This window comes from Microcebus murinus, chromosome 15 (assembly GCF_040939455.1).
Source record: "Microcebus murinus isolate Inina chromosome 15, M.murinus_Inina_mat1.0, whole genome shotgun sequence".
Classification (NCBI taxonomy): Eukaryota; Metazoa; Chordata; class Mammalia; order Primates; family Cheirogaleidae; genus Microcebus; species Microcebus murinus.
Window position 1 is genome coordinate 15,921,164 of NC_134118.1, and position 71,289 is coordinate 15,992,452.

A 71,289-nucleotide genomic window follows, 5' to 3' on the forward strand; every position below is an offset into this window, starting at 1 on the left:
CAATAATAGTATTTAGTGCATAAAGTTGGTTGAGGAATAAATGAGATAGTACATTTCAAGCACCTAATAGGGTGCCTAGAATATAATACGGTAATTGTTCAACAAATGCTCGCTAGTATTATGTAAGTCTTCATGGTTGTCAATGACTTTTGCATTAAAGAATACGATCGTCTGGCATGTGCACAGCAGCTGTTCATATTTAAAGAACTTTACAGAGTGTCGTGACTTCTGAAAAAGTAACTACGTGCTCATTCGCTTTGATTTGTTCAAACAGGGTAAAAAGGCAGTCAGTAGGCCCCACATTGGTCAAAAAGCCTCCCAAAGTCTTGAGTTCCAGGTTCCCAACTCAGATGGAGCAAAGCTACACTCTGCTTTCTGGTTTCAGCTCTCATACTGTTAACAAGTGTCTTTTTTAGTCTATCTAGTGCCAATTTTTGCATGTTTCTGCTGTTTGTTGGTGATTTCGATGTTTAAAATGACTCCAAGCTTAGTGCTGAAGTGCTGTGACTATCTTTCTTTCTTTTTGTGCCTTTTCTTACTTTCTTTTTTCTTTCAAGGAATACATACTTACCTGTGACCTCTATTTGCTCCATTCTAGTAATCAGATACCTTCCAGCAAGGTACCCTTCCTGAGGTGAGTTGTAATTTGTTCTTTGTATATTTTAATTCCCCCATTTCAAGCACAAAGCAACAGCACATACCACAGCTCTTTCTGCCTTTAATGATCACTATGGAGAGAGACATGGGTGTCAGAGGGGACTGGGAGAGAGAGGCAGCTCTTTAGAGAGAAGATGGGAGGGGTGAAGAAGGGTTAATACTCTTCTGGACCCTAAAAGGAAGAGAGTGCTTCCTGCAAACCTGTTCCTCGCCACCTCCCAATCAGTACCTGGAAGATGGGGCAGGGAGACCAAGGAAAGGACTCTAGCCACAGGGTTCCCAGTCTCAGCAAAGATTCCTTTGCAGCCAAGTGGCAAAGAAGCATCAGAACCACAAGGCAAGAGGGACGTAGTGGACTCAGACGATGGGGACTTCTGGTGTGGCAGATGATCGAAACAGAGCTAGCTTCTCATCCGTTGTCACTGCGGGACCTAGGCACATCTGGTGTGGGAGGAGCCCCAGCAATGACTGAAAATGAATCCCCGGCCCTCCCCTCAGCAAGAAACCAAGTCCAAGTCATCTGGAAGAAAGTATAGGAGGACAGGTGTCCTGCACACAGAGTCTGTGGGCTGAAGTTGATGAGGACCACACAGCTCAAGGTGGGACAGAGACTTGCTAAATGGGATGGGAAGGAAAGAGAAAGGATTACCTGGGGCATGTGGCTATATTACCTGGAAATATAATTATTTTGGCCTAAGCGTTATTAAATATTTCAAGCTGCTTAACTTTTCTTAAAAGTGGTCTTGCGAGGTAGGAATTAGGGGAAAATCAAGAAAAAACAAAGTTCAAGTAATGGTCAGATAAAATTCATTGTCTAGGCTGTAAACAAAATTTAGTTAAGAAGTGGAGGTTCCATCTCAATGAAAAATGTGAAAAACAGCATTTCCAATAAACAACCCAACACCAGATTAACCAAAGGAAGATTCTACAGGAAATTTTAATTTGGGGATTATTTTCTTCCTTTCTGCCTTATCTCTGACACAGAGGATTTTAATTAAAAGAAAGGTGATCAGCAGGACCGTAATGAGATAATTACACCAGACTAATTTCCACTCATTATAATACCAACCACCTTAATAACAATACCATCACAGGTTTTAATCTGTAGTGTTATTTTACAGGTAGAATCATAGCCTGAAGGCAAAACCTCTCATTTTGGTGTTAAATTTAGTAGTCTAAATTCTATTCTATCATGATGATACTGAGTTGTCTATTTAAATAAGTTAAACAAATACACACAGAGCCACACACAAATTTCCCTGTCCCAAGAGATAAGCAAATTAAATTTATATCTACTTTCTCTGTGCAAATTGAGCTGGAAAAGTGAGGCATTTTTCTCAGTGTGTATTGTCCACTAGGGATTGCAAACTTAAACAACTATGTATGTGCCAGGCAGGTTGGGTAGGGTTTGTGCATTAGATACCACCTACCTGCCCCATCTAGGTAGAAAACAGTGACTATCTTTAGCAGATGGTGGGCCTCTGAGGGGGTGATGGCCCAGGCAGGCCAGGCTTCCCAGTTTTTAGAAGTGAGCTGGCCATTCAGATTTTCAATGTGAAAATTCTCAATATTTATTTATTTATTTAGAGACAGAGTCTCATTGTGTTGCCCAGGCTAGAGTGCTGTGGCTTCAGCCTAGCTCACAACAACCTCAAATTCCTGGGCTCAAGCGATCCTACTGCCTCAGCCTCCCAAGTAGCTGGGACTACAGGCATGCGCCACCATGCCTGGCTGATTTTTTCTATATATTTTTAGTTGGCCAATTAATCTGTTTCTATTTTTAGTAGAGATGGGGGTCTTGCTCTTGCTCAGGCTGGTCTCGAACTCCTGACCTTGAGCTATCCACCTGTCTCAGCCTCCCAGAGTGCTAGGATTGCAGGCGTAAGCAATTCTCAAGTTTTAAATGTTGGCAACTAGCTTAAAAATGTTAGAAGCATTCTGCTGGCCAAACCAAGCACATCTTCCAACAATCGTCAGCCTGTAGTTTCTGCTGTGGATTATATTAATATTATTGACAATTTGGAATGTTTAGATGCAATATGTTTGAAGAGCACGTGTGTGTGCTTGATTGTGTAAAGGGGGAGGTTGTAGTGTGTATAAAGGTGAAGAAACAAGTGAATTTGCTCTTAGACCCTAAGCCCTTCAGAATTTATATTCACCCCACTCTGTGTCTACTTGGCCATAAATTGAAGCCCCCAAGAAGCCCAGCACATACATTTTATTTAGAATGCAGGGTTGGATGGGACCTGATACATAGTCCCTGTGCAGCAAGGATCAGTAACCACATACTTTACCGGCCTCTGTCCCTTGGAGTGACCTCTCTCTTGTGACACTAATCTCCAAAGCCCTCCCAGAATCTTATCTCAAGGAACTCCACGTGGAGATTGTCACAGATGTGTCATCCTCCTGGAGGCAGATTTCTCTTCCCTTGGGCAGTTGGAAAAGACTTTTATCAATACTTGATAAGTTACAGAACTGGAAGGCAAACAAGGCATCAAGGGTGCAAAATTTAAAGCCACTAGAATATTATTTGGGCCATAAGAAGAAATGACGTACTGGTTCACTCTGTAACACGGATAAGCTTTGAAAACATCATGGTATGAAAGTAGAGAGTTACAAAAGACCACATGTGATGTGATCCTATTTACATGAAATGCTCAGCATAGGTAAATCCACAGAAGTAGAAAGTAGATTAGTGGTTGCCTAATACCACGGGGAATGTGTGGGGTGGGAATGGTGGCAGTAAGGGACACACATGAGAAGTGGCTGCTAACAGGATTTCTTTTGAAGGGCAATGAAAAAGTATTTAGGTTATTAAGTACTAAGTTAGAAGGCTGATATTTCTGACATTTCACTTTCACACTTCTTATTTAATTTTTATTGTGAAGGTACATCCTCAGTCTTTCAAATGCATGTTTTTTGGTTTGTGACTATCTTTCACATATTTTTTAGAGAAATTTTTGTGAAACCATGGATAAGTCAAAAATTGGTGTTATTTTCGAAAGTGAGTTCTGTCGTGGAACCAATGCAGCGCAGACAGCTCGAAATATACATGAAGTGTCTGGGAAGGATGTGGCTGATGAACAGTACATTATGCACAGTACATCAGTGGTTTGAGAAGTTCCATTCTGGTGATTTTAATCTTGAAAATGAGCCACATGGGCAACCTGAGACCAAAGTGGATAATGATGAGCTGAGAGCTGTATTGGAAGCGAATCCATCTCAAACTATGTGTGAATTAGCAGCAAGGTTTGACATTACTATTCCAACAATATTGGACCATTTGAAACAAATCAGCAAGGTAAAGAAGCTGGATAGATGGGTTCTGCATGAATTAAACAAGCATCAGAAGAGAAATGTCTTAAAGCTTGCCATTCTTTGCTGTCACAACATAAAAGCAAACCATTTCTACACCATACTGTTTTGTGTGATGAAAAATGGATTCTTTTCGACAATCACAGTGTTTGGCACAATGGTTGGATAAAGATGAAGTGCCCAAACACAGGCCAAAACCAAATAGTCGTCAAAGAAAAGCTGATGCTGTGTGTTTGGTGATCCAGTGCTGGCATTATCCAGCACAGCTTCATGAAACCTGATCAATGGATGACAGCAGATGTCTACTGCAACCCATTGGATGAAATGATGAGGACCCCCATGAAATGATGAGGATGCTTGTGATTAATAAGCAGCAGAGATAGGTCACTAGAGACAGGCCAATCCTCTTGCAAGACAACGCTCCACCACATGTTGCACAAACAGCGCTGCTCAAACTACAGAGGCTGGACTTGGAAACTCTGTTATCTACCATATTTGTACTAAGTCTTCTGTATTCAATTTTTATGCATGATTAAAAAAGGAATCTGAGAAGTGGTCCAAAGATGTTTATGACACCAACCCCTGCACCAACTGACTCCCACTTCTTCCAGGCTTTAGACCACTTCTTGCAAGGAAAATTATTCAATCCTCAACAAGCTGTAAAACTGCCTTTCACTATTTCATCCCTCCTCGCTCTCTGTGCTTCTCTGCTGGTATAAACAAGCTACTGTTAAGATGGCAAAACTATGTCAAGAGTTTAGGCACATACTTTGATTAATTATACTGCTTCTTGTTGGAGATATAATAAACTACACTTTTGATTTGAAATGGGACATTTCATAGTTAATGACCTAAATACTAAAATTGCTTGTGATGATAGTTGCACAAGTCTGTGAATAGACTAAAGTTACTGAATCATACACTTTAGAGAGGTGAAGTGCATGCTATATGAATTTTATATTTTAATAAAGCTATTATAGAAGTAAACAGATAATAGAGACATAGGCCCTCTCAACTGGAAGGAGCCATTTTGGGAACTGAAAAAAAAAATGTTAAGATGGCACTACTGTCAGGAGATGAGTGTGAACTTGCATAATCCTAAAACTGATGCCTTAGTGCCTGGCTGGTCTCGCCAGAGTTGGGGGCAGCTATGAAGAGTTATTTTAATCCTTAGTGTAGATTCAAATTGAACCAGTGTTAGCCAAACATCTGCCGCTAGCCCACCACTGGGTTCTACTTAATTTTTCTTTTCCCTACACGTCTACATTCACTGAATCACTCTACAAAAGAGCACCCACTTCATGCCAGACCTCAGCTACACAGATAAAAATAAGGCCCCAGACCTCAGGAAACTTAGAGCCTGCTATGGGGTGAGGGCTGGGGAGTCACAGCCTTTTTGGGTGTCATAAACATCTTTGGACCACTTCTCAGAATCCTTTTTTCATCATGCATACACAATTGAATACAGAGACTTAGCACAAAATTTTCAAAAATAGAAAATTGACAAAAAATTTGACTGAAACTGAGAATAATATGTTTAAATGCATAAAATAAAACACAGAAGACTGCAAAGGAGATGAATTATATTGAAATACAGGTATTAGAATATGAACAAATTATGATGTCATAATTTATGTACCTTTTAATTAATGCATTAAATAACAAGATCTAACAGCACCTTTAATAACTATTGTACTTTTGAATTTGAGATGAGAGAGCACAATACTTCTAATGAGGTATGAAAATATCTGTGATTTCCATGATAACAAAGTCACAGGTAGCGTTAATACAACCATGATCTGTTGCCCACATTCAACATTAAATTTCAAGGAGAAGTTAGTGAAAACTTCCCATTCGAGAACCTAGGGACCTCTTGGGAGTCTGTGGAAGCCTCAGCCAGGCATGGTAGTACATGCCAGTAGTGCCAGCTGCTTGAGAGGCTGAGGCAGGAGGATCACTTGAGCCCAGGAGTTCGAGGCTGCACTGAGATATGATCAGACCACTGCACTCCAGCCTGGGCAACAGAGCAAGACCCTGTCTCAAAAAAAAAAAAGAAACTTCTGGTAATGGGAGTTCACATGACAGGCGGTATCCACAGAGTATAGACGCATCATAGCGGCCCCTGGTTACAGAGCTCATCTACACTGGTTAGCTGTATGACCTGCAAAAGTTTCCTGAACCTCAGTTTCCTCAACTGTAAAGAGTAGGTGGTGATGGTGACCATAACCATCTAATAGGACTGTCATGAGGATGAGCTGAGAAAATACACATAAAACACTTAGCATAGTGCCTGGCACGCAAACAAGTAAGTGTTAAATAGGAGCTTTTGGTGACCTTGGGGACAGTTTTGGTTCACAGAAATGGCCATCTATGCATTCTAAATGTTTTTTTTTAAATTACTATTTAATTACAGAAAAAGTACAAGTTTAAAAGCTTACTTCCTTGTTAAGTTAAACAGTGTAATTAAAAATCTTATTCTAAGTCTAGTGAATTGTAACAATTGCCTTTAAAGGGTATTTTCGTAACATTTGGTCCCATTTATAAACTTAAATACTTTCAAATATTTTAAATTGCATTTATAAATGCAATCAATATTCTAAGAGTCTACTTCTTACTACTCATGTGTGGTCAACAGAACCTCTGCTGCATTTAGACACTTGTCAGAAATGCAAAACCTTTAGCCTTACCCCAGATGTATCGAAGCAGAATCTGCATTTTCACAAAATCCCCAGAGATTATTGCGTATAATAAAACAGTAAACTCACCGAGAAGTAGACCTTTCCAAAGTAATTTATGAACTTTCATAAATACCGTATGTAGACCGGGCACTGTGGCTCAAGCCTGTAATCCTAGTACTGTGGGAGGCCAAGGTGGTCGGATCGCTCAAGGTCAGGAGTTTGAAACCAGCCTGAGCAAGAGTGAGACCCCATCTCTACTAAAAAAAAAATAGAAAGAAATGAGCTGGACAACTAAAAAAATATTTATATGTATATAAAAAAAATCAGCTAAGCATGGTGGCACATGCCTGTAGTCCCAGCTACTTGGGAGACTGAGGCAGTAGGATCTCTTGAGCCCAGGAGTTTGAGGTTGCTGTGAGCTAGGCTGATGGCACGGCACTCTAGCCCGGACAACAGAGTGAGACTCTGTCTCAAAAAAAAAAAAATACTGTATGTTGAACTTATGTTCTCTTAATCTATATAAGCTGAATACACTTCATCTCACCCTCATACATTTAAATCAATTATACAAATATATATTTTTAGTTGGCATTAGGAGGCTGTCTATTAATCCGATGGGACAAGTTTTCTCAAATATTATAAGTAGACAAAATATCAAATATGTATAAATTCTTTCTTATCCCCATCATATTAAATACTATTATGTTGAATTATCTCAAAGCTTTTAATATTCAATTTTAATTATTTCTGGGTTTTGAGATATGTTTATTTGCTAAAAATAAACTATTTTATCATCCCACATAATTTTAGTTCACTGGCTAATTCTACCAAATATTTAAAGAATGAATCCCAATCCTATACTAGCTCTTTCAGAAAATAGAGCAAAGAACATTTTCCAACTCATTCTATGAGGCTACCATTACCCTAATAAAGACATCAAAAGAAAACTAGAGACTAATGTCCCGTATGAGTATAGATGAACAAACCCATAGCAAAATATTAGCAAAGTGAGTCCATCAATATATAAAAGGATCCTGCACTATGACCAAGTGGAATTTATCCCACAGAATTCTGAAGGTTATCTTCCCATGTAATTTTGGGGATCACTCTACTCTTACAGAATACAGTGTTAACAGGTTGAATTCTGGATATATCTTATGGCTTTGTCTGTTTAGTCAGCCAAAACTTTAACAGAAAGTCATTGGACTGACGGGAAACAATTATTGTTAATATTAATGCCATGAGAAGCAGAAATATGGACAAGATGCAGAGGATGTTTAACAGGGTCTCAGTTGGTGTCAGAGAATCAGAGATTCTGCTGCCTCTATGAGGAGTATGATCTTGTGCCTGAGAAGAGGGCAATTATAGGGGAACTCAAAAGGAGAGGAAATGGAATTGCCTCAAGTGAACTTACGGTCTACTTTAATAGGAAAGGGGTGGGCAAGAAACCAAGAGGGGAGATAACTATCGCAGGGTAAAACAGCAAGGACAACCTAAGTTGGCTTTTCCTTTAAGACAATGTACAAAGCAATGACTATAAAGACCTCACCCACCTCTGTACTTTACTCCGGGTAGATGCTTAACAAGGTCAGTTTCTCTTCCCTTTTGGGAAGAGAAAAAAATCATACCATATGGTAATTATGTTTTACTTTTGTCTTTAATTAGGAACTCAAATCAGAATTAGGTTCCCTTTCACTACTTTGCAAATAAGCAGCACATCTGGCCAGCTCCCAATAACTTGATGAGGGTCATAAATATTTCATTGGCTGGACTAATTGTGGTTACTTTCATTCTCTCTCTGATAAGTTTCATTTCCTTCCATGAAACTTGAACTTCTGTGTGGTAAAGATGATGAGAGCAAGTGGGATGGGCTAAGACTGTTATATGCAGGCATTTGTGTTAAAATGAACATTGCAATGTGTCTTTTATGGTCAGTCCTACCATATACTAGTTCATGGAGAATAGTTCCAGGCTGCAGAGAACTTAAAGAAAGTAAAAGGTGATTCCTGTCTTTGTGTACCTGGCAATCTAGTTTGAGAATATAAAACATAATGCATATAGCGTAACATGTGACTATAAATAAATAGCTACCATTTATTGAGCAACGATGTCACACACACACACACACACACACACACACACACACACACACACACACTGTAATTCCCACAAATACCTGGGAGAGGACAGCCTTAATTCCCCACTTCCCCCTTTAACTGATGAGGAAACTGAGGCTCAGAGAAACGACTGCCCCAGGCTCACCCGGTTAGGAGGTGGTGAAATCAGGTTTAGAACCCAGGCAAAGAGTTGTCAGGACAAAAGCAGCTTCAGTGAATAATTGTGGTTAAGTTTTAAGGACTGAGAAATGTATACATAGTTTTTGTGCGGCCTTGGGCAAGTTATTTCATTTATATATCTAACATCTGCAAAATGGCTCCTTCTTCCTGGTGTGGTTCAGAGCATGAATGAGACGGTGCACGCGAAGGCCTGAAGCCCATCCGAGTGTTTATAATACAGGCTCAGCAAAGTCAGCAAGCGAATTATAAATAAACTCCCATCACTGGTCAACCTCCAGTCCCAGGATCTGCGCTGACTGCAGGCCTCCTGTTTTTAGTAGAACAAACAAAACCTGAGATCCAAAGGGAATCCAAAAAGTGGCCCCAACAGTTCCAGGGCTGCTGAAGAGTCACCTGCCCGCACTCTTTCCCTCAATGCCTTCCAGCCTGCCAAGGGTTTGCGTTCTCTGGCATGCGAGCGAGGGGCGGCCCCGCCACGGGGTGGGCACGCTGGGTTAGGATCAGGGAAAGAGAAGCAAAACCTCTCACCGAGCGGCCTTCTCCCTGGGTTGAGGCGGGCGCACGCCCAAGTCCCCTCCCCGGCGGGGACCTCGGTGACAGACAGGACTGCGCGCACGGCCCCACGCCCGCCCCGCTCGGTCGCCGCTCCTAGCCCGACAGCGCTCGGGGGAGGGCGAAGGGAGTCGCCGCGGCCTGTCCCCACCCGCCCCTCCTCGGCGCTCCACCCCGCCCGGGTAGCCCGCGGGCGCGGCCGGCCGGAGCCCGGCGCCGGGGGCGGGCGGAGCGTGCCCGGGGTCGGCGGCGGGTTAAGAGCGCAGCGCGCGCGCCGGGCCCCGCGAGCTCCCGGCCGCGCCCCGCAGCCCCGGCTCCCGCCCCGCGCAGGCGCCCGCGCCCCGCCGCCGCAGGAAGGAGCCGTCCGCGCCGCCGCACCGCCCGCACCATGCCCCGCATAGACGCGGACCTCAAGCTCGACTTCAAGGATGTCCTGCTCCGACCCAAGCGCAGCAGCCTCAAGAGCCGAGCCGAGGTGGGGCCGTTCGGAGGTCGCAGTGGGGCTGCGCTGTTTTCCGGGAGGTGGTGGAACGGGTGGCACGGGGTCACCCTGCCCGCTTTCCTGTGTGTCTGAGGCTGGCGTGCTGCGCCCGCTTTCTGTCCCCAACACCCGGGGACGGGGACGGCCAGCCGGTGCCCCGCCGGGACAGGTGGTGTCTCTCCGGGCGGTGATCCAGGCGCCCTGCTGGGGCCCGAAATTGTAAAGTCGTCCTCCGGCTTGGGTGGGCTTGGGGACGTTTACCTTGAAACTTGGCCGCCACGAGCAAAGGTCAGGTGGCCTAATGATTTAGGAAGAATGGGGGTAGGGGGCGCCTGCGGGAAGGAAAGGAGATGGTGGAGCCAGGGGAGAGAGGAAGAGAAAAGCCACTACAGGTCCCTGTGGTCTTCGGCAGTGCCTCCTGGTACTGAGATCTGCTGCTGCCCTAGCGTCAGGTCCAGCCTTGGCATTTCTTTGAATAGGTCAGAAAAATCGGAGGACCCCAGGGCACAAGTGCAGAGTTTGCTGAACTTAGGCGGCCTGGCTTGGGGACACTCTTCGGTACGGGACACCCCGCAGACCCTAGCCAGCGGTCGGGAGGCCGAACGCAGAGGGGTGCGTGCTTGGGGCGAGGGAGGTGGGGCTGGGAACGGGAAGCCTGGGGCATTTTGCTGGTTCTGCACTGGCGAGCTCAAAGCCTAAGGAACAGGTGGAGGAGACCCGGCTGGAAATAGCCTGGCGGCGGGGGAAGGGAGGTCAGCCCCTGAAGGGTAAACTAGAAACTAGTTGCGCGGAACGGCTGAGTCCCCTGGAGCGGTTTGCGCTGGTGGCTGGAGCTTTGCCTGGTCTGCTGGGAGCTGAAGAGTAAAGTGAGGAAACTGGACACGTCTGGAGCCTGGGGCCGAAGGAGTAAACAGGAGGAGCCTGAGCCAGCCAGCGTCCCAGCTCCACACACACGACCCTAAATAAAGCCGATCGGCAAAGAGCTCTGCTGTGCCAGGCCTAACTAACTGCAGTGCCTGGTGCTGCCAGCCGAGGGCTGGCTTGGATTAGGGAAGCTTCCTGTCTTGGCCAATCTCAAAACCAAGTCACCTTCTCTAAGCAGCGGCATTGGCTGGCAGGAACCTTCGGGACTGGAAGAGTGGGGGAGGAATGATTAACCCTTATTACCCCAGATGGGATGACCCTGTGCCTGGCCTTCCTCGTGTCCTTTCTGGGGTAAAGAGCGGGGCCACTCCTGGAACAAAGACAGTTGGGAAGGCAGAAGCTGTAGCCAGTCCCTAAGGCTAGACCCAGACAAAATGTGGGGATTCTGGGCACACTGATAATTTGGTGGTCTCCGTATTCTTTAGCTTTTCAAAATGTATTTAGTAGAGAGAAACTTATTTTTCAGAAAAACCGTGTGCTCAAAAGAAGGATATATTAGGTGTGTTTTCTGGACCAGAAAACATCTTGAGAAGGTAAAACGTTTAAGATTTATGCAATAGGATGAATTCTTCCTTCCCTGGGAATAGTAAGCCGTCATACAATGATGTCATGGAACGCTTGGTTTCACAATTTGGGCTGATTGCAACTATTAATGCCCCAGCTTGCAACCTACATGTACACATTGCAGTGAGAACTAGGTGCCCTTGAGAAATGGTTTCCATATCTTCACTTTTGTGGGATTTTGCCAGCCCTGTGCCTAGAGACCTGAGTTAACTGGTGTTGCCTTTCCAGTTGGTTCCATAGTGGTTTAGCTCTCTGGTGCACGTGGCTGCTGCCCCGGCTGGCCACCCCCATAATCTGACTTTACTTGCGTCATTGGTGTTGAGGAATCTAGTTAGGCTTCTCTAATCTGCCCTCTCAATGGTTTCTCAGTTTGCTTGTTGATGCCTGAAATTTTTTTGTAGGCAGATAAAAACTTTTTATTGCACAATCAGAAGCTGAAAATGTGTGCACCCTGGCAGAAGTAACACCTAGATGCAAGTTGGAAACTAAACAGCAGATGACTGACATTGAGCCTGACAGAGCAGGTTTGAGTGGAGCCAGGAGAAAATGTACACCATGGGAGTAGAGTCTGGCTGGGGAAGGAGAGTTTTGACTGTTGATGACAAGCTTTATCACTGTGACATTTTGGTAAGAGCCCGGCCTGAATACAGGCAGTGAACAGAAAATGGAGAGAAAAAGAGTAAACTACTCTGAAGTTTCAGTAGTCCTGCAGGGATATTCTCACAAGCTTCACTGAAAATGGACATGAACAAAGTGAATTTGAGGTAAACTCCCAGAGGCAAAGAGTACAGGAAGAGGTGACCCAGGTGGCCTTAGCATGAGTTCCCCAGGGAGGCAGTCCTCTCCCAAATATCCAGCCCCTGGTACAGAAGAATGAAGTGCCACAGGGTTATGTAGGGACATTTGAATAATGTTTTCAGAGGAGGTGCCATTTTTGTTGATTGAGACATGACCTTTGTTTTATCTAATGCTCTGGGGAGCTTGCATTATTTCTTGCCTCCCTGAACGCTTTCTTCCTTGGGACCCATTCCTGGCTCTAACATACCACCCTAGTTCTTAAGCCAGTAAGAATTTTTTAAAAAACTTATTAATGCAACCCTAACTTTGGAAGTTGGGCCTTGAAGAGAATTGCAGCAGATTGCCCACTTTGTCCTAGGACAGAGAAGACATGTTGGATGTTCATTCTGCTTAAAACTCCGTAGTAATTTTTTCGCCAGTGGGCCAGTGGGAGGAGTTCTGGTCTAGCTTTTACAATCACGACAGGTTGGGCTGAGGGGGATGAGAGCAGAGTGGAGAGAATCTTGGGCTGGGAAAAGGAGACCTGTCACTAATTATTCCCTTACCTCTGCCTCTGAGTTAGTTTCCTTGGGTTGCTGTAATAAAGTACCACAAACTGGGTGGCCTAAGCAAGAAGAATTATTGTCACAGTTGGAAGTTTCAGATCAAGATGTCAGCAAGGTTGGGTCCTTCTGAGGGCTGTCAGAGAGAAACTGTTCCTTGCCCTTCTCCTTTGATTGGCCTGCGGGCAATCTTTGGTGTTCCTTGGCTTGTTGATGCATGACTCCAAACTCCACCTTCATCTGCACATGACATTCTCCCTCTGTGTGTATCTGTGTCCAAATTTCCCCTTTTTTTGTAAGGATAGCAGTTATATTGGACTAGGGCCCGTGCTGATGACCTCATCTTAACTTGATCATCTGCAAATACCCTATTTCTAAATAAGGTCACGTTCACAGAGACTGGAGGTTAGGACTTAGACATCTTTTGGGGGGCAGACAACATTAGACCTGTAAGAGCCTCTGTAAATTTTGCTCTGTAAAATTAGAGGGTTTGACTAGACTTGTTCTTAGTCATGAATCTATCAGAATTACCCTGTGAAACACTCCAAAACACACATATTGTTTCCAACACAAAGGTGGTGATTCATGAAGCTTGGGGCTGCCCGAGCCTGTGTATTTTGGAATTTACTTCTAAGAGGATTCTGCTGCGCACAGGGGTGTGGAGAACTGGCCTCTGAAGCCCTTTCCATTTGTGGAAGCCTTCAGCTCAGCTAGCTGGGAATGCCACAGCGGGGTGTGAGCTGCTCAGAAGCCCCAAAACTGGAAGGGAGGCTTCTGGGGTTTGGATCCACATTCAGAGGTCTGGGCCTGGGACACCCCCAAGCACTGAACTGCAAAAAGCTGGGGCCAGGACACAGTATCCTTATCTGTTAGCTATGCATTAGTTTTCACACTTTTTAAGCTACTAGGACGACAAAGATGAAAGATTGTCTCTGTACTCAGAGTGGTGAGACAGATAGATAACACACAATCTTGAGGACTGAACTCTGATCTTTTTCTTTTGCTAAAAAACTCTTTCCTAAGGAGGCCTGCTGGGTCAGGCTGACAAACGGTAAATTCCCCCTAAGCGGCTTTTGTTAACCAGATGAAGCAGTGGTTTACTTCCCAACCTGATTCTGGTATGGCATTAACATCACCTAAAAGATAAGAAGCCCCTGTCTTAACTCAAGCATCCTAGCAGATGCCTATCATAAATTTAAAATATCTTAACTCAAGCATCCTAGCAGATGCCTATTCTTAAATTTAAAGCATTTAAAGCATCCTAGCAGGTGCCTATTGTAAATTTAAAATGTCCTCCTGTCTGGACCTCCCAGAGTGCTCACACCCTTATCTTAAAGTAAGCATATCCTTTCTGGTCTTCTAGATAAAGTCTAACTCTCTCAGCCAATTGCCAGCCAAAGAATCTTTAAACCCACCTATAACCTGTAAGCCCCCGCTTGGAGATGTCCTACCTTTTTGGGCCAAACCAATGTATGGCTCTCATGTATTAATTTGTGACTTTGCCTGTAACCCTTGTCTCTCTGAAAATGTATAAAACTAAACTGTAACCCAGCCACAGCGAGCCCACTTGCTCAAGGCTTCTTGAGAGTGGCTCCGGGTCATGGTCTTCAAATTTGGCTCATAATAAATTTCTTTCAAATATTTCAGGGCTTAGATTTTTTCTGTCCACAATCTGTATAAGAAAAGAATTTGGGGTGCAGGTGTGGTGGCTCACACCTGTAATCCTAGCACTTTGGGAGGCCCAGGTGGGAGGATCGATGAGGTCAGGAGTTCAAGACCAGCTTGAGCAAGAGTGAGACCCCATCTCTACAAAAAATTAGAGAAATTACCTGGGTGAGGTGGTCCACATCTATAGTCCCAGCTACTTGGGAGGCTGAGGCAGGAGGATCACTTGAGCCCAGGAGTTTAAGGTTACAGTGAGCTATGATGACTCCACTGTACTCCAGCCTTGGTGACAGATAGAGCCCCTGTCTCAAAAAATACAAATAAATAAATATAGAAAGCATTGTTTTACCCAGTACCATCCATAGATCCAGGGAAAAGGGCCCCTGTCTCGGGCCCTAGTTCTGCTCCTCTCATTGCACCCCTCCTCACTGGGCAAGACCTGTGAGCTGTTCCCTTTCTTTTAGGCTGTGCTCCAGGTACTCAGAACCCTCTATCCCTCCCGTAGTGACTGTGAGCTGATTCTCAGGCCTGCATGGGTCATCCCCTGCCCCAGGTGTGTTTTTCCAAATACCAGCCATACTGCTGGTGTGCGCACCTCTAACCACAGAGAGTGGCCAGGTGGCAGCAGCCATTCATGGGAATGTGTGGGGATGTACACAGCGCTTAATATGCAGACTGGGGTGGCCCTGTGTGTGTACATAAGGGTTTGGGTGGGTGTGGACTGGGGGCCAGGGCCAGCTCCCCCTGCCACTTGTTCTGGTGTCTTCCTGACCTTGAATGAAATTGCTTTTGTTAGGGTAGGAGGGTAGAACGTAGTTTATGTAGCAGTTTGATAGTGTGATGCATGACATTGAATTATTTAGGAACGTGATAGGTGGGCCTCCATTTGTACTTTTGAACCCCTAAAATGTTGGGTTGTAGGACTGAGTAATGAAGGTGTGTTAAAAGATCAGCAGAAATGGGTGGTTTTGAGATCAGGGGAGGGGACTTTGTTACTTTATGTTCCCTGTCAAGTCAGGCTTAGAGGAGGAATTTGGAGGTGCTATATTGGGTGCACGGGCCAGCTGTGCCAGATTAAATGCCAAGTGTTGTTACTGGGAGGTTGGAATATTTACAATATTTATCTCTCTTACTAAACGACTGGTCTGGTATGTATATGTGTATGCGTGTGTGTGTGTGTGTGTGTGTGTGTGTGTGTGTGTGTGTGTGTGTGTATCTGGGTGGATAAGGTTGGGGAAGATAATTTTATTTCTTTTTATTTATTCATTTATTTATTTTTTTCAGCACATTATGGGGGTACATATATTGCCCTTGCCCCCCGCCCCATGATAATCTTATTTCTCATTCTTAGAATTAAGGATGGGGAAGAGCTAGCTGGCTGCCTTATGGAGAAAACTAGAAACGACAGGAAGAGTTCATTGTCCTGCCCTTTTCCACGAAAAGCTCTGTGTCTTGTGTCCTGCTGATAGGTTTTGGAGTGCCAGGAAAAACCCATTGTGATCTCAGCTGGTGCAGAGTGTAGCCCCTAGCCCCATGCCTGCCGGAGGAGTGTTAGAGTAATTTGAGACAGAGGAATTCTGATTGTTCTAAGCCTGTGAAGCCAAAATGTTAGAGAGCCATTAGCTGCACAGAAGGTTGCAACAGACCCTTACATTCATTACCCTTCAGAATGTCGACGTAATGTGCTTCGCTAAAGCAGAACCGAGAACCATCATCAGGAAGGAAGCGGGGAAAGGCATGAGCATATGTTCATGCAGTTAGGGCATCTCATTTCCCCTTATTGATTGCCGCTTAAGGCCAGGGTGGTATTTTCATGACATCATTTGCTTAGGAAGCCTTCTGGGCATGGAGCCCTGTGTGGAGAAGCAAGAGAAATGAAAAGGCCAAAGGGCCCAAGATGTCCCGTGGCATTTTCTGAGTTGATGCTGATTACAAAATGAAAGTTGTCTGAGAAGAAAAGGAAAATAAAAGGATCTAGAAAATGATTATTGCTGGTGTATTCATGAAGCCAGAACTAATATAAGTCTAAATTATTTCAGAAGCACAAGATTCACACTTGTGTTTCTCCTGCTGGTTCACCCTGGGTAAGCACCCACTTCCGGTCTTTATCCAGCAGGGTCCAGCAAAGAAACAAACAATGCTGAATATCCAAAACAGGGAGTTTGATGCAGGGTGTCTTGACATAGCTGAGATGCCAAATGGGATATTGAGGCACCCTAGACATTGCAGCAGCAAGAAGCCACCGCCACTTTAGTTTGAGGGTCAGAGGCAGGAGGAGGCAGTGTTTCTGGAGTCCAGGGAGGGACTGGGCTCTCTTAGGCAAAGCTGGAACCGGGAATACGGAGGCCTCTCTGGCCAGAGGATCGGAGCCTTGGAGAAGCAGCCCAAGGCAGAGAGTTTCCTCCAGTTTCTCACCCTGTGGCCTCCATTGGCCAAACCCAGCCAAAAATGAACTTGAGAAATGGAGCCTGGAGGGGGTGGCCTCCCTGTGATAAGAGCAGGCTGAGGCTTATCTGTACACAAACAGGATGGGGTCTGCCCTGGGTCAAAGAAGTACTTCTGACCGTGGCAGCACTTGGTGAGGTCTTGGCCCTGGCACCCTGCTTGTGGCAAGCCCACCCTCACGGCTGAGCTATTGTCCTGGATTCCTGATTGCAAGGTTAGTCATACATGCCCTGATCTCGAAGTTACAGTGGGATCCGAGTGCCCTCCCTCCAGCTGTCTGCAAGTGGAAGGAACAAGTGTTTATGTGCAGGAACATATGGTTGCAATTTACTTCCCCCCAGCTCTTTGAAAGGCGCTCATAATTAAACAGCCACGGTGGAGGAGGAAAGGCTAAGGGACTAATGGTCTGGAGCTAGCTGCAGGGCGAGTTGGAGTGTGGCTCTAGATGAAGGGTAAGTGAGGGGATTGTGGCCAGGAGCGGGAGGCAGGGAGGAGTGGAGCAGATTTTCCCAGAAGGGGAATGGTCCTTCCAGTGCTTAGAAGTGGGGGAAAGATGAGATGTACGTGGGCATTTAGGGCTCGGGACAGAAGGTGGCTCCGGGACTGGAGAGGCTAGGGAGGAGCAGAGAGCTGATCCGGAGGCTTGTCCTGATAGCAGAATTTCCAGTGCCTTGTGCTGGTGCAGGAGGAGGTGAGGAGCCCATCTCACTTTTTGCACCTGAATACAGCACGCTACTTGGTTTCCCCAGGGACTCTGCTGTCTTTGGAACACCTGGCCCAACCCCTAAGAGAATCAGGGGCCAAGGGTCAGACATTTGTTCTGTGTTCTTCCCACTTGCTCCAAACTGCAGAAATTCTGCACATACCACGTAAGTGCAAAGCACTCAGTTCTTTCCCCTTTTTGTTGACAGGTGGATCTCGAGCGTACCTTCACGTTTCGAAACTCGAAGCAAACCTACTCAGGGATTCCCATCATTGTGGCCAACATGGACACTGTGGGGACATTTGAGATGGCAGCTGTGATGTCACAGGTGAGGCGGTGTGCTATTTTTTTTTTTTTTCCTTTGTCACTCACAATATGGACAGGTTGTTAGGAGCCCACCTCGGACTTGTTCAGATACAGGGAAGAAGAGAAAAGTGAGACGCCCTGGGCCGTTCTTTGTTCTGGGTCTGATTGGTGTTGGAGCCACTCTCTCTTTAATCAGAAAATAGATGGTGTCTGGATTTTGCATTCAGTGAGATGCTCTAGGTCTGCCTCTGTGTTTGCAGGGAAACTGCCCATGGTGGCTTTAGTAATTAGAGATACAAAAAGAAGTTAGACAACATGACGAGTACCATATTATAGATGAGTGACATCCCATTTAAAATTAAAACAGAGCTGCTTTGTATGCAGTCTGGTCTGTAGCATTTATCACATATTAATATGGAATACATTTATTAGCCACTTAGGTGCCAAACACTGCATATAATGTATCTCTTGATCCTTGACACAACTCCACAAGGTAGGTCCTTTTGCAGATGAGGAAACTGAGGCAGAGAGAGGGAGAGGAGGGGCAACTTGCCTCAGGCCCTCAGCCAGGTAGGGGGAGAGTCAGGATTCAAACCCAAACTGACTCTGAAATCTAAGGGATTTAGCTCTCCACTGAAATCGACAGATCACAGAGTGCAAGCTCAAGATCTCTTTTAGCCAAACTACCAGTGTGATTTTCTATAAAGTGAGTAGCTAGTATCCTGGCCTTGGGAAAAATAAAGGAAGAGCTGTTTTTGGGCTGCACCTTTGTCTCACACAGCTGTGTCTGAGGTGCAGAGCATCTTACACATCCTAGATGTGAAAGGTTTTCTGCTGGTGCACACGGAGGCTCTGCATCTATTGCTGTTGATAATGCCTGCCAAGTGAAAAGATAAATCCAATTAGTTGAAAGAGCCTCTCACTGTGGGCAGCAGGTCTAACCACAGGAGGTGCTGGGATTCATTATTAGCTAGTGATTCGAAGGAAGTGATTCTCAAATAAATTATGAGCTCCAAAAATGGAGTATGGGGTGGTCTGTCTCCCTCCATGATCTGTTTGTCGTCTGTGAGACCTCAGCCCCTACTGAGCGTGGAGCCAGAGGCTAATAAATTAATTGCTAAAGGAACTCCTGTTTTTTTCTCCTCATCTTTTTCTTGCTCTGTTCTGTCATCAGCCATTGCTACTAATGAGTTATGTATTTGTGTAAAAGTGGGAGGTATCGGGGGCGTTAAATAGCCGGGTTAATTCACAACTCAGATTGTTAGTCCATGAAAAACCTAGAACTTTGCTATGCTCTTCCCATTTTCACATTCAAGTTATTCATGGGGTAGCCATGAGTAACTATGAACCACACTGGCATGGATAACCATGAATAGCTATGAATAACTGTGAACCTGCTATTTCCAGGGTCCACAGAGTTAGTGTAAGTCAATAGAGTTTTAGAACGAGAAACTGGAAATTGTAGGTGAAGAGAGGTAGCCCCAGAGAAGTTAGGTGAGAGGACTTTGTCACCAGGGAAGGAGCCTGAGCCCCGCAGTCAGAGCCAAGTTCGATCCTGGCCTTCCCCTCTTCCTAGCCAAGCAATGCTTACATTTTGTAAATGTAAATTTCTTAAGGTCCATTTCTGCCCATGAAGCTAATAACACTGTTCGAAGTTGTTCTGAGAGTTAGATTATGTATGCAGAGGGCTGGCACGTAGCATGGCAATAAGTGCTGGGTCGATAGGCATAGATTTAGGGTTCTAATTTACATAATTCTCTCCCTCAAGAATTGGGTTTAGCTTTCAGGTATAAGGTGAGGTTCTTTAGGGTTGGTTAAATGAAAGTTCCCCTTAGGATGGCCCTGCTCCTGCCCAGGGGACCTGCCGCATGCTTTTCTCTTTTGACCACCTGTGCTGCTTTGGGCCTAACTCAGGTGTGGGCAGGAGCCACGTGGGCTGGGGCAGGGCTCTGGGAACTCTTCCCTTATCCCTTCCCTGCCTCCTAGCAGAGGCTCCCAAATCCTGAATGCAGTGTTGTCTAATCAGATTAGAGTGGGAAAGGGTTGCACCTTTGTCTGTTTCTTTGGCTCCTAGGAGGAGCATATTCAAAGCAAATTTAGAGTGAATGGCAGCAACACCAGGAATACCTGATGCCTTTGTCTTGCTGGATGCCACGTGTCTGTGGAGGGCAGGAGGGAGGGCTCACTTGGTTTCTCATCCTAATGATGCTGTTTTATTTCCCAGCACTCAATGTTTACAGCGATTCATAAGCACTACACCCTGGATGACTGGAAGCTGTTTGCCTCAAATCACCCAGAATGCCTGCAGGTATGACTGTAGCCTGGTTGTAAATTAATAAGTGTTGCAGGGGGAAAAAATTCTTCAGGGTTGTCAAGAGGATTTGATTCAGCAGCAGACGGACATGCCTAGTTCAGGGTTTCTCCAGCCCACTGCCAGGGATTTGCAAGGAAACCTGTTCTGCATCGTATTATGAAAATGCTAGGATTTACCTGTGTGCGATATCTGTGCTTTCCTTTGAAAGGCGAAGTGTTGTATCTCCAGAGCTTGGAGAAGACCCATGTTTCCTGCCAGGTTTTTCAAGGTGGATCTAGTCTGAGCATGTCTTTTGGCTGTAGATGAAACTACTGAGTATAACAAGTTGTTTTGGAGTTGAATAAAACTATATGCCCACTAGGCTGTCATCAAAAAGACAGATCATAAGTGTTGTCAAGGGTGTGGAGAAATTGGAACCCTCATACGTTGCTAATGGGATTGGAAAATGGGTGCAGCTGCTTTGGCAGACAATTTGGCTATTCCTCAAAAGGTTAAATGTAAGAGTTTCCCTATGACCCAGCAGTTCCATTTCTGGGTATATACCCAACAGAAATTCACATGTGTTCACACAAAAGCTTGTTCATGAATGTTGATAGCAGCATTATTCATGATAGCCCCTAAGTTGAAACAACCCAGAAATGTCCATCAGCGGATGAATGGATCCACAAAATGTGGTTATCCACACAATGGAATATTATCCAGCCATAAAAAGGAATGAAGTTCTGGTACATGCACAACATGCGTGAGCCTTGAACATTTTGCTATGTTAAAAAGCCAGACACAAAAGGCCACATATGTGATTCTGTTTATATGAAATGTCCAGAATAGGCAAATCTATAGAGTCATGAAATAGATTAGTGTTGCTGAGGCCTGGGGTGATGGGGGACTTTGATCATAGATTTTGATCACTGTGAAGGTGGGTTTGGAGACAAAATAATTCTGACTCAATAATTAAGTCCTCATTTCTGCCACATTGTGTTCAAATGAATGATACTTGTTTTCGCTTTCTTCCCCTTTTTCCTATAATTAGTTTAAGAGCACTGCTTTTCTTTTTCCTCTTTGATCATACCTCTTTTGGACTTCTTTAAATGAGTTTTTGGCAATGTGTTGTTAATTGGAGAAGGGAGGCCTTCTTTACCAAGTGTGGTCATGTGATTTATGACCCCCCCACACACCCAATAAGAGGCTAATTAAAAGGGGAAAATTTTAAAAACTTAGTAGCACTGAGAGGAATGAACCAATTTTGAGTTCCTAGTGTCAGACTTTAACAGAAATGAGCAGTGAAATAAAAAGGGTAGCAAAACTCTAGTGGGAGGGGAAGAACGTGTGGATCCGGCTGGCACAGGGAGAACCGTGAACCACGAGGCCAGCGTGTGAGGGCACAGAGAGATCTGGAGAAAGTATGTATTGTGTCAACAGTCAGCTCACACCCAGTGCCTGGGCTGTAGCTACATTGTTGTGACATTGGGGAATAACATAAAGGATATTAAGATATTAATATGTTCCTCATTTGTGGCTAAAGGTTTAGAGATAAGGGTTGAAATATAAATATTCTCATAAAAGGTGACATGCTGACTCTGGGCACAGCTCATGGCTTAGTTTCACTAGGGCTTAAATTGTTGAAAACCAGCCCTTTCCCAAAGAGCAGACGTTCGAGAAGGCAGAGGTGTAGGGTCCAAGGGCGCTGGTGCTGCAGAGGTGAGGGGGTGCGTGTTACAGAGCAGGGGGTGGTTTCAGATTTAAACATGTTCAAGTGCAGTTGGGAAAGATCATGTTGGGCTTGTTTGTTTTACACCTTGGGAACTTTTGCCCCCTTTATAGGAAAACAAGTTAACTTCTTTGTATAGGTGAAGATTTAACAGACGAGTTAACCTCTTTGTAACTGGTTAAGATTTGCATGTCATGGTAATATGTTATTGGGAGTAAAAACAAAAAATAGGATTGAGTTTATTGAGGGGGAGGGTTAGCCAACTTCCCCTCTTGCTCTCATAGTGAGGTGCTTAAGGCGAAGGCCACAGCGTTGGAGTGAGGAAGCCGGAGTTGACTGGCCAACTCTCGTTCTTCCCAACTTTCCCTCATTGTGCTTCCTTGAGTTTCCATGATATGACATATTCGCACCAGTAGCGCCACATAGCTCAGAGTTCCACAGGGAGAGCTTCAGGAAATGAAATAGAAGCCAAGGACTAGATTTCCTGATTATTTAAGAATCTGTTTACTGGGAAGATTTTGTGGCTGAGGTCTAGGTTTGAGGTCATACAGAATTCAGTGGTATGAATCAAAGTTTAGATGATTGGATGAATTCATCTCCCTTTGCCCTCTGCTGTTGCCTGTCTCTTGAGCAGGTGCCCTGTGTATTTGATCAGGGTTGACCTCAAAGGGTGACTGTACTGTCCTCAAAGTAGTCACATGGCTAGAGGCAGGGTCTGACTCATGAATGCTACCGTTCATGTCTGTGCTCCTTGGTTTATTTTGGTACAGCATGTAGCTGTGAGTTCAGGCAGCGGGCAGAACGATCTGGAGAAGATGACCAGCATCCTGGAAGCTGTGCCACAGATTAAGTTCATTTGCCTGGATGTGGCTAACGGGTATTCGGAGCATTTTGTGGAATTCGTGAAACTCGTCCGTGCCAAATTTCCTGAACACACCATTATGGTAGGTACGGTGGAACAGTTTCAAGGTGGGGACGCAAAGAGGGTCGTTCAGTGTGTTGGGGCAACTGTATTCTCTTCAGGGCTTTTAGTGCCTTCTTAGCCAAAGACTGGCAGAGAATCAAAGGAGAGGCCACTGCTTTCTGTGGGACATCAGAACACTGGAATTTCCTCTGTAAAAAAAATAAAATCCCAATCAACATCTTAGGATGTTGGCTCCTTATTTTTACTAAATATCATAAAATGTTTCTTACCATGTGATACCTTTCAAAAAGGCCTGTGTTAGTCCTTAACAGAGTGTATAATTGAACATGTAACTAGGTTTCAGTTTAACATATTTAGGTCTTCTGTGTCCTACCCCTACTGCCAGTAGAAAACTCTGCTCTAGGAGTTGGAATAAAGGAAATTTCACAATAGTGCACTATTGATGGCAAATCAGTCAGTGTGGCATTTTATCTAGGAGCTTTATTTATTTATTTATTTATTTTTTTGAGACAGAGTCTTGCTCTGTTGCCCTGGGTAGAGTGCAATGGCGTCATCATAGCTCACGGCAACCTCAGACTCCTGGGCTCAAGCCCTCCTCTTGCCTCAGCCTCCTAAGTAGCTGGGACTATGGGCACGTGCCACCATGCCTGGCTAATTTTTCTATTTTTAGTAGAGATAGAGTCTCGCTCCTGAGCTCAAGCAGTCCTCCTGAATTGGCCTCTCAGAGTGCTAGGGTTTCAGGCATGAGATGCTATGCCCAGCCTGGGAGCTTTGTTTCTTGACTTATTCTGTATTTTCCTAATTATCAGCATCTTTAGTAGTTAGAATGTGTATTTGTGGGCCAGGCATGGTAGTTTACTTCTGTAATCCTAGCACTTTGGAAGGCTGAGATGGGAGGATTGTCAGAGGCCAGGAGTTAAGACCAGCCTGAGCAACATAGCAAGACCCCATCTCTGCGAAAAATAAAAAAAAAACAATATAGCTGGCTGTGGTGATGTGCACCTGTAGTCCAAGCTACTCAGGAGACTGAGGGAGGAGGATTCCTTGAGCCCAGGAGTTTGAGGTTATAGTGAGCTATGATGATGCCACTGCATTCTAGTCCAGGCAACAGAGTAAAACGCTGTAAAAAAAAAAAAAAAAGCCAAAAAGAATGTGTATGTGTGACTTCTGGGCAAGACGGATTTTCAGAAAAGGCAAATAGAAGCTCTGGGGTTCACAGTTAGGCTTTTGGAAAAACCTGTGCTGTAATTTTGCATGTCTTTACCTGGCTTAGTTACCATGGCACATATTGACTGATGCCTAGATAATTTACCTAACCTCTTTGTTTTTGAATTTTTAACTTCATTTCTTCTCACATTTCATCATTATAAGGAAGTTGGGAGGCAGGAGTTTTAACTATTAATGGAGTTAAATATTCTGCTAAAGGGCTTCTAAGGATTTTTAATGTGAGTATTTTATGCTTTCCAAACATACAGGAAGAAAGGATCAAGAGTTGTTCTAGGCCGGGTGCAGTGGCTCACGCCTGTAATCCTAGCACTCTGGGAGGCCGAGGCGGGCGGATTGCTCGAGCTCAGGAGTTCAAAACCAGCCTGAGCAAGAGCAAGACCCCTGTCTCTACTATAAATAGAAATAAATTAATTGGCCAACTAATATATATAGAAAAAAAATTTAGCCAGGCATGGTGGCGCATGCCTGTAGTCCCAGCTACTGGGGAGGCTGAGGCAGGAGGATCGCTTGAGTCCAGGAGATTGAGGTTGTTGTGAGCTAGGCTGACGCCACGGCACTCACTCTAGCCTGGGCAACAAAGTGAGACTCTGTCTCAAAAAAAAAAAAAATCAAAATTAAAAAAAAAAAAAAAAAAAAAGAGTTGTTCCAAGGTCAACCTGCTGTGCCAGTGTTTAGAAGTCGGGTGGGAAATAGCAAAATTCATTTTACCCTCCATAATAGTGCTGCCAGCTTCATTGTTTTTTGATTATGTTTGTTGAATATTGTAAGTGATAAGAAATATATCTGTATACATTGGTCTCTGCCTCCACTTTCTGAGACAGAACTCTTAAAACCTTTGTAGGTAGGGGTAGTAGGAGAATCTTTTGCTGTAATGTTTGGTCTTTGACTCTGGTTCCTGAGATAGAGCTTCTAGAACCTTTGTAATTTCCAGAGTGCTAAGAGCGTTACACAGAGCTCCTAACCCCTTGGGATTTCCTGGGTGATAGAAGCAGTTTTCGTTCTAACGAGGTGACTCTTGGTGGGCTCTTGGGAAGGGGCTGGTCACCAGGCAGACCAAGCCATGATTGGAAGCTTGGAACTTGCAGCCGGATCCCCACTCTCCAGAGAGGGTAGAGGTGCTGGAAATTGAATTAATAATCCATTGTGCCTGTGTGATGAGACCTTCTCCATAAAAACCTGAGAATACAGGATTTGGAGAGCTTCCTGGTTGGTAAACACATCGGCATGCCGGGAGGGTGGTTGCGCTCAACTCTATGCAGACAGAGGCTCCTCCAGACCTTGTCCGGTGTCTCTGCATTCGGCTGTTCATCTGTGTCCTTCATCATATTCTTTATTAGTATAATAAACTGGTAAACGTAAGTGTTTCCCTAAGTCTGTGAGCTGTCCTAGCAAATTAATTGAACCTGAGAAAGGGAGTCATGAGAACCTCTGGTTTGTAGCCACGTTGGACAGAAGCTGTGGGTAAGCTACTCCTTACAGTTGGCATCTGAGGCATGGGCTTGGGGGGTCTTGTGGGACTGAGCCCTAACATGTGGGGTCTGACACCGTCTCTAGGTCGGTAGTGTCGGGGTCAAGTCGAATTGTAGAACACCCGTAGGTGTCTGCTAGAGAGTTACTTGGTATGTGGCGAGCCCTCCCCATTTTGGTCATGGATGTGTTCTGTGTTGGGTTTTAAGAGTAAGAAGAGGAGTTTGTTTGTTTTCTTATGTCAAGCAAATCCATGCTGTGTTTCTGAAGGTTTGCATCTTTTCTTTATGACGTTTCTATAAAGAGTAGAAACTATCATCCCGAGTTTACTACCCCTGAGGAATCTTAAGCTCTGATCTGTTCTTGGAATTTGGATTTTTCATAAGGCCACATCAACATTAAGTGACAGAAGTGGAGTTTGAGGCCACGTCAGTCCGACTGTGCAGTCGAAGCTCTGGCCATTAACCCACACTGCCCGCTGAGACTTCAACATAACCCGTCTTTGTTAACCTTACTGATAAAGCTGGCTCCTTCCACTGGGCAGTAGGTAGTGGAGGGTGATGAAGTCACCCGCTGTCGTGACCCAGCAGTGCTTATGTGTCTATGCTCTACCTCAGCCCCCTGCTGTCATGTCTTCTCTTGGGAAACAAAGCTGGACTCCCAGGACAGCAGAACCGCCCAGGCCCCAGTTGGGACCTGCTAGCACATAAATAGCATATGGTATTAAACCTGTGGACCCTGCTTGGGTCTGTAGAAAGAGCTTGACAAATATTTGCTGACCTTGGGAAGCGTCCTTTGTTCATTCCTTCCTGAGAGTTATAGGATGAGATAGGCCCAAGGTTGCCATTGACAGACCATTAGACCTTTCTAGTTCACCTCTCCTATTTCCCTAGCTCTGGAGACACGAGGGACTAATGAACTTGGGAAACTGCTCTTTACATTTATTGACATTTTAGTGTACAAATTAGTTATGAAGGATCAGGAATCAGAAATTACATGGATTTAACCAGGCGATTTATTGATTCCACCTTTTTTTACAATTTATTTTATACATTGTGAAATGTGACACATACAGAAAAAGCATAAAACATGGAAATTTAATAAATAATCATAAGATAAGCACCCTTTCCATGCACGGCACTCAGGAGCCCCCCACTCACCACCTCAGAGGAACCCCCATCCTAACCGTGGTGGTAATCTTTGCTGTCTCGAGTTTAGCCACTTACTTATGCATTCCTAAACAATGTGAATTTTGAACCTTATATTAATGGTAATCCTTTATATATTTTGCATCCTCTTTTGCTAGGTAGTATACTTGACTTTCACTGCCTTAGTTTATGTCTCCGTGGCTCCTGGAGCTAATTTTTAATACTGGTTTCCAGATGCCTCGCTTGCTCTTTTCCTCTGTAGGGGTGAGGGGAAACTTGCCTTTTCCCCTGAAAGTTCACTGAGAGATCAACTCACAATTAAGGCAGATTAAATGAGAAAGGTTTATTTACCATGCACATGGGGAAAAATCACAGAGTGATTGATTACCCAGTATCCCAGTGAAGTTCAGATATTTTTATACAGGCCATTTAGAGGGGAGGCGGGAAAATGAGGAGTGTTGGTAATTCTGTTTAGGGACTTAAAGGGTTGCTAGGGAGGATGAATGGATGGGGGAAACAGAGTGACTTGTAAATTAAGATTCTTTGGTTGGCAATTGGCTGAGAGAGTTAGACTTTATCTAGAAGACCAGAAAGGATATGCTTATTTTAAAATAAAGGTGTGGGCACTCTGGGAGGTCCAGACAGGAGGACATTTTAAATTTACAATAGGCGCCTGCTAGGATGCTTTTAAATGCTTTAAATTTAAGAATAGGCATCTGCTAGGATGCTTGAGTTAAGATATTTTAAATTTATGATAGGCATCTGCTAGGATGCTTGAGTTAAGACAGGGGCTTCTTATCTTTTAGGTGATGTTAATGCCATACCAGAATCAGGTTGGGAAGTAAACCACTGCTTCATTTGGCTAACAAAAGCCGCTTAGTGGGAATTTACCAATTGTCAGCCTGACCCAGCTGGCCTCCTTAGGAAGGAGTTTTTAGCAAAAGAAAAAGATCAGAGTTCAGTCCTCATTGTACAGCTAGCATTACAGCTCTTGACCAGGGAAAGTTACAGCTCTTGACCAGGGAAAGAACCGAGTGGCATGAAGAGCCGGAGAACAGCCTTTATTCACCCAGCAGGCTCAGCATACCTACTGTTACAGCTCTCTTCTGGTCTTCTGACCTTCTGTCCTGCCCCCCTTCCCTGTTCTCCTCCTGCTTTTATACCCCTGGTAGGACTCCAAAAGCGTCCAATCAACTACAAGCTTTAACATCCAATCAGCAACAGTGGGATTTAAAAATTACCCAATCAGGATCATGCGAGCGGCGTGGGGGGGATGACAGGAGAAGGCCGAGCACTGAGCATGGACAGCGGACAGGACATCAGTAGGTGGTGGCACGTGGGCCCTGGTGGCTCTACCACGGAGGCCCGGCGGGCCGGCCCCAGCAGCGTGTCCTCCAACTGGCCCCACACAGTGCCGGCCGCAGGCATGTGGAGCGATGGAGAGGTGGCAAGTGGCCGGGTCCTGGCGCCCTACGTTTTCCTTGTCACTCCTCCTCACATGCTGCCTTCTTCTTGCTGTGTTCTCACATGGTGGAAGGGGCAAACAAGCGCCCCCAAGCCTCGTTTATAAGGGCACTAGTCCCATTTATAAGGGTTCCACTCTCATCACCTAATCACCCCCCAAAGGCCCACTTCCTGACATCATCACCTAGGGGCTTAAGTTTCAACATATGACTTTTTGGGGGAGACAAACAGTCAGTATGAAGCTATGAGCTGAGTCACACTGGGGAAGTGGCATTCTTTCTGAATAGAACCCAGTCTATAAAATAACTTAAAGAGGTTTAATCTGAGTCCACATTTCAGGACCATAGCTTGGAGCCATGCCCAGGAAGCCTTGAGCAAGTGGACTCGTAGTGGTTGGGTTACAGTTTGGTTTTCTACATTTCAGGGAGACAGGGGTTACACGTAAAGTCATAAATCAATACATGGAAGGTGTACTTTGGTTTGCCTGGAAAAGGCGGGGGCTTACAGGTTATGGGTGGGTTTAGAGACTCTCTGATTTGTAATTGGTTAAAGAAATGAAGCTCTGTCTAAAGGCTTGGAATGTTTTAAGATAAGAAAGCCTGTTAAGAGAGAAGCTACCAGAGGTACGCCCAGACACAGAGGTTTGTTGTGTAAATTGAGGACCTGCAGGTTTGCATCCAATAGCCTTAGGCTTGTTAATGAGTAACTAAGGATATCTCTAAGAAAGGAGAAGGACATGATCAGGCATGTCTGACCTCCCTTCTCATGGCCGGCAACTGAGTGTTAGGGTATCCCCTTGGCCAAGACGGGGTCCATTCAGGCAGCCAGTGGTGGGGGAGCCTTAAGATTTTATTGTAGTTCACAACCTGTGAGAAAAGGAGGTTGGGGATCATATGGCTGGAGAACTATTGTGGTGATCAGGTGGGCTTCTGTTTTGTAAACAGTGGAGCCTTCACCAACAGTTGCTCAGAAAAAGAGGAGGAGGATGGGGTGTGTGTTGGGGTTGTTTGTTTAAAGAAGAGAGAGGGAACCTGTGTCACATGTGATAGCAGAAGTCCATTAGTGCTCCAGAGCTCTCCATTGCAAGGACCAAGACCAGGGGCGACAGGGCGGGCGGTGCAGGAAGGAGGGAGGCTGGTAGGAGGAGGGAGAGGGTGCTGTTGCCAGTGCAGAGCTTGGGGGTTGCTATGGGGGATGAGGCTGGGAGGGGACATGGTGCAGAGTTCCCACAGCCCTCTGGGCGGCTGCCACCAGCGAGGGCCCAGGGGTGATGTGTTTTCCTTGCTCTTGTTGGTTTCCCCAGTAATGAACAGGAGACTTTGGCAACATAGATATTTATTCCTGAGCCATTCTTTGCCTGCCCTGACCCCTGAAATTGGTGATTCATTAAAAAACTCGATTTTTGGTGTTTTGAAAGCATAATTTCTCTTATGGCGTTTGGAGGCATTGTGAAGGCACACTAACATTTGTCCAGTGTTTTGGAACTGAAAGATGTGAGTGCTGAGTGTCAGTGATCGTGACAATGCAGTGAGCAGAAGGGAAGCTCAGAAACATTCCTGGTGGAAGCTGCCAGTTCCCAGTCCCTGCGTTAGGAGTGGGAGCTTGTTGCTTCTGTGCCCAGGCCATCCTGGGTTTTCCTCTTGTCTTTCGTCTAAGGTGAGCCTTGCTACATGGGGAGGGGAAGCAGGGATTTGTAGGGAATATCTTTGACAGAACAGGGTCCTGTGGAGGTGCTGGCTTATGGAGAGAAGACCGGAACAAGTCCTGTCGCCGTGTGCCTGGCAGTTCCCAGAGAGGAAAGAGAATCATGTATTCCGGGTGCCTCCTAGGTACTGTGGGAGGAGGCACTAACTTCGACTAGGTACTTTTTTTCTAATAACAAATCTTTGCGTCAGGATAATGACACTTTTATTGACGTAAAACTTTGTCTTAGAGAGCTCAGGGAACTTTGCAAGGGTTACACAGCCAGTGAGAAGCAGACCTGGTGTTGGGGGCCAGGTGACTGGCTGGGGGCCTGAGATTGTCACAGCATGCTGTCACCAGCCCTACTGGCCGAGACTTGCTGGGATGTGGAGGTCCCTCTGTCGGGTCTGCTGAATGCTTTTGTGCTGGTGGCTCTTTCTGACCCAGTCTAGAGGCGGTAGGTGTGTGAGACCTCATCTGTGCAGAGTAGACTGGCGGCCTAGCTCTGTTCCCCTGGGGCAGTGCCACCTCCACAGTCGGGGATAGCCCGGGGGGCCATGGGCAGGGCCTTGGCATTTCCATGGGTGGCTGATGGCACATTCACCTGCCTGCATTCTTTCTCCAGCAGTTGTGGACAGGCAAGGTTTTTGTTTTTGGGGTTTTTTTTTTTTGTTTTTTTATTTTGAGACAGAGTCTCACTTTGTTGCCTGGGCTAGAGTGCCGTGGCGTCAGCATAGCTCATAGCAACCTCAAACTCCTGGGCTCAAGCGATCCTCCTGCCTCAGCCTCCCGAGTAGCTGGGACTACAGGCATGTGCCACCATGCCCGACTAATTTTTTTTCTATATATTTTTAGTTGGCCAATTAATTTCTTTCTATTTATAGTAGAGACGGGGGTCTTGCTTTTGCCCAGGCTGGTTTCGAACTTCTGACCTTGAGCGATCCTCCTGCCTTGGCCTCCCAGAGTGCTAGGATTACAGGCCTGCGCCACCACGCCTGGCCAGGCAAAGTTCTGAGCCATACAGAGTCGCCCCTGCTCTATACCTTTGCCCAGGGAGGTGGACACCTCTTTTCGGTACTCCTTGTAGGCGTGGGGCCGTGGGCGGCTTTGCCGGTTGAGCGTGCCTCCCTGAGGCACAAGGGACGTGTATAAGGCTGATGATGGCACTTCTCTGACCTTGTTCCCTGGATTTCCTGTTTTCGCTCTCCTTCTGGCTGAAAGCTACGATGGGCTGAAAGCTATGAAGGGCCTCAGAAGTGCAGGTGATGTTTATCTCCGAGAGTCGCACAATAAACTCAGTTTAACGTGATCCGAAAGGTGGATATTGCCTTGACAGCATCCGGGGTTCCGCGGGCAGGTGGAGGGACGTTTTCCATGTGCTCGGGAGCAGGCGCTGGGACTGGTACTCCATCCCCGGTGTTAGGGCTGGCAGGCTGTGGGCCAAATCCAGCTTGCTGCCTGTCGGCTGACCTCTGCCTTTGATCAATTTAATGGGAAAGAGTTTTCTTGGCAGAGGGCCTCAGAAGAGCCCATAAAAAGCAGGGAGAGGAGTTACTGTTTAATGAGTATAGTTTCAGATGATGAAAAAGTTCTGGAGGTAGATACTTGGTGACGGTTGCACAACAGTGTGAATAAATGTACTTCATGCCACTGTTCTGCACCGCTAAAAATGGTTAAAACAGTAACCTTTATGTTAGGTGTATTCGACCATAATTATAGAATAAAACTAAACAAATAGTGGGTAGCAGAGCAATATGCAGAACTCACTCTTAATTCGAGGGTCTGACATTTGCTGAGCACCGCCGAGGGTCAGACAGGCTGCTCAGGATTTGAGAGAACTTTCTTTATAAATTTTATAATGACCGCAAGTGGGTATGACTAGCCCTATTTTATATGGCAGGGTAAACTGAGACTCAGACTTGAAGTGGCTTGCTCAAAAGCACATGGTAAGAGGGAGGTCCAGCATCATTCTACCCCAGGTCGGTCTTTGTTTATTTACTTATTTTTTTAGAGACAGAGTCTTGCTTTGTTGGCCAGGCTGGAGTGCAGTGGCATGATCGTAGCTCGCTGTAATCTTAAACTCTTATGCTCAAGCAATCCTCCTGCCTCAGCCTCCCAAGTAGCTAGGATTATAGGTACATGCCCTGCACCTGGCTCATTTTATTTTATTTTATTTTATTTTATTTTATTTTATTTTATTTTATTTGTAAAGACCAAGTCTATCTATGTTGCCTAGGCAGATCTCAAACTCCTGGCCTCAAGTGATCCTCCCACCTCAGCCTCCCAAATTGCTGGGATTACAGGTGTGAGCCACTGCACCCAGCCGACCCCAGGTCTTTCTGAACTTATTTTGCCATAGATGTTGGGATCTAAAGGAAAGCTTGAAAACTTGTGGTGAATCAGGTTTGGTTTTTAGTTTTGCTCAGAGGACTTTTGTCTTAGTCTGTTCAGGCTGTTGTATAACTTAGGGTATTAAGATACCGGAAACTACATAGCCTACAGAAATGAGAAATTTATTTTCACAGTTCTGGGGAGTCCAAGATTAAAGCACCAGCAGACTCAGTGTCCGGTGAGGGTCTGCTCCCTGCCTCACACAATGTCTTTTCACTGCAACCTTATGTGGTAGAGGGGGTGAGGGGTCTCCCAGGTCTGCTTTATAAGGGCACTAATCCCATTCATAAGGGCTCTGCCTCCGTGACCTAATTACTTACCACAGGCCTCCACCTCCTGATACCATCACCTTGGGAGTAAGGATTTCAATGCATAAATTTTGGGGGAAATAAACATTCAGACCATAGCAACTTTTTTTTTTTTTTTGAGACGATCTCTCTGTGTCACCCAGGCTAGAGTTCAGTGGTGTCTTAGCTCACAGCAACCTCAAACTCTTCAGCTCAAGCGATCCTCCTGCTCCAGCCTCCTTCGTAGCTGGGACTACAGGTGTGCACCACCACACCCGGCTCATTTTTTTCTATTTTTTGTAGAGATAGGATCTTGTTCTTGCTCAGGCTTGTCTCAGACTCCTGGGCTTCAAGCAGTCCTCCCACTTTGGCCTCACAAAGTGCTAGGATTACAGGTGTGAGCCACTGTGCCTGGGCCAGTTTTGTCACTTTCTATGTCTTTTTCCCTGGCCTTCAACCTCTCCTTGACAAGGCGGAACATTTGTTGCTGTCCGGAGCATGAGGGAGCCTGGACGGTGCTCAGCCTCCCCAGGAAGAGGGGACATCTAGCTGAAACCCCCACCTTCCTGCTGCGGGGCCCAGATCAGGGTGCACAGCTTCCGTTTTATCGTGTCTGCCCAGGGAATGAACGTGCACGAACTACCTGAGCGGCCGGAGAGCTGAGCTGCTGTGCGCAGCCGCGTTCTGACGGTCCCGTATCCACTCCACTCCCGAGGTGCTTCATGCCCAGATAAAGCAGACTCCTCCTCACATAACCACGCCCGGCCAGCTCCTCCTGGCCCCCCATATCATGCCCCATGTCCAGAGGCCACTGTAGTGGTAGGCCAAGGACTTCACCAAAGCCTGACCGTACTCCTGTCATTGCTCTCATTTCTGATTTGGTCTTTTCCCCCTTTCCCTTATTTTTGCCCTTCTTGTTTTCCAACTGGAATAGACAGCTTTTTGTTTCCGCCAGTGGAAACTCCCCGTCCACTGCTGGTTGTGTTGTGTCACATGGTTGAGGCATTTCATAATCACTCTGGGTTTTTCCACCTAGCGACGGTGACCACGTTCTGACCACACATGGCTACAGGAGCCATGCAGGTAGCTAAGGGGAGAGGGAGACATTTGTAGAAGCTTCTGGGTTCTAAAACAGTGCCAGCCTTGTTGATCCTTTACAGTTTAATTTGACCCTCACAGTGGTATGTCCATTGTGAGCTGACTTTTTGTTATTGTTGTTGTTGTTGTTGGCAAATATCTATTCCTTTAGTGTAGAGAACTTTAATAAATTTCAAAGCAAGTCAAATCAGTGTAACACTAACATATTAAACAACATTCAGTTAATTCAATATAGAGAACTAAAAAAATGAACAAGAAATTATTTTTCTTTTTGCCAAAGTTCTACCAAGTTTAAAAATTCACATATAAATATAAATAAAATACATAATAGAATGTACTATGTGACATCAGAGAAGCACAAAGTGCCACTGAGAATTCAAAAGAAGGGGTCACTTCTAATTGGGAGAGATAGCAATTTGATTTAAATGACCTCAAAACATTATAGAGATAGCAATTTGATTTAAATGACTTCAAAACATTAGTAAGATTTTATTTCTTGCTGCTGACTTTTAAATTTTTTTTAATTTTTACTTTTTTTTTTTTTTTTTTTGAGACAGTGTCTCTCTTTGTTGCCCAGACTAGAATGAGTGCTGTGGCATCAGCCTAGCTCACAGCAACCTCAAACTCCTGGGCTCAAGCAATCCTCCTGCCTCAGCCTCCCAAGTAGCTGGGGCTACAGGCATGTGCCACCATGCCCGGCTAATTTTTTGTGTATATATATATATATTAGTCGGCCAATTAATTTCTTTCTATTTATAGTAGAGACGGGGTGTCGCTCTTGCTCAGGCTGGTTTTGAACTCCTGAGCTCCAGCAATCCGCCCGCCTCGGCCTCCCAGAGTGCTAGGATTACAGGCGTGAGCCACCGCGCCCGGCTGAATTTTTACTTTTTATTTCAGAGCATTATGGGGCATTGTAATCTGACTTAAATCGATTCATTTTGCCTAAAGTAGGCCCCTGAAAATAAAATGGTTCAGAGGCGGCACCAGATTGGGGAAAAAGAATCTACATTGAAAATGAAATTATCTGGACGGCTGAGAGTAGTTTCTCTAAGTTTTTGTTGTTGTTGTTTTCACTTGGCTGTTTAGCAAGTCAAGCAGTGAGAAAGTATGAGATCGAGTCCAGTTCTTTTTTGGTAATTTGTTAAGTAAAAAGTAGTACCTCATTGGTATCTTAATTTACATTTGGTTGTTTATTAGTGAGATTGAATACTTCCTCTGTTTTATTAGCCATTTTCTTTCTTTCATTAGCTTGTTCATGTCCTTTGGCACTTAACTCTATGAAATATTAGCATTTTTCCTATAGATTTGTGAGAGTTCTTACTATGTTAAGGTTAGTAACCCTCTGTCATCATTGCATATCTCTGGTTATTTGTTGATCGTATGTGTGTTTCTGTGTATATAAGTTTTTAGTTTTATGTAAACAGCTCTGTATTTATGTTTTTTCACCGTTATGCTTGTTACTAGTATTTAAGGTTTTCTGAATTTGGGGGGATATAAATTTTACTTTAATTCTTTAATCTCTCTCTAGTTCTCTTTCTGGGCTGTCAGTTTCCGTTGTCAGTTTCTGTTGGGATTAAAGTAGCTTTGAGCGTTCCCCATCACTTTTTCCCAAGATCCTTTTATAAGGAAGTGAAAAGTCACCTTTTTCTAGGTTAAAAACGAAAAATTCCCTCTGGGAATCAATTCAGCTAAAGATGCTTGGGCTTCCGTGTAGAAAATACGAGTAGAATGGAGTAGGGATGCATTTTGCAAAGCATGACTTTGCACAGTTGTGAAAACTCAGTCAGGGGCGTCTTGCCAAGTATCCTATATGCCAGCTGAAGAATCCACAGGGCAGTGAGTTGTAATAAAAAGGGCTATTTTTGCACTCCCAGACCCCTGCAGTGAAAGAACTTGTACTATTTCCAAACCAGACACATCCTTCTGGTTGATAGAACCCGCCGCTTCCTGGCTTCTATGTTTATTCTTTGGGCCAGAGCCTTGTGTTCCGTAAACAGAACACATGCCAATGCTATGTGGTCCATAAGGGCCCATCTGCCTTTTCTTGTCTAGATGGGAACCCCAGCGCTAGAGCAGGGCACCCAGGTGTTTTCTTAACTGTTTTCTTATCCTGGCTCCCTGGGGTTCCACAGAGGTTCTTCAGGGGTTTTATAGACCGCAAAGCATTTTATGCCCAACAGTAAAGATTTTAATCACTGAAGAGTGTTGCATTGCTTATTTTATGTATTTGCGTTCATCGTAAGATTTTGTTTTGTCCATTGCTGAGATGTCCAAAAAGCCCTGACTTAGATCCTCTAAGATATCTTCTAGCTCTAAAATTACATAGTGCTGTGCCTTCTCATGCCAGCAGCTCACCCAGGGGTCTTTCCCAGAAGTGGTCTCCACGTGTCAAATTCGGTGTTCTTATTCAGCGGGAAAGAAAACCAGGACCCTCTGGCCCACCAGTGTCAGACTTGAGCAGACTCAGGAATTGGGTCCAGTGTCCCGCAGGCTTTTTTTGACTTTAGGATATGTACATCCTTGAGTTCAGGTGTAGAGGTCCTCAGGCACCAGGAGTAGTTCCTGGTCTTGAGCTGTGTTCTTTCTGTCTCAGGCAGGGAACGTGGTAACTGGAGAGATGGTAGAGGAGCTTATTCTGTCCGGAGCAGATATCATCAAAGTGGGAGTTGGACCAGGTAAGACACGCTGGGAGCACAACAGTGGGTGTCGGGGAGGGGAGAGATGGGATCTGTGGCTTGGGTGGGACTTAGAGATGGCTGGAAGAGAATGCATGAATGACTCATCCACAGGTTCAAAGCACATTTTTTTCTGGAAGCATCATTGATTAAGCTTCTGTAGGAAGCCCCTGATGAGAAGTATCATTCGTTGAGCTGCTTTCTCATGCCCTCAGGGCCCTTCTAAATGAGTTTGGATGTGCTTTAGAATATGAAGGTCTGGTTCCAGAACATGAATGTGGAAGAAAAGAATGCAGATTTATTTCATGAATGACCCCATACACCTTGAGAAGGAAGGTGAAGTGAGGAATCCATGGGGATAGTTAATGGACATGAATGAGTCGAGTTTTTGTGAATGTTTGAAGGACACCACATATTGCGAATAAGCTTGCAGCAATGAGGTCACCTTTGAGTTTGACCTGTGGCCCAGGCAGTTATCACTTTTGGCTCCTTGCCTGACACACATTGGTCACAGAGTTTGCCAATATCCTTCTCTCAGGCATTGTCTCCCAGGACCCCGCACTGACGAGTGGAGGAATGAGGTGGAGCCCTTCTGTCCTTACCCTGGGGGGCGCCATTTTCTCTTGGGCCAGTTGGTGTTCAGTCTTCCCTTTTTGCCATACTTGAAGATGAGCTGCCGTGTTTTCAAATTCATCCTTGCACGTCCCTTGTTTACCAGACGCTAAAATTGGAGAGAAAGAGAAAAGATAGACATTTTCAGTTGGGACTAAAAAACAGCAAAGATTTAAAACAGAAATCTCCCACTCAAAAGGCACTGCCAAAAAAGGGAAGCAAACCATAAACCAGCAGGAGAAGAGTCAGTGGCAAAGGGTGCTGTTAACAGGCAGGTATTGCTATTGTGACTTGGCACGGTCATCAGCCTCGAGGGAAGAACATGCATTGGAAGAGACTGTCAGGAAGAACTGTAGGTTCCTACAAATACCCAAGCTTATGCAGGGAGATTTGCAAGATTGGGCTTTTCATATTGCCACTCATGTAAGCCGGTTCGTAATGTATTCTGAGCAAGAAGAAAGATAACTCTGGTCTTTCCTAAAGTGTCTGTCTGCCATTATTGGAAAGCCAAAGAATACTTAGCAGGAGCTCACCCTGAGGGTAGGCCCTAATAGACCAGATTAATAATAGAATAGGCCAGCCGGGCCACATGCAGATGTTTTTGCCCGTTTGTTTTTTTACTTTAAAATAAGATATGTGCAGTGTGCATAGGAATTTGTTCATAGTTTTTTATAAACTATAGTCCGGCCCTCCAGCAGTCTGAGGGACAGTGAACTGGTCCCCTGTTTAAAAAGTTTGAGGACCCCTGAAATTGGCTGATAGACCAGGAAGACTTTTTCCAAAGAAAAAAACACCAGCCACCTATTCAATCAGATGCGTGTCTGTTAGCTACCGTTGTGCAGGTTAGGGTGTGAAGGTGTGTGAGACGTTTCTTGGCTCCTAAAGAGCTTTTCTCGATGTTATCTTGAGCCTTCAGCCGCTCCCCCCACCCCAGCCCGTCTAGAACAGACAAGACTAAAGAGAGTTGGGGGCCTTCTTTGAGCCTGGTGCTTGGGAACTACTTTAAATTGATTGGAGACCATATTCAAGTCTCATAAATTCTTTATAGTATTTATACTGGGTATTTGTATATGTAAATTATAGCATTACAAAAAGGTTCATTAACTGAGAAACTCCTGGGAACTAGGAAAAAAGTATTAAAAATGGGTTTCTCCGGCCCTCTAATGAGGAGAAGATAATGTACCGATTTCTTCTTTCACCTGAGTGCTGATCAAGACCCTTCCAGTGCCTTATTTGAAATTTTTTCCTCGGCTGTTTCCAAGAAAGGCGGTTGGTCTGAGCTTTGTCTGGCCCACGTGCGGAGCTGCAGGCTCCCTGCAGCAGGGCCCCGATTCTGCCGCTGGATCTAGGGGCTGAGTGGGAGAGGAGGAGAAGAGCCCGTTCTGAGGCAGAGGTTCTAAACCTCCCAGCCCGCTTTGCACAGTGCACGTCCGGTCACCGGGTGCCTGGTGGGAATGACACCTGTGGGCTCGGCCTGTTGCGAGGGTGGGCACAGGCAGCCGCCAGGACTCAGTGGATGGTGGCCTGCGGGTGGTTGCAGGAGAAGGGGGTGGCTCCGTCCCTCTCCCGGTTTCTCCGCTAGATCCCGGCCTGGGGAGTATAGACGCGTGTCTCTATCTGATCTTGACCCTAAAGACCCCTGGGAGAAATTTGTGGCAAGCTCAGTGGCTGCCCACAGGTGGTGGCAGGGAGCAGGGAGGAGGCTGGGGCGGGGAGGAGCTCACCTCTGCCTGTAAGCCGGCTCTAGAGCACCCGTCATGGGCACCACAAGACAGCCGGGAGGGGCTGAACGAGTGGCAGTGGAGACAGGGGTGTGGGTGACTCATTCATTCTTGAGCCCACACATTCTTTCGGTGACTATTTATAGCACCTTATTATGTACCAGGCTCTCTCTCATCGCCCACTGACGATGAATATCCATGGAGCTCACCGCCCAGCAGAGAAAACAGATCCGTGGCGTCCTTACATAAATAATTCTTTGAATGCCTCTTTTTGAAATAAGCGATATGATGAACAACTTCCCTAGGGCAATGACATTTAAGATGACGCTGGAAAGATGAAGCAGGGTTGGCTAGGCGAAGGGGACTGGTGGGGGGGGTAGAGTTGAGTGTTGAGAGAGAGAGAGAATCAAGTGCGAGTCCCCAGGTGGGAGGAGACTTGCCGCCTGTCCCTAGCAGTAGGTGGCAGGGAGGGAGCAGGGGAGCACGGTGTGGCTGGTCTGGGTAAAGCAGGGAGGGGACTTGAACAGGGAGACCTGTGATAAAGATGCCAGAGCAAGGTCTGAGCTAAGTGAGGTGAGGTGGGATTGGGGCCCTCCTTTTTCTCCAGAGCTTTCTGCAAGCCAGGCCCTGGGCCAAGCCATTCCCCTCCCTGTGTCATTTGCCGTCTCCCACCAGCCCGGGAGGTATGTGCTTTAATTTCCATTTCACAGGCCAGCAGTGAGGTTGAGAGAGGAGAGTAGTTTGGCAGAGCTTGGAGGTAAAGAAGGTTCGAGGCTGTGGGGGGATTCTGAGAGGCCCCCTAAAGCAGAGTGTGGTTGTGCGGGGCAGTGAGGGGAGGCAGAGGTGAGTGGGAGAGGGGGTGCGCGGCCACTGCATGAGAGCTGGTCCCACGGGGAGAGTGGCAGGGACGTGCATGGTAGAGGGAAGGCGATGACAGGAAGGAGGGCCGGAGGGGGTTGTGTGGCCAGGTGGTGTGGTTCACAGGGACCTCTGTCACGCTGGCAGGGCGGCCCGTCCCCTCCCCTCCTCTGCCACGGCCGCTTTGCTCCCAGCCGGTAAGGCAGGGCTGGGAAGGGGGTGGGGGCTGGTTTTGTGTCACATTTTGCCGGTGTATAACTGTGTCTCTTTGGGTTCCCCAGGTTCCGTGTGCACCACCCGCACCAAGACGGGGGTGGGCTACCCCCAGCTGAGCGCAGTGATCGAGTGCGCCGACTCCGCCCACGGCCTGAAGGGGCACATCATCTCTGTGAGTCTCCAGTGGGGCTGGGGGCTCGGGATGTCTCGGTTTGGGAGGGACCCAGCACTGTGGTTGCAGCAGGCCCAGCAGGCAGCGACTGACCAGGCCCAGCAGGTGGCGCTCAACCCAGGTAGCGGGTGGTATGGCAGGGGACATATGGCGACCTTGGGAACACAAGGAGGGCATCCTAGTCTGCTGGGGCTGCCGTGTCAGACATCCAGTGCCCGGCAGTTCTGGAGGCGGGGAGGGTGAGGTCAGGGCGCTGGCAGGGCCATCTCTCTCTCTGCAGGCGCGGGGAAGGATCTGTTCCAGGCCTCTGTAGGAGCCTCTGGTAGTCCCTTGGCTTGTGGCAGCCCAGCTCCCGCCTTCACATGGCGTTCCCTGTGTGTGTGTGTGTGTGTGTGTGTGTGTTAGGTCCAGATTTCTTCTTTGAGAAGCACACTAGTCCTGTTGGATTAGGGGCCACCCTCCTCCAGGATGACCTTGTCTTAACTGATGACATTTGCAAGGACCCCATTTCCAAATAAGGTCACATTCTGAGATACTAGGGGTCAGGATGGCAACATGTGGATTTTGTAGGGGACGCAACTCAACCTGTTACAGGCTGCGTATCCCAGATTTGTAGGTCGGGAAAGGTTTCCTGGGGTGTGATAGAGAGGCCTGGTGGTTCCTGGGGTGTGATAGAGAGGCCTGGTGGTTGCAAAGCTTTGGGGAACCACATCTCAGTCCCTGTGTCTGGGGTGGGGTGTGAGGCTGGAGGGGCAGGGGTGGGGGTATCGGGAGGTAAGCTTCAGGACAGATGCGCACAAGAGCTGTTGGGCATCAGCATCGGGACTTCCTCCTAAGAGCAGTAGGGAGCTATTGAAGAGGTCTAAGCAGGAGAGTGCCGGGTGGGTTGATTTGTCTTTCAGAAAGATTGAACTGGCTGCTTTGGGGGGACTAGCAAGGAGCTAGATGAGAAGGGAGCGCATCTGGGAAGGCGCTGGTGATTCAGGCGGGAGGGGATGGTGCCCTGCGCTAGGTGATGGCAGCGGACTTGAGAGCCATCCACGGAACTGACTGGCATTTAGGAGGCAGAATTAAACACGCCTGGGCACTTGCCCAGGTGCTTGGGGACCTGGTAAAGGAGGAGGAGGAGCTGCTGCCCCACCTGTCTGTGCAGTGACAGCAGGAAGTGCTGCAAAGGAAGAGGTTTGGGTGGGTATGGAGTTCACTTTGGAGTGTGTTGATTTTGAGGGGCATCAAAGAGGAAAATCACGAGGCATTGGGTTCACAGACTGGAGACCTGGGTGCTGTTAGCCCCAGGGTCATGGGAGCCTTGGGAGTGGACGAGGGAGCCTGGGGAGGGTGCGAGGGTGAGAGGTGAGTTTGGCCTGGGAACCCAGGAGCGGGCGCACGCCATAGAAGGCGAGGTGGGGTGGGGGGCGGGGGCTGCTGGGAAGCAAGAGCGAGTGGGCTGCGGGGTCCGTGCTGGAACCAGGGGTTCTTGGGAACTGGGAGAGCAGGCTTGGTGGCATGTTGGGGGCAGGAGTAAATTTCCGTGGGTTGACAAATGGATGGGAGGGAGGGAGGTGAGGAGAGGCAGAGAGTGTTCTCCAGGCACTTTTGGGAAGCTTCCGCAGGAATGGCACCATGAGGGAATGGATGAATGCCAAATCGAGATCCGCCCTCAAATTACCCAAGCATCTACTCCAGCTTCATCAGTGTGACAGCCACTCAAACAGCGGCAGTTCTGAGATACTCAGAGTTGGGGCAGGACATGTTGGAGCCGACGGACAGTACTAGAGTGTCTTCCATTTATGTGAACGCTTTATTTATATGTGTGTAGGGGACACAGGCAGTCCCCTGATTATGGATGAGCTGACTTAAGGTGTCCCATACTTACGAACAGGCTCCCAAGGCTCCTCATAAGGATTATGTATAATTAAATAATCAGATCAACAACTTGGGAACCAGTTTCTTCCATGCCTGTGAACAAATCCACATGGCGTAAGCAGTTTGCTGGTGCAGTGTCTAAGTGTTCAGAGAAAGGCCAGACGCCATCACCCACTGGGAGAACCTCAGGTTCCAGTCGCTCGGAACAATTATAAAGGATAAAGTGAGACCAGTGGAACATATGAAAGCAGTGCTCCAATGAAACCATCAATTATTACTAAGCAGTGTAGCGGATTAATTATTGAAATAGACAAGTTATCGATTTGGTTAGAAGATCAAAATAAGCATAACATTCCCATTAGCCCAGTGTCTACGCAGCATGAGAGGAGTGTCAACCTTTAATATTCTTTTTTTTGAAATGTCTCCTATCTCCTGTCTGAACTTATTGTATGAGTTTGTTTTTATGTTCTGTTCATTTGCATTAAAAGAAGGAGCGTAGTAAGTTTCTGTAACTTGTTCTAGTACTCTGGGGTATTATTATAGTATTACTGTATTATTATTACCACCTATGAGCCATTATAGTATTGTCACTGCTATCATTATTATTATCACCACTGCATATGCACTGTGATCTGAGTTACACACAAATCTGACCTAAAGATGTTCTCAGGAACGTATCTCATCAATAACCTGGGGACTGCCTCTGTGTGTGTGTGTATGTGATAAATTTGAAGTAGTGGCACATTTTTAGTGGCTCTAAAACAATGTTGACGCCTACTAAATTTATTAAAATAAACCTTCAGATCTTTCCCCTTGCACAGTTGCTAAGCCATAAGTTCCCATATTAAATCACTGATGGGTGATTTAAAAAATAACACAAACACCCAAATGCAAGAAATTACATATCCCTGGGTATTGACAGCTTGCTGATTTCGGCTCAGCATTTCAGGCTTTTGCGATTTGATTTCTGGACCTGCTTTTAGGGCGTTATTATACTCTTTAAAACCCCTCGGTGATTTCATCTCCCTTGAGCCTGACTACGGCGTGTGGGCACCGCAGCCTTTGCCTCCCATCTCGTGACTTGCACGTAACAACCCAAGCGAGGATCCAGGTCCTTGACTCGCTGTCTGTGCTGAGTGCCTGTGCTCCTGCTAATTCTTATCCAAGGTTTTCACCCACCCAGCCAATCATTCAGCAAATGTTTATTGAGCATTTACTCTGACCCAAGAGCTTAGAATAAAGGATCTCAGGTTTATTGGTTAATGACAGATCTAAGACCCTGCACTCAACACCCTTTCTTTAGCTTTTGCTCCAGTGAACAAATTAACACCCATTTATGGCCAGGCGAGATGGCTCACGCCTGTAATCCTAGCACTCCGGGAGGCCTCGAGGTCAGGAGTTCGGAACCAGCCTGAGCAAGAGTGAGACCCTGTCTCTACTATAAAAATAGAAAGAAATCAATTGGCCAACTAATATATATAGAAAAAAATATTATCCAGGCATGGTGGCACATGTCTGTAGTCCCAGCTACTGGGGAGGCTGAGGCAGCAGGATTGCTTGAGCCCAGGAGATTGAGGTTGCTGTAAGCTAGGCTGACACCACGGCACTCACTCTAGCCTGGGCAACAAAGCGAGACTCTGTCTCAAACCCCCCCCTCAAAAAAAAAACCACCCATTTATTGAATGACTAGTATGTAAAAGGCTGACATAGAACTGTCAGTCTGCTGAGGTAGGTTATTCAGCTGTCGGAAGCGCCCAAGCAGTCGCACCGTTCTCCAGTAAGCCCAGCGGTTCACAGATCCTGAGTGAGGCCTTGTCTGAGGCCGGCTGCGGAGAATGACCAGAGAACCTTTTATAAATAGACATTCCTGGACCCCCTCCTGGCTAATTAAACTCTTTCAGAAGTTGGCTTCTCTGTAATTAGTCATGTCTATTACCTAATAATGTTCACTATCAGTCTTCTCTATTCAATCAAAATATGGACCCTAATCATATATGTTACTTAAATGACCCACCATTTCCAAATTAGTGGAGGTCAAAAACAAAGTTTTGCTGTGAACTTGTTCAGAGATAGCATCCTTATGTCTTTCTAGAGCAGGGGTCCTCACACTTTTTAAACAGGGGGGCCAGTTCACTGTCCCTCAGACCGTTGGAGGGCCGTTGGAGAGTGCGGTGCACATTCCACACATGCGCACTGTGGGCCCGGGACCAGTCGGCTGCTAAGCAGGACAGGCAGAGGCGGCAAAAACACCCGGCAGGCTGGATAAATGTCCTTGGCCGGCTGCAGTTTGAGGACGCCTGTTCTAGATACTTCCAACTTGCTTAGTTTACAGGGCTCTGGCTAAAGAAGACTCAGTGTGCACCACAGGTGACTGCCATTAGAAATCAACTGAGGATCTCTTTACATAGCACCACCAATTTGTAGCTCATCTTAGCAGTTCTCTAAGTGTGGTGCCCAGACCAGCAGCGTCAGAATTAACTGAGAACTTGTTAGCAATTCTTGGGGCCAGGCATAGTGGCTCATGCCTATGATCCCAGCACTGTGGGAAGCCGAGGTGGGAAGGTCACTTGAGCCCAGGAGTTCAAGACCAGCCTGGGCAACAGAGCAAGACTCCTGTCTCTACAAAACAATTAAAAAAATTATCTGGGTGATATAGTATATAGGTCTATAGTCCAAGCTACTGGGGAAGCTGAGGTGTGAGTTTTGCTTGAGCCATCAAAGTTATAGTGAGCTATGATTGTGTCATTGCACTCTAGCCTGGGTGACAGAGTGAGACTCTGTCTCTAAAAAAAAAAAATTCTTGGGCTCCACCTCAGACCTAACCTACTGAATCAGAAACTCTGAAGGTGAGGCCCAGGAACCTGCTTTAGCAAGCCCTCCAGGTGGTTCTTATGTGCTCTTAAGTTTGAGAACCCCCTGGCTTCTATAATAGAGGCTTATAGATTGCACTGGCTGGGTTAGTATTCCAGAAACAGGTCTCATAGGCTAGCACCTAGGGGAGCAACTTCTCTGAGTTTGTCTGATAGGGACAGTGACAGCCCAGGCCTGTGGTACTGTGCTATAGAAGGTAAGCACTTCCAATCCTACCTGTGTGCTCTGAGGTTCTTACTTTTCCATCAACGGTGAGAGATCTCCTAGATGGGGTTAGGAGTTCAAGTTGTAGCCAGAAGACCACGTGACTGGATTTATTAACATGTGGGATTTGGACCCTTGACTTCAGCTCATTCCTTCAAAGCAGCCACAGCCTCCAGCAAGCCTGTGTCTAAGGCAACACAAGCAGGTTTCTCCCACCTGCTGATAGTCCTGAGCCTGCTGGAAACCCATCAGATGTTTTGGATCCTGCCAGTTTGTCCAATTTCCTTCCAGCTGTCTCACTTTACACTTTTGTTGCTGAATTAGCACACCCATGCTGTTGAAGTTCAAAAGGAAGCCACAGCATGGTGTCTGTTCAGCCCACACTGCTTATACCCAAGAGGCTGGGCTTGAGTCGTGTTTCTATTTATTGTGGCCCACGAGGGCTTCAGAAGGGCAGAGAGCAGAAAAATTCAGGATACTCCCTGCATAGGCGAAGATTAAGCCCTGACAGTTAATTTTGTCTTGTCACATCGCTATTTAGGCCTAAAAAAAAAATTCATTCAAATAATTTAATCTTCTGGTGATTTTTTTTTTTTTTTTTGAGGCTTGAAAAATTTCCCAACAAAATCTGTTTAACCTAGGACAAGTCAGAAATGCAAATAAACATACAAAAGAAAATAACTATTGCCGGAAATGCTATCATCTTCCAGTCACCACTGGTTCTAATCTTGTCCTTTCATTTTTATAGCTATGTGACCTTAGGAAAGTCATTCAACATTTCTCAGCCTCATTTTTCCCCCACCTATGAAATTCAACTTCGGGTTCTTGTGTTCAAATAGGAAAAATGACTTTTAAATTCGTAATAATTCCTGGCTCATGGTAGGCACTCAATTTGAACTCTTTTCTCTGCCTGCTCTAGGTTTGCTCCCCTAGCCTCTATCATAGGCCTGAGCAAGTATTTTTAAGCAAAAGAGGCATGCTGCCAATTCACAAACCAAGTCACCACTCTTACTCATGTCATGCGATGTCTTTTGTACTTGAATATAATTGTTAACTCTTTTGGAAAAACAAAAAATTGACCCTTGTAATGCTACTTTGGGTATTTATTTGCCCAGGGCAAAATACTCACAAATTGTTGTTGCTTTAATAACCTCCCAGCAGTTATGAATATTTATGTATGAAGGTAAGTGTGGGTCTTAGTTTGCCTGAGTGTGCTCCAACTATTCTGCCTCCCCCCATTCCCCAAACATGCAAGGACACTTCGAACGCTTTTGGAAATTACATGTAAGTGGTAGCAAGGAGCAGACTGCTTTGTCTTAAGGCACCATGTGAAGTTGTGTTGCTATTGTAATCTGGCTTGTTTGGTTTACTTTGTCCATTTCATAAATGCATACACACCATGTATACAGGTGACACTGTAAATACAATTTACTCTTTGTGGCATGTCATACAGTTGCATTAACTGAGGACATCTTGTCCTGTCCCTGGGAGAGAAGGGCTCATTTTCTTGGGGTGCTGTTAGCAGGGGGCTTCTGAGTCAGGCCTTATCACAGACCACAATCATGGAAGTTTCAGGACCCCACAGGAGATGCAAATGAGTATGCAAAAGAATGTTTCTTTAAGTCATATGTACAGGACCTGTTTTAATGGGAGCATGAGTTTATTTAATCTGTTTGAGGCTGTAAATTTGGAACCTTACTGTGCAGAGCTGGTTTTGACAAAGAGATAAAAAACATTTTAAAATTAATTGGTGGGGCAAGTGAAGGGCCTGTTGAGGTTGCACCATTGAGAGGGAAAGTAAATAACTGGGCCAGAACTTCAAAGCACTGAGAAGGTATATAGGGCCACAAGCCCTGTTCCTGTCTTCACATGGAGAGTTTGGGCCAGAAATCCTCTATGGGGAAACTGCGTCTGAGATAGTCCGAGATACTCATTCCTCGGCACCTTGTGCCCTCTGGGGGTCAGAGGAGCATGCGTGCATAACACAATTGAGAAGATAACTGTGGTCAGTAAATGTTTGCGAAGAAAAAGATTGAGCCTTCACACCTACCTTTTGATCAGAACTGCAGAGAGGTAACAAAGCAGGGTTTGAGTTCTAGCTCCTGGAGTGACAGGCCTAATAAGCAAATAGAAAAAGAGGATTGAGTCACAGCCCCTGTGCTCTGGGTTCGAAATGTCCTTTGCAGAGTTGTTCATCCCAGTTCTACGTAGACGCCCTCCGTCTCCAGAGGCACGTGCAACTTCGTGCAAGTTGTAGCCCAAGGCGTCCCAGGTAGCCTTTTTTCCCTGTCTCTTCCCAAAGCATGCCTGGTACCTTCCGGGGGACAGGTGCTTCCCCCTGAGGCCTTGGTGTTTCTCCTGGCTCCCAAACTGAGCCTTGGGCTCTGTCACCATCACGTGAGCCCTGATGCTGTTGCTGTCTTCCCGTGTGCCATGGCTTTCTTGGCTGTCCCTGTGTGTGTGGCTGCTGTTTTGGGATACCATTGCTGTCCTTCAGCTTCACCCAGGTTATATTGGGAGTAGCAGATAGCAGCCGGGGCATTTTGCGTCTCTCGTGTTTGTAAGGAAATGCGACAAGCTATGCATCCTAGAGACCTTGTACTGTGTTGCTGGTGTTTAAACATCACCCCCACAGCTGAACACCCCAAGAAAGACTGTCCTGCTGTGCATTAAACAGCCTAAGCGTGTACTCTGTGTGGGAAGAGTAGGCATCAAGAATGGCTGTGTGGGCCGGGTGCGGTGGCTGTAATCCTAGCACTCTGGCAGGCTGAGGCGGGAGGATGGCTCAAGGTCAGGAGTTCAAGACCAGCCTGAGCAAGAGCGAGACCCCGTCTCTACTAAAAATAGAAAGAAATTAATTGGCCAACTAAAAATATATACAAAAAATTAGCCGGGATGGTGGTGCATGCCTGTAGTCCCAGCTACTCAGGAGGCTGGGGCAGGAGGATCGCTTGAGCCCAGGAGTTTGAGGTTGCTGTGAGCTAGGCTGACGCCACAGCACTCTAGCTCAGGCAACAAAGTGAGACTCTGTCTCAAAAAAAAAAAAAAAAGGATGGCTGTGTGATCGTAAGGTTACTGTGCACTGTCCATGAGGAATAGGAGACAGACGGATGGCTGGAAAGATAAGGGACTAAGTCAATGTCCTTTTCTCGGCTTTTAAACGAATTTAGCCCTAGTACTAAATAAAGCTCAGCTCACACCAGGCAGAGAGGGAAAGGGGACTCCTGGGTGAGAGTGAGCACGGGTGGTGGAGTGGCCAGGCGTGTTTCGTAAGGGGCTGGCAGAGGCTGAGGCTCTTGCCGTCTTCTGCTCCCGGATGGGGCGCCTGAGCCCAGGCAGGCAAGTGAGCAGTGGGCGGTGCCAGCCTCTGACCCCCAGAGGAAACCCAGATGGCTCTCCGGGAGTGGAAGATGCAGCATCAAAGGGAGTAAACGATGAGGTCAGAAAACTACAGTCCAGCAGTCACTGGGGGTTTGGGCCTACGCGTGGGGCCGAGGTGGGTGGATCTCAACTCCCAGTTGTGGATCATCTCGGGGAGGGGATGGCTGGCTGCCTGCTGATGTCCTCCCCGTGCTTTTTCCTTTTGCAGGATGGAGGCTGCACGTGTCCAGGAGATGTCGCCAAAGCCTTTGGTAAGGCTGGGCCCTGGTGCAGAGGGAGGGAGGGAGCGAGCTGCCTGCAGCTCTGCAGCATGGGAACGCGCACGAGGAGGGGCACCTGTTGGGGAAGTTCTGCGCCTGCCTGCAGTTTCCTCCCCCTCTGTTTCAGCCCCAATTGGCTGAACTCCTGGCATTGGTTTGGTTCTGGCCGGTAGCAGAGCAGGCCAAGTGCCCAGGAGATGGATCATGGGGTGACATCCTGCAAGCCAGGTGTAGGTGAAGTCATGGCTTTTTAATCCCAGGGACAAGAAGGCTGGGGGACCTGTCCAAGAGGGTGGTGCCAGGTCTGACTGTACTAGTGTTTGCAGGGGGCGTCTTTTGGACTGAACCTGGAGAAATCCGATGGGAGGGACAGGAGGAATTCCTGCAGCAGTTTCTCCCCAGACTGAGGAGCCTGCTTCCCACTAGGGGGCAGCAGTGCTCACCGCCATCCAGTGGGACCTTGGAGCAGGAGGGGGCAAGGGGGGCGTGTCCTGGGCTTTTCTTGGGAAAGCACTAGGAAGTCCAGCATCTCAAAGTAACAGTAAATGGGCCTGCCAAGCCTCTTGCCGGCACTTACCTGCAAACCAAGTTCAGAAGTCAGAGCGGCTGCATGGCTGCATGGTGGTGGGGGGCTCCAGACTGTTCAGTGGGAGTTCTTGGTACTGGCAGGAGGCAGAAACAAAGTTCCCTTGTCCCTATCCTTTTCTGATGCCAGCAAAAAAAGGAAAAAAAAATTTTTTTTGGTAGTGGGAAACTTTCTGTCTTAGGAATTCTGTTTAAAAAAATTTTTTTAAACAAAAACTCTGATAGTGACAAAGGGAAATGGGCAGTGTTCTTAGCAGCAGGGTTTCATAGCAACCCAAAGAATGTCATAAAAATGGGACTTAATCCCATCCTAATCATAGATCCTAGCTGTGGAAGGGAACATATTGCTCCTTGATCTATTCCAGGTTGCCTATTTTATAGTTGAGGGTCGTGAGGGCCCAGAAGGGGAATGACAAGGTCATGGTCCTGCAGTCAAGGGCAGGGCAGGGAGAATGCAGGGAGAAGGGACCATGTCAGGGGACACTCTGATTAGGAAAGGATATGAGCGTGTTACAAAATGACAGTAGTTAGGAGCCACTTCGAAGCGCTCTGTACGTGGGTCTGTGCCCTGTGTTCCTGCCGTTGAATCCCCTCAGCAGGCGCCCTGCCCCTGCGGTTGTGGCCAGCAGGAGTCCAGGCTGCACGTCCGTCATCATCTGTCCCCTTACAATCACAGTGGGGACCAAGAAATCAGCACTTGGGTTAGGAACCCTGGCAGGGAGTGTCTTCAGAGCTTGCTTTCACAGGGGAAGGTCTCACTGAGTGCCAGGCCAAGGGCCAGCCCTGCAGAGCACGCCTTTCTAAAATGCCAGGTGTTTACATGACCAGATGGAAGGCGCCAGAACCAACTTTCAGGGCCTCCTACATTTTCTCTTCCTCATCAGGGTTAGCCAGACCCCCACCTGATTCTTTTATCCTAATTACTTAATACACCTGTATCCTGCTGGCGTCTCCTATTCTAAATGTAAACCCTTGGCTGGACTTACTCAGGAGAAGGTGCAGTCTTACTTAGTACTCAGTGAAGAGTCCTTCTGCACAGTTGTCCATGAGCAGGATGCGGAATGGTGACTGTCTTTATTGTTTCTTCCATGTATTCCTTTTACTTTCTTGCCAGGCGGTTATTCGGCATCTCAGCCCTGCCATGCACTGGGATAAACACAGAGCCAGCCCCGGTCCCATTCCCACATGGCTATACCTCCAAAGGCGACTTCAATACCCCGTCTCCTCTGTCCCTGTCCTGGAAATTTCATGTCATTTGGTGGCCAGTGTGGCATGTTATTTACTCTGGAAGTCCAATATTCTTCATGATGGAAGGCGCACAGAGTTTGACATGACTTACATAATACAGGGGCTTCTCTCCTCCACCCCGAGTCTCTAGTGTAAGAGGGTCAGTCTGTTCTGAGGTCCTTTCATAGCCTAGAAGGACAGAGTATCAGAGTCCTGAGAGCTTAGAGGCCGGATGCCTGGTAGGAACATCAAAGAGAAGTCATTGTACCGAGTACAGGATTCGACAATGATCTTTCTAAGGTGCTGCCCAATTCCCAATGTTTCTCTGGTTCTAGCAGGGGGAGACCTCTGCTCGGGAGGTGGTCGTAGTCGGTCTTTAGTGACTGTGTACCTGACCAGTGTGTTGGCCACCAGCCTTTGGCAGGCTGCAATTCGTTTCTCCCAGTGTCCATGCCCCTCATTCTCTGCATGGGGGGGGGCCTTCTCCCTTTTTCCAGAAGGGAAGACCGAGCCTTTCTCTTGACTGTAGCTGGTGGGGTAGGGAGGGAGGGTGAAGGCGAAGGATTGGGGAAGGATTCGGATGTTGCCAGAGTCCATTTTCTCTGATCTCTTCTCTCTGTGTCTTCCTTTTGTTCCTTGGCACTTAGGAGCTGGAGCGGATTTTGTCATGCTGGGAGGGATGTTTTCAGGCCATACCGAATGCGCGGGAGAGCTGATTGAGAGGAACGGACGGAAGCTCAAGCTCTTCTACGGGATGAGCTCTGAAACGGCCATGAAGAAGCACGCTGGAGGGGTGGCTGAGTACAGGTGAGGGGCTGCTGCCGCCCACCCACCAGGCCTCGTTTCTCTTGCTTCTTAAGGAGACAGGATGGAAGCGGGTCTGAGCGTCGGTTCTGGGTATATTAAAGTCCTTTGGGAAGGGGCTCTTTTTAAAGAGCCCTTATTTGTATTCAACTAACATATACAGTGTTTGGGGCCCCTGAAAGCAAGTACAGAGCAGAAGCGTTTGGGGACTGGCTCGAAGTGTGACTAGAGGTATATGTGAGCAGGTACCAGTCCTGGACAGACACCCCAGACTTCTGCCTTGTCCCTCCGATAATAATGCTTGTTGAATACTGAGAAATAGTAAGAAATATATCTGTATATTTTGGTCTCTGCCCCCAGTTCTTGAGACAGAACTCCTAAACCCTTCGAGATAGGGATGCTTAGAGAATCTTTTGTTCAGGGTCTTTGGCCCTGGTTCCTGAGCTTCTAGAACCTCAGCCTTTGCTGAACTGTCCCTGTAACCTCCAATCTCTGAGACAAGCTCAGGCTGCGAGGATTGGGTTGAAGAATGGTTCTCCCATGGGACATGAAGCAATGGGTGTGGCCTGGACCACTGCACGTGGCCACGCCTTGCCTAAAGAGTGCCATGTTTTACCTGCCGTAGCTCACACAGCCTCTCACCTGCCTCCAGGTTCTGGCAGTTGACACAGGCAGCATTTTCAGCCATCTCAGCTGCAGATGTGGTGCTCGATTCTGTTGTGATACGTATATATATATATATAATCCCTGATCCCCAAAGATACCCTGGCCATTTCTGCTGCACTTTCCATTTTAACTGTGCATGTGTGTTTTACAAACCTGTTGGCAGAATATACTCGCTACCTCGCCCTGCTCCATAGGGCCCGCTGTTGCTTCTCATCAGAGTGAGCGCTGATGACAAGCTTCGAAACATAAATAGGATAGAAGGTCTCGCATCCTCAGAAGGAAGTCAGTTGTGAATAGGCTGATGGCCTTTCTGTAGGAAGCCTGGAGCTTCTCCCTCCAGGTTTCAGGCCCTTCCCAGTGCTGGGGTGGAAACCTATGCCCTCCTAGCTCATGCCCTCTATTTCCTACCACTCATTCCACCCACACCCAGAAGCTCATTTTGAGGACATGGGGTTCAGATGCATGCTATGAGGTTTGAACCAACTAGAGGTAAAATGTCAGAACTCTGCTAAGATTTATAGGTCGAAGGGTCTGGGTTGGAGGGTGTTCTACAGAATTCTATTCTTTTTTTTTTTTTTTTTTTTGATACAGAATCTTACTCTGTTACCTGAGCAAGAGTACCATGGTGTCAGCCTAGCTCACAGGAACCTCAAACTCCTGGGCTAAAGTGATCCTCCTGCCTCAGCCTCCCAAGTAGCTGGGACTACAGGCATGCGCCACCATGCCTGACTAATTTTTTCTCTATATATTTTTAATCGTCCAGCTAATTTCTTTCTATTTTTAGTAGAGATGGGGTCTCACTCTTGCTCAGGCTGGTCTCGAACTCCTGAGCTCAAACGATCCTCCCGCCTCGGCCTCCCAGAGTGCTAGGGTTACAGGTGTGAGCTACCGCGCCCAGCCCAGAATTCTATTCTTTAGTACGGTTATGGTGGACTGATTTCAATTCTCATTCTCCCCAGTCTTTTTCTCTGTAATGGGGGAACCTCAATAAAGATGATATTATCGTATGGGGAAGGCAGGCTGGGAACGAGAGAGGGGGACTGCACCAGTCAGAAACAAGAGGTGTGTTCCTTCCAGGTGGATTCCAGGCCCTGTTTCACTGGTCACGAATGGAGGAGGCTGCATGGATGGGCAGAGGGGAGGGATTACTGCCTCAGTGCTACCCTGGACCCATGGCCAAGACGCTTAGTGCTTTCCTAGCAACTGTTCTTGCCAGCGGAGGGGCCCGTGCAGGGAATGTACATCGTGGTTGAGTGATGACATTTTTTGCCCTCTGGCTGTTGCCTCTGTTTTGGGTTCTAAGAAAAATTGTAGCTTGGGAAGGCCAGACCAGGCTAGGGCACAAACAGAAGCCACGGAGGAAAAAAAAAAAAATCATCTCCTGCAATTTCAGCGGGGTGTAGACATAACAACAACCAAAAAAAAAAAAAAAAGATTCAGGAGTATCAAGACTCAGTTCTGGAAATGGATTCAAATCTTAGACAAGGAAGGAAAGTGCTAAGGAAATTAGAACCCTAATCCAAAGGAATCCTGAGTCCTGCAGGCTGCATCTGCCCTGCCTCTGTGGCAGTTGGCAGCCTCATGACCATGATCTTGTCACGAGAATGATTCCCTACTTTGACATTATATTTAATTATGGCCTAGTTACTTATGCTTTGCCAGTTAATCCCAATCGTTAACTATTTCGTTCTTGTGCTGTCCCTGGGAGGCAGATCAAAGGACCTTCATTTTACGGATGAGCAGACTTAAGCATCAACAATAAATGACTTGGAAAGGGTGATATCACCAGTGGGCAGAGATACTATGATGAGAAACTGGATAATTTCCAGCAAGCCCCCAGGAAGACCATGGAAATGTCTTATGATAATGAGATGTCAATCATTGCAGGCACATGTGCACAGATGCCTGTCTCTGGTTATAGAATGTCATGCCCTGAACCATCCTGGGTGTGGCCAGTGACTTTGGCTTCCTGAGCTTGGGACTCTAAACCAGCTGCTGGGCCAGCCCTGCATCCGGCCAATGGCTTAAGTAGCTAGATTTCACCCACAGATATAGTCTTACACATTCAGCAAACAAGCGTTAACACCCTTGTGAAATTCTAGGTAATGAGTGTCTGATCAAGGGATGCTATTTTTCCAGTTGATGAGAACAGCTACAAAAGTTCTAGAATTTGGTATCTGCCTGGCCCTTCAATGAGAACTAGAGTGTGGCATAGCTTTCAGACTTCCTTCTTGTAATGGCCCTTCTTATAATAGTTTTTCTTCTTATAATGCAGTCTGGACTGTGTCACTGTTTTGCAGGAAGGGGCCCTGACGTGTAGAATGAAGCTGTGTTACTTGTGAAGCAAGGTCAGGGGCTTAACAGCAACTCAGATGTGACTTAGACCTGAATTTCTAAATGCTCTTCTGAAAATGCAAAAGATGCTTTCCAAAGCCCTGCAGCCTCCCCTGCTAAGACAGTTCTTGATTCTACTCTGGTTCTACCTTGCTCGGACCTCCCACCATGCCCGGGGAGGGGGGCGCGAGGCGAGATTGGGGGGGTGTGCCCCCGAAGACAGGCAGCTGTCCGAGTGGAGCCATTGCATCTTGCTGGTGGTTTCCACGTAACCTAGTAGGGCTTGAGTTGTCTACTTTATGTCCTCCTCTTCTCCTGGTTGCCTCTTTGAAGACGCTTGGTTTCTGATCATAGAGCTGGCACGCCAGGGGGTGGAGCTCTGTCTGGGCTTTTTTGGTTGTTGGATGCAGGAGGGCAAGCGGATAGCGGCAGGAGGTGGTTGCCAGAGGTCATCTGCCAAGTCTGCTTTTCCCCAGTGGGCATCCTGGGCCGTCCTGGGCGCTTTGTCATTTGGAGGTTGGTGTCCATCCTTGGGTGGAGCTGCTTTCTGATGGGGCAGAGTGGAGGCACATTGCTGAAGAAAACGTCACAGTGCAGGATGGTGTGGGCCTGCGGCTCCTTCACTCCTTGCTAACTAAGCCTTTGCTGTTCCCCGTGTGCAGGGCAGCCAGCGGTGAGCCCGTGTCCTTAGAGTGGGAGGAACGTGTCCGTCTGAGGGGCTGGCACCTGGTAGAAGAGATGTAGGAATGGCATCTAGGGATCTGAGCGCCTCGGGGGCTGTTCAAAGTGCTATAGCTCGGAGTGATTCTAGCTGGGTTTTAGCAAGGGAAAAGAAACTGGATAAAAAGAAAACTTCCTTTTTCTTCCAGAGCCTCTGAGGGTAAGACTGTGGAAGTCCCGTACAAAGGGGACGTAGAGCACACCATTCTGGATATTCTCGGAGGACTGAGGTCTACCTGCACCTATGTGGGGGCCGCCAAACTCAAAGAGCTCAGCAGGAGGGCAACGTTCATCCGGGTGACCCAACAGCACAACACCGTGTTCAGCTGACCCCGAGGATGAGAGGAAGTGACGTCTGGCTCGAGTGGGCGCTCCCACGCACACCTGCTTTTCCCATCTCCCTCTGGTCTGGCTGCTCCGAACGGTGGCATGCTGCATCCTTCTCCTCCCTCCTGCACCTGGAGGCTTTGGGGCTCTCCCTCGTGCCTTCTTGGGGCCCAGAAGATGGGGCCAGCGGTCAGAGCCCAGCCGCCTAGAACTCATAACCCCATTGTTAAAACCAACACTTGCAGCTTTTTCTTTCTTTTTCTTCCTCCCTCTCTTTCTTTTTCTTTCTATTTTAAAAGAAAACGGTTTCACTTTAATATAATGCTATTACCTTAAGACTTGATTGAGTGCTGGAGTTTGCATTTGCAGGATCCACGTTGCATAGGGTGCTCAGGGACTTCTTTGCCTTCTTGGACAGGCCAGTGGTGAGCCAGGTCTGGCTGTTAGCAGACAAGTCACCTTGGGAGGGGGGAGGGGCAGAGGGGGTGGGTGGAAAGAAGCCAGAGTGGGAGTGACTGGCATCCCTCCCTCCAGCTTTTGGTTGCCAGAAAAGACAAGAGCAATTGACTGTTCAGATGGACATGAATTATCTTCCCAGCTTAGGCTCACGAGGTCGTGGGGATGTGTTTTCACTGAAACTTTTACTGCACATGTGTTTTGGGAACAAGTCATCTCTTGCTACCAATTTGCTGCTACTGCTAGGAAGCTGTCCCTGTCCTGGCTTTTCATTTCGTTTTCTTTTCCTTCCCTTCTCAGTACAACTTGTCAGGATGGCCTTTCTTAAAGAGGTTATAAATTGTTTTGAAATTCCACAGGATGTTTTATTGAAAGGTTATCTACCAAGAAATTAGCAGGTGCAGTACCACTGAAAAACAACAAAAGCTTTCACCAGTCGCACTCTAGAAGGCATTGGCTTAAAATACAAGTTAGAACCGTTCTATGCTGAATGATCAGGGAGGGTGACACCCATGTGCCCACTCTGGCGCCCCTAGGGCTACGCTCCCTGCAGGGACACGTGCTGCTTTGTCTCTGTGGTGTAAAGTGTTTGCAGAGTAGCTCTTGTGTTTTCACAAACTAAAGGCAGGTCCCTTGCAGTCTAGTTTTTAGGGAAGTGGAGACTGAGTTATTACAAAGCCCAAAGCTCCTCAGGATCATCTGGAAGCAAAGGTTTCGTAAAGAGAAGACCTTCCAAGTCTCTGTTACTTTGGCCTCTGCAAGTTCATCTCTGCCTGCAGTAGGAATGGACCTGGGGAGCCCACACTGGAGTGTCCCTCAGACCAGGAATCCCAATGGGATCCTGAGATGACACACACATCTTTGCTGCTGACCCACTGGGCTTGCTATGCTGGTGGGAGGGGAAGGAGCCAGGGAATGCAATGCGATTCACCGTGGGCTGCTCTGTGTGAGGCAAGTATCACAGCCACTAGACAGAACCGTCGGCATCTCATGAAAACAAAAAGGGAAGGCAGAGACTCAGACTGCATCACCAGGCTGGCCCGTTTGCCCAGGGTACTCTGGGGGAGGACCCGGGACACCCTTCTTACCTAATTGGCCAATTCTTTTGCACACTTTATATGATGTGTCAGGACCTCAACTCTTTTTTTCTTTTTTGAGACACAGCCTAACTCTGTTGCCCGGGCTAGAGTGCCGTGGCATCAGCCTAGCTCACAGCAACCTCAAACTCCTGGGCTCAAGCGATCGTCCTGCCTCAGCCTCCCAAGTAGCTGGGACTACAGGCATGCCTGGCTAATTTTTTCTATATATTTTTAGTTGGCCAATTAATTTCTTTCTATTTTTTTAGTAGAGACGGGGGTCTCACTCTTGCTCAGGCTGGTTTCGAACACCTGACCTTGAGCGATCCGCCCGCCTCGGCCTCCCAGAGTGTTAGGATTACAGGCGTGAGCCACCGCGCCCGGCCTAGGACCTCAACTCTTAAGTCTTGTAAGATGACAGTCTTAGTTGGATGTCCCCAAAACCCCTAACCAAGAAGATAGTAAAAGGAAAAGAGTTCTCATTCCTCCTTGGATGAAGTGAAAACTCTGAATTTAACCCAAGAGCTCTCTCCCATGTCTGTGTAACCTTATGGCTGGAAAGACTTGAGATGGGCACCCAGGTGATCCACCCAAAAAGTCATGGGTCCTCGAGGAACTACTTTCTGTGAAGCCGCATCTTTGCAACAAGGTGGGCCCACTGAAAACTACAGTGCAGTACTTCTGAGACAAACACGGGGGCTCCTCCACTTGCCAGGAGAGCTCATTGAGTTTCTAGCAAGCACGAGCTACAGGAAACAAATGAATTTCCTACTTTCAGACCGTTAACCAGTTTACAAGGAAACTATAGAGCAGGCGTCCTCAAACTAAGGCCCTTGGGCCACATGCGGGTGTTTTTGCCCGTTTGTTTTTTTACTTCAAAATAAGATATGTGCCGTGTGCATAGGAATTTGTTCATAGTTTTTTTTTAACTATAGTCCGGCCCTCCAACGGTCTGAGGGACAGTGAACTGGCCCCGTTTAAAAAGTTTGAGGACCCCTGCTACAGAGGATGCAATGATTATGCCACGTGAGCCCATGAAGCTGACAAATGTTTACAAACAAATACCTCTTGTAGGAACAGGAGTGTTCAGATAGGAAATGTAAACACGAACCAAACAAGACATCAGATGTGTGCCTTTTATCTTAGAACATCATCTCAAGCACACTTTCTCCCCCAACCCCCCAAAAAAAGTTGGTAGGGGAGGCAATAGATCATGTCACTTCCACAGCTACTGACCTACCCAGGGAGAACTGAGGTCATATCAGGGTTAAATTAAGAAGGAGGTAAGAATTAGGACCATTTTCTCAGCCTCGTCTTTTTGAAGAACTGACAAAAGGCAAAGACAGACGTTTGCAATTGGCACTGTTATTTTATTAGTACGAGTATACTGAAACAATAAACTTGTACTGGTATACAGACAATTTATTTAAAACAATTTTGTTCAAATTTTGAATCAAACATTGTTTTATTATAATAATGAAATAATTTCTACCTAGAAAACCTGCAAGCACCATCAAAGAAAGGGACCATAAAATTCAATAAACAGACTCGAGTGTATCCTACAAATAGACACACCACGATTAGAAAATAGAATATGAATTCTTCCATTTTTTTTTTAATATTTGTTTTAAAAAAGCTAGTGCAAGTACAATATTTTACACTGGAATTACAGAGAGTATGCACGCATATGGAAAAAAGTTCTCCTGTCACCATAAAAGCTCTTAACTATGTATGCACTTAAAATTTTCTTTTCAATAAGGTGCAAAACATCATTCCTTCCCTAGTTCTCTGTACTGGCCATGTCAGTCTGGTAGTGCCCACAACCCAAGCTCTGGTGTCTGTTTTCCTTGTGGGAGGTGTACGATCGGAAGTTTGGTGGGTAATGATCTGATAGTAAAATACCCCGTGGTGCGAGTCTCAGAGATGGCTCTGGGGCCAGGACCCCACTGACTAGAAATGAGGGCTCTGTCTAATCCGAAGGCCACCACAAATACTGACAGGACTGTATTGAAACCTCCTTTCAGCTGACACTAATTTGGGTTGACGGTTGAGCAGTGCAGGCTGGGGAGGAAGAAACCCGGCCGAAAAGGGCAGTATTCACAGAACTGAATGCACAGGTATCAAGTTTAAGATTCACTGACTAAACAATTTACCCCACTCCCGGACCAGATAATAACTTAAAAGAGTAGGTGGTTCACGTAAGAACCAGAGAAAACCTATGCACCTAGCTTCTTGGTAACTGCTCTTCAACAACAACAGCTCTAAGTTAGTGTCACCTCAGACTTCGTAATTCTGGAGGACAGTATGTTATCTCGGTAAGGATTACTGTAAACAACGCTTCCAAGGAAAGCCTTCAGATTGGCCACGGTAAAAGGAGACAGGCTCATTGGCCATCCAGACAGCAAACAAACAAACTAAAGAAAGAGAGAAGGCGGGTGAGTGGGTGAAGTCTCCAATTTATCTGCAGTGGAAGACTTGAGTCCTTTCAGATAAGAGAAGTTATGGAAATTCTTAGAGACTGTTATTGTAGAGATACTACCTATTGGCCAAATGCACTTAATTTTAATACAGTTGAACCATTTGTATGCAAGTCATGGGGACATGAAAAACTGAAGCCACTGTTCCCTACCGCCATTATACAGGTAAATGTTAGCTACCAGAACAATTGCATTTAACGGGAAGGGAGGGGATGAGATTCTGAATTTAAGAATTGTAGGTGGGGATGCTAACTATCCCCACAGCTGTCCAGTCTCCACTGTCCGGCATGATTTTTGGACAGGAATACTACTTTGAGAAGTTGCTCCGCATTTATTTTGGCCTCCTTATGTTAAAGAAAAATCAGAACTGATATAAAATGAGGCATTTAAATTGAAGTCATGTCATGACCCCTCCCCCATTTAAATGAGGTGTGGAGGGAAAGAAGGCTAAACAATTTCTTTTTTGTCCCCATAATGAGTCCTGTTTTATTGGTAGCTAGGATCCCTTGTTAACAAACACTTCGTGTTCAGGATTATATTCTTTGGGTTTATAGGAACAGGAAGTGCTGAAAATGTCAAACATCATCTCTGAAGGAAAAGAAGTTGCAATGGCTTAAAAGTTTAGACTAAAAAGGGAGCTCAAAAAAGTACTTTCAGCATAGGAATGAACAGTATTCTCAAATAGCAGAATACAGAGTTCCCCTCCCTCAGACGAGGGCTATGTGTAACAAAAACAACAGTAAGCATAGGTATAGTTTAAGAGCCTTTTACGTAGTAAATCTTCCAGGCCGTAACCATATAAATCTGATCATTTAGACATGACAAATTTCTATATACAAAAAAACATGTAACTTTCAACTCTTATCTGCTTTTTTGTTTTTTTTTTCTAACATACAAAGTATGAAACTTACTGTTTCAACAGATCCATATCTTTCAAACACTGAATGAATCATCTCGACATTCATTTTTCTTTTGTGCAATTTTTTAAAACATTACCTGTACTCCTCAAAGTGAGTGCTTCAAAATTTTTTTCTTCAGCTTCTCAAATTAGGTGTACATTTAAAAGAAAAAAAAAATTCCCACAAGGTATAGTGCTACAAGAAAAGATCCTATCAGTAAGGTAACATATTTGAAGCGAGGTCATCTATGTAAAAGAAATCTCAGCTCCGGAGTAGAGGTGTGCAAGTTGTTTGGAGTTTCCCTATTAACAGAAACACAACACTGTCCGTGGAAAAGAGAGGAAACCAACCCAACACAATAGCATATGCATGTGCTTTATAAAAAAGTATATATTCTCTGTATATTTATTACTTGATGTGTTCTTAAATTCTCTATTTCAGAAATTCTGGGTTAAAAACACAAATGTGGAAGCAAAGGCCTCCACTCCACTTTTAAAAAAAAAAAGCATAATTCTCTTTCCTTTTGTATCACCACCGAAGAAACTGGATTGGGCCACGGAGTCTGCTGGCCCCGTTTTCACCTGGAATCATCGGGGGTGACTGGGAAATCGAAGTGCAAAGGGGTTCAGAAGAGAACAGACCAGTTTGTTGAGCTGCTTGCAGTTCATGAAACAGTAGCCATGACAACCAACACAGCTCAAAAAGGCTGGCCTTGGGTCCCAAGAGCTCTGCTTCCTCACCCACATCTGAAATAGCATGGCATTAGTGTCTTCAAAAGCATTTGAGATTTTTCTCTCTATGAAAGAAATAGGTTTCCTTAGTAGTCACAGATGTTAAAGGGTATTGTCAATTGTTTCCTTTAAAAAAAAAACAACAACAAAACAAAACGAAGAAAATCCAAAGCTACAACAATAAAAATAAATTTTGGCAACATATTTCAGTAAAGATCAAACTATGTGCAAAGAGTGGATTTTATGATTACTAGGAGCTACTGTTCGTCTTGAACATGCAGCATTATATTGCAATCTATGCAGTATCTAAGGAGTAATCCACAAGATGCAGGAAATCCAAACATTCCTTGAAATTGTACAACCCTACTCCAGAGCAGTCAAAGTGCTGCTTCTGGACACATCAGTGTACCACACACACACCGGCCCCGTCCCTGAGTAAGAGGTGTGAAAGGTTCCGCAGAGTTCCTTATAGGGGAGAAGGAGGGATGCTGCCACTTCCTGGTGGGGGAAAAAAACCCAACACACTCACCTAACAGAAAACACATAGGGTCACAATTCAGAGTTAGAAATGGGATCAACAACAAACAACAAAATCAAATCATCCCAAACCCAACTGGGTGAGTTAGGGAAAACAAAAAAAATTTGACCGACATAGAAAATTATCCTGAAAGTCCAAATGAAAATGCAATTTGGATTTCCACTTTAACAGATTTGAGGTAAGTGGCATCCATCTCTGAGTCCCTCCCTCCCCCACCCCCTGCCCCAATGTGGCCCAGACAAACTGAAAGAATTCTTGAGTTAAACATTCTAAGGAACAGTCATTTTTATATATTTAGAAATCCCTATAAAGAGAGGTTCTTGTTTGTTGGTTTCTTATTAATAATATTATTATTTTTTTTCTTTTCGCCCTGACTAATTTCTTGGTGATTGTGTTCCGTTGTAAACGCAAAAGGCCTGCTGTTATTAGTTTAAAAATGGAAAACAGGGAAGAAAGAAGAACAAAAGACGGCTGTCAGTAAATATTGCAAAGTGGACACAGTACAGAGGCACATGGCTGATCCTTGTAAGCTGCACGGCACCGAAGGACTTCTACCCCTGTCATCGTCATGTTTGCTACACCGCAGCGGTGACAAAGGCTCCCCAGCGTCTGCAAACAAGAGGAGGCTCCTGCCCTCTGTGCCTTCTTCCTATTCGAAGAGGAAGCTGCCATAAGGGGGTGGTGACCGCTGTTGGCAGGTGGTCCCCTCCACGGCCCCTGGCCAGCACGCTCAGAATGCACACACACAACTGGCTACACTTCCTGCCCACGCTGGGCAGCAGGGCTAAAAGTCTCAAGGACACAGACCCTGAGGACGGGCCTGTGCACGTGCAGAAAGGACCGTGGAAAATGGGTTGATGCCAGGCTACATTGCTCCAGAGTACGTCTTAGACACGAATCTGCCTCCTTCCTCTCCACACTCCACATCCACTATTCCGTGTGGTGACAGGGGACACCGCGGCTCTTCCCCTAGGTCTCCTTGGCTGGCTCTTTCTGGGACACGGTGGCAGACACTCAGGGCTCCTCCAGGCTCCCCGCCCTGCGCTCAGCATCCTCAGCAGGGGAAAGGCAGGAGGCTCTCCCCTCCTGGCTCCTTCCCACCAGCCCTGCTCTGGCCAGAACGGGGAGGATCAAGCGAACAAGGAAATCGCCAAAAGGGAATGAGCTTTAACTATATAGCACACCGGTCAGACTCTAATTGGCACAGAAAGTATTGCACATGCTAAAAAAGCAAGAGAATGAAATGGGACAAGTGTTTAGAAAGAACCAATTATTTTATAATTCCTATACCTGAAATAGAACCACAAAAATTATGATGACGTTCCTATTGCTCCAAACCACATGTATTTTCCCATTTTAGTGTTGTCTTAATGGATCCAGTCAGTTCAATACTCGAAGTAAGCCAAAAAGGTGGTGTGTGTTTTTCTGAGTCCACATGAGTTGTAAATAGTGGTACTAATGAAAACAAAGTCTATGTGGCAGCCCCGTATTCCTCTTACCATCAAAGGTTAAAAAACAAAAAGAAAAACAGAACCTAATAATTGCAAGTGCCCTGAGCAGAATATATATGGAAGATTAAGCAAGTTCTCTGAACAGAAACGTTTAAAAAAATACAGCACTAAATAAGCAGTATGACCGCAAGAGTGAGCCCACCCAGCTGTTTGCAAGCATGCTGAGAGGGTAATGAAATTTGAGGAAAGTCAAGGAACGAGTCTAGCTATTCTAAACCTATTCAAATGTTTTTGGTACACCCCAGAAAACGGTTTATAAAAATCTTTAGTCCTGGCAACAGCTAAATGCAAAGGAATATTAGCCAAAATGTGAATTGATATCAGATTTTTTTTTTTTTTGGTAATTTGTGAAATGGAAGAAATACTATTTTCAATGGTAAAAGAAAATCAGGTAAGTATTTGTTCAGGTTAATTGCAGCCATCCAAGTAAGAATATTTAAAAATTTCTCCCTACTTATAAAACTCTTTTTTTAAAGCACTTTACGACGCACTCAAAACCCACAAATGAGATATTGCAGATCTCTGGGAATGAAAGGCTTAGACCATGAAATACCCTTTCTGGGTTTGTACCAAACATTAATCAAATCTTGATTTGATTTTGAAAAGAAAAAATAATAGTCATTCTGAAAATAACATTAATAACAACAATGATAAAATAATTGTTTTAAAAAAACTTGCTCACATATATAAATGTCTTTATGGAAAACTCTCTCAATGAATCTGAAGAAAATTCTCAGAGTTGTCCTGCTAAGACCTGGCTTTTTGTGAAAGATGTGGTAAAAAGACCAAAATGAATTCTGAAGGAACATAACCTTATAAAATGGCCTAGAGTTTAGGCAGGTTAGAAAGTAATTTTGCTACATTTATTTATGCTCGTTCAGTCCCCCAAACCTTTCCCACAATGTTATTGGATAAAAACTGCAGGAATATCACACAAATTATAAACTCAAGATGTGCAAATCGCAAGGTTCTTTAAAAGTTCATCTTAAAAAGAAAAACACTGGACAAAAATGAGTATTCTTTTCTCAGTCCCTTTTCTCTCAGTTTCTCTGCCAACTCTGCATATGCCTTTAACTCTTTCTCAGACATCAAAGTGAAAAGTGCCTCCTGTCAGGTAGTACTTGGTGGTCATTTATTGTCACATACTAGTTCATAATTCACATTCATCCCTTTAAACCACATTGAAACTTTCAATATCTTGCTTGTGAGCAACTTCTGCAGAGCTGAAATGTAGTTACAGTGTTGAAAAAAAGAAAGCAACTCAATTTTTTTGTTTGTTGTTTTTCTTCCCAAAGAGTTTAAAGTGAGATACAGTACTTGTTGAATGATAGACCAAGATGCTTGGTAATAAAATGTGAACAGCATTTTAAGTGCTTAGAGATAGTAATATATGCTCATCTTCAAAATCTAATTCCTCATGTCACACTGGAATCTGAAAAAAGTGGCACCCATAGAGTTGTCCATAGTCATGAACTATAAACAGTACTAGAGTTAAAAGACAAAAAGATTTTGCAAACTCAACTCGAAGAGCTCCTGTTGCTCTCACTGAAGGGCAGTTTGCATCTACCTCTTGGGAGCGAAGTCAATGCAAGAACCTGATTGGTTTTCCTAACACTGCACAGAGACCAGCAGTGGGCATTCATTCTCCCCCACCCCGCCCCCACCCCCCTCGTGGGGCCACGTGAGTGGCGGCTTCCCTGGCCACCATGACACCCTGGCGACATCACTGCACTAGCAAAGCAGAAACGAAATCCCACGTGTGGCAGTTGCTCTTTTTTAAAAAAAAAAAAAATATATATATATATATATATATATCAGTGCAGTCAGGCCCCATAGGGGGAAATATATATCTATACGATTAAAAGTTGCTTTTATTGTAAAATATGTTGGAGAGAAAAAAATGTTCTTTTCTGCCGTCTGAGCCTCTCTACGATGCCCTGAAGCTGGGTTCCTGATGTTGATGTTGCACGTGGGAACCCCAGGAGGACACTGCTCGGGACCCCCAATCCCATGCTGGCAGCAAGAGAGGGAGACAGAGGGAGGCAGAGAAAAAGAGACCCTCGCTCACCGCCCGGCACCCCGTGCACCCCGACATGCACGCACCCCTGCAGGTCCCTCCCCACGCGACTTTCTCTCGACACTGGCGGGAGTCAGCGCCCACCGCACGCTTCTGCGCCGCTGCGGAAGACAGGCGCCAGGAGGCCACATGCCTTCCTTCCCGGGTCGCCTGCCTGAAGCCCGGACTGCCCCTGCTCTGGCCCTGCACCCACCCTTGCTGACAGCCACTCGTGGAAAAAGCATATGCACCAATCTCCTGCGACACACCTGCTGTAACTCTAATGACAAGGTTAGAACAGAAACCTAAAATAAGGATAACATGTAAATACTGTGTTATTTAGCCTACAGTACAGTAATCTGGATACAACGGGGTAAGGGAGAGCCACGGTTCCTTCCTTTCCCCACACTGCCTCTACTTGCCTACGTTAGACCGGCCTTCAATGCAAATCTTAACCTCCTGAGGAATTAGAGAAGGCTTGGGAAGAGTCAAAGGTGGTTCGTCTTCTGACTTCTCCAGTTTGCGGGTCTCCGGCGCCGACCACCTCCTCTTCCTCGTGGCCGCGGGCTTGCTGGGTTCTATTTTGGTGAGGAAGGGCGCTGCAGGCAATCCTATTTTTTCTGGAAACTTCAGTTCACCATTCTCGGAGAGCATCTGGGCACTTCCCTGGTTAATTCCGTTTTCCTGCTCGGCGTACCTGTGTCTGCTGCCCGCCAGGCTGTCGGTCTTTGAGTGCTTCAGCAGGACGCTGGCCGGATCCGCGGGCTGGCCCTTCTTAACAGAGCCGTTCTTCAGGTTCTTGAGGGTCAGCGAGATGCAGACGTCCCCCACTGAGAGTTTGGAACACGGCAAGTCAAAGAGCTGGCTGGTTCTCTCTGGACAGCACGATGACCAGCCCTGTCCAAACACGAAAAAAGGATACTCTACCAAAACTTCAACGCTGACCTGCGGAAACAGTGAGAGACAGAGAGAGGCAAAAGGAAGGAAACAATTGAAAACATTTTATTCTTGTTTTCTTTTACACACACACACACACAAGCTGAACGACCTCCCCCTTCCTCGCTCCAACACATGACAAATGAAGCTCTTAACTTTCTGTCCTTCCTGTACTTACCATATATAGATGCTGGGCAGAAGCCAGCCAAGGAACTTTCCAGTGTAAAAGTCCATTCAGTATTCAAAATATTCTGAATATCAGCTCTACTGTCTCTGCGAGAACAAGTCCGCCAACCCCCAGCAATGACAAAACACTTACTTAGCGTTCAGCACTGAAGCTAGGCTCTGCTCTGCGGTGACTCTGAAGCTGTCACTATGGTCCTGCATTTTACCAGCTCACTGCACAACAAACTGCTGTGATCACGTTTGACAGGACAAAATGCGGACCAGAGAGAGACTGTATGTAAGTTCCACGAGGCAGGCATGTGTTTATCACTGTATCCCAAGTCTCTAAAAGGGTATGTGGCATATGGTTGGAGCTTAATAAATGTTTATTGGATAAATGAATGTGTATTCTAGGAATTTAGAGGGAGTGTAACCAATGGGCTAGAGGAACCAGGGAAGGCTTTCCCTGGGCCCTGAAGTTTGGGCAGGACTTGAAGATGCCCAAGGGTAGGACACTACTGGGGAAAGGTGAACAAGACACAGATAGCACCAGTGCTTGGTCCAAGCCCAGGTATTCAGGGTGGTCTCTGCAAATTATGAAAGCAGGTGAAGCCTGTATACTCTCTCAATAGCTGCCGTCTTCTTCATGCCACCATGTGTCACCCGGCAAGGATAAGGGATTCAACTGAAAAGATAGTGCAAAGGAGTTCACAATCAAGTAGACAAAAGAGGCCCATGAACAAGAACCGCCAACCACTGTGGCAGGTGGGGTCATGGAGCTTTGCACCCCATAAAGTTATTGGAGGGCATTTTTTTTTTTTTTTTTTTGAGACAGAGTCTCGCTCTGTTGCCCAGGCTAGAGTGAGTGCCGTGGCGTCAGCCTAGCTCACAGCAACCTCAAACTCCTGGGCTCCAGTGATCCTTCTGCCTCAGCCTCCCGAGTAGCTGGGACTACAGGCATGCGCCACCATGCCCGGCTAATTTTTTTATATATATATCAGTTGGCCAATTAATTTCTATTTATAGTAGAGACGGGGTCTCGCTCTTGCTCAGGCTGGTTTCGAACTCCTGACCTTGAGCAATCCGCCCGCCTCGGCCTCCCAAGAGCTAGGATTACAGGCGTGAGCCACAGCGCCCGGCCTGGAGGGCATTTTTGAGAAGAAGGGAGTAAGTCAGTCTTCCTGCATGAGGTTTCGCTGTGCTGAGGTTTAAAAAATAATGGGGGTAGAGTGCAGATGTGGTTGCAAGGAAAAGATATTCCTCAAGTAGGGATATGCGGACAAAGGCAAGGAGATGGTGTGTTCAGGGATCTGCAAACTGTCCAGCCAAAGTCTTACCACTGCCATTAAATTAGGCTGAAATGCATGAGAAGTTTTTACAGTTTAATTCTCATGGGAATCAAATTTCTTCAACTTTATATAGAAAAGAAGAAAACAATGAAGTCGTTTAAAAAGTCCATTTTCAATGGGCCTTCTAGATGTAGGAGATGACGCAGTTTGGACCAACTCTGGTGCTGAGGACAACTAAAAACTCTGAACAAAAAAATATAAACAAATAAAATTTAAGAAACCCTGGACAAAATGTTAATAATTTTTTTTTCTTATGGCATCGGACAGAGAGTAAGATAGTAAATGATAACTGGGTCAGATCAGGAAAGGATGATGGCCCAGAGATTTGAACCTGGTGTTTGGGGCCTATTGTCTCCTGAGGGTACTAGAACATTCTAAAGCAGAGCAGTTGTAAAATCAAGTGTGATATTTTCCCCTCGCCCACCCCTCCCAAGTGCACTTTTTATTTTTTTTGAGACAGAGTCTCACTCTGTTGCCCAGACTAGAGTGCCGTGGCGTCAGCCTAGCTCACAGCAACCTCAAACTCCTAAGCTCAAGCAATCCTTCTTCAGCCTCCCAAGTAGCTGGGACTACAGGCATATGCCACAATGCCCGGCTAATTTTTTGTATATATTTTTAGTTGGCCAATTAATTTCTTTCTATTTTTAGTAGAGACGGGGTCTCGCACTTGCTCAGGCTGGTCTCAAACTGCTGACCTTGAGCGATCCTCCTGCCTCGGCCTCCCAGAGTGCTAGGATTACAGGTGTGAGCCACCGAGCCCGGCCCCAAGTGCACTTTTGATAGTCTTAAGAGCATGGGGCAGAGGAAATGGAGTTCAGGTTACACCACGGGATGGTGCTCTCCAGCGAACCCCATATTCTGGGCTATGACCCCAAAGCATTGGCACTGTGCCTTATAGGTAAGCGTGAACCAGAAGCAGACAGGCCTTTCTAGGACTGAAGCTCGCATTTGAGTCATCTTCGTCCCTAAAACTGGATTAAGGTCTGGAATTATTTCCACAATTTTGCAAATAAAAGACTAGCATTCCATTTAAAAGTGGAGAGTGGCATGAGGCATTTAAAAATGGAGAGTGGCATTTAACATGAATAAAAACTATCAAAAAACAATAGATATTAAAAACAGACCAACAGGGGCTTCTGCTATACAGTTATCAGATATAGACATGGTTTAAGGGAGAATTAGTGAACTGGATTCTCTAATTAGAGCTTTAGAAGAAGCTATGCAAAAATGAACATAGAGCTGAAAAAAGATGACTAATACAGAAGAGAAGGTAAGAGACAAAGAAGATACATTGAGAAGGTCTAATTACGGGGGTCCTCAGTAATTAGAGAAGGTCTAATTACTACGGCCCGTGGGCCACATGTGGCCCGTTGAGGACATTTATCTGGCCCGCCGGGTGTTTTTGCTGCCCACTGCCTGTCCTGCTTAGCAGCCGACTCATCCTGGGTCCACAGTGCGCATGTGTGGAATGTGCACCGCACTCTCCAACGGCCCTCCAACCGTCTGAGGGATGGTGAACTGGCCCCCTGTTTAAGAAGTTTGAGGACTCCTGGAACAGATACATAATTTGGAGGAGGAAGAGTGTGAGATAATGGGGCAGAAGTAGTAACACTTGAGGAGGTAATGGCTAAGAATTTTTCCCAACTGATGAGAGGCATAAGTTATGGATTCAAGAAGGCCTAACCCCGGGCAGGAAAGATAAAAAGAAACCCTCACCTAGGCAGGGCATAGTTAAACTGCTATAAGCCAAAGGCTGGAGAAAATACCTTAAAAACCTCTAGAACAAAATATACATTACTTTCAAATAAGCAACAATTAAATTCACAGTTTAATTAAACTCACTCATCACAAAAAATGGAAGCCAAAAGACAATGGATTATCTTTAAAGTGCTAAAGAAAAAGAATTGCCAATCAAGAATTCTCTATGGAGCAAAAAGATCCTTCAAGAATGAAGGCAAAATAAAGACATGCTCAGACAAACAGTAATTAAGAGAATTCACCACCAACAGATCTGCATGACAGAAAATACTGAAGAGCATTCTTTAGGTAAAGAATGAATCAAGAAAGAAGTTTGTGGGTGCTGGGAGTAAAGAACAATGAAATGGTAGATGTGTGGTAAATCAAATGAATACTGACTATATACAATAACATTAAAAATATTCTGGATTTTATAAACATGCATATACATAGAAATAAATAATTAAAATACAAAAAATCTTAAAAAGTAGTAAACTCCCATGTAATTTACATGGTTTGCAAGTTTTCTACTTCATTATCTTCTTTGGTAACTCGATTGATCTAGTTCTGATAAACCTCTAGAATGACAGATTTTACTGGATCTTCAGAAGACAGATGCTTTTAGAAGGGACCAAAGTGAATATATATGGAAGCCTATTTCTATTGTGTGTGTGTGTGTGTAAACATAAGCCCATATTCATGTGCATGTTCTTTGGGGGAAAGTTTCATTGTTCTGGGCTCTTTTTTTTTTTTGAGACAGAGTCTCACTTTGTTGCCCAGGCTAGAGTGAGTGCCATGGTGTCAGCCTAGCTCACAGCAACCTCAAACTCCTGGGCTTGAGCAATCCTGCTGCCTCAGCCTCCCAAGTAGCTGGGACTACAGGCATGTGCCACCATGCCCGGCTAATCTTTTTCTATATATATTGGTTAGCCAATTAATTTCTTTTTATTTATAGTAGAGACGGGGTCTCGCTCTTGCTCAGGCTGGTTTCGAACTCCTGACCTTGAGCAATCGGCCTGCCTCGGCCTCCCAGAGTGCTAGGATTACAGGCATGAGCCACCACGCCCAGCCTGGGCTATTTCAATAATGTGAAGAGAGCTAAAATTTTTTGAGTGCCTACTCTTTGTAAAACATTTCAGGAACAAGCTTTACAAAAAGTAGTTTGTTTAATGGTGACAATATATAAGAATACTGCTATTCCAGTTTTATACAATTTACAAATAGTCACAGAGAGATTAAATCACTTGTCTAATTTCATAGCTATTATAGCTGACAGGATTGGGATTTAATCCCAGTTTTTAGTCCCCAAACCCATTTTCTTTTTCTTATGCCGCCTGATCTCTAGCCCTGCGAACAAAGATAAATTACACCACCACTGAAAGAGATAAACTTAACATTTCTGCTACCCCAAACAGGGGTGAATATTACTTGCTGTAAGTAGGATCCAATGGTGTGAGCTTACAGATTTGTTTCACGGTACAGAACACCGGGATATAGTGTCTGTTTACATCTACTCACCCTATATAAGTGTGTGACAAGGCTGATGTTCAGTTTCAAAACTCTATTTACATCACACACACATATCTATTATTTGCATTATATACATTTACAGCTGTACTTACAAGTTACACTATCAGACGGGGATATCCATTCTAAGTGGGGCGGGTGGGGGGCAACCTGGAACTGGCTCCATAAATCCTCTCCCACACCTCTGACAGCTATTAACAACACAAAGTGAGCAGAAGGGACATGTCTTATGTCACGTGGGATTGTTCAGCTGCATTTCCAGGTCATAAAAACAAAGTTCTCAGGTGTAAATATCTCACAAGAATCTCTACCAGACTCCCTGTTAGCTTGTTCCTAACTCCAGTCAGAGGGAATGTGACATTCCTAGTATCAGAAGCACTATTTCCAAACGCGTCAGCCTCTTTTTGGGCTCTGCATGTTCCTGGGAAACTCCCTGCCTCCTTGCTGGCAGACAGCCGGCACCCACCAATGGAGAGGTCCTTGGCGTGTCACCTGTAGGGTATACACTCCTCAGAGCAGCCAATAGTTTATTTTCCAAAAATAACATCTACTGTGTACTCACAGATAAATCTATCTGAAGATTTTCACATGTTCCCAAGTATCTGTGGACTCCTTAGGAAGAAATGTCTTCAAGGCCTTCGTAACAGGTAATATAATTGATTACTCTAAAAGCTATGCTGCAGATGCACATGT

General features: G+C 46.0%; 2 protein-coding genes across 2 annotated transcripts in view; one reads left to right on the forward strand and one right to left on the reverse strand.

Moving 5' to 3' along the window:
• The first annotated feature begins 9,709 nt into the window (after nt 1-9,709).
• On the forward strand, nt 9,710-55,474 carry GMPR (guanosine monophosphate reductase). The gene is made up of 9 exons (XM_012753650.3): nt 9,710-9,974; nt 17,830-17,949; nt 20,152-20,235; nt 22,720-22,893; nt 36,233-36,314; nt 39,787-39,893; nt 48,424-48,466; nt 50,935-51,094; nt 54,961-55,474. The coding sequence occupies exons 1-9, from the start codon at nt 9,888-9,890 to the stop codon at nt 55,139-55,141; spliced, it is 1,038 nt and encodes a 345-aa protein (XP_012609104.1). The 5' UTR covers nt 9,710-9,887; the 3' UTR covers nt 55,142-55,474.
• A 9,137-nt stretch (nt 55,475-64,611) lies between these two features.
• Nucleotides 64,612-71,289, reverse strand: part of ATXN1 (ataxin 1) — a 19,243-nt gene continuing 12,565 nt past the window's right edge. Inside the window, exon 2 of the mRNA XM_012753498.3 lies at nt 64,612-65,827. Coding sequence (XP_012608952.1) covers nt 65,297-65,827 — 531 coding nt within the window. The 3' untranslated portion in view covers nt 64,612-65,296. The remainder of the gene's footprint in view (nt 65,828-71,289) is intronic.

Coding starts and splice junctions, on each gene's coding strand:
- GMPR (XM_012753650.3), top strand. CDS start 9,888: ATGCCCCGCATAGACGCGGACCTCAAGCTCGACTTCAAGGATGTCCTG. Junction 22,894..36,232: donor TTCCTGAACACACCATTATG/GTAGGTACGGTG, acceptor TTTCTGTCTCAG/GCAGGGAACGTGGTAACTGG. Junction 39,894..48,423: donor TGAAGGGGCACATCATCTCT/GTGAGTCTCCAG, acceptor TTCCTTTTGCAG/GATGGAGGCTGCACGTGTCC.